Source organism: Panthera tigris, chromosome X (genome assembly GCF_018350195.1).
Source record: "Panthera tigris isolate Pti1 chromosome X, P.tigris_Pti1_mat1.1, whole genome shotgun sequence".
In the NCBI taxonomy this organism is placed as follows: Eukaryota; Metazoa; Chordata; class Mammalia; order Carnivora; family Felidae; genus Panthera; species Panthera tigris.
The window spans coordinates 96,449,486-96,512,407 of NC_056677.1; the positions used below are offsets into that span (position 1 = coordinate 96,449,486).

At 41.1% G+C, this 62,922-nt stretch overlaps 1 non-coding gene across 1 annotated transcript; it reads left to right on the forward strand.

The window, feature by feature from the left end:
* Nucleotides 1-14,955: 14,955 nt before the first annotated feature.
* On the forward strand, nucleotides 14,956-15,062 carry LOC122235554. The gene has a single exon (XR_006213609.1). It is a non-coding gene; the product is annotated as a U6 spliceosomal RNA (small nuclear RNA).
* Nucleotides 15,063-62,922: the final 47,860 nt, after the last annotated feature.

Genomic DNA, 62,922 nt, shown 5'->3' on the forward strand with positions numbered 1-62,922 from the left:
AAGAGAAGAAACGTGTGATCTCTACCTTTTTAGGGAGACTTCTTGAAAGTATCACATAGCACGCCCACCTTTATCCAATTAACCGGGACCTAGTCACGTAGACACTTGCAAGGAAAACAGAGAAATAGTGCCTTCCGGTTAAGTGACAATGTACCCCACTAAAAATTCAGCTCCTCTTATTTAAAACAAGACAAAACAAAGAAAAAGAAAAATGGACAACGGGAGGTAACCGGCAGTGTCTACAAAGAAGGGAAACTCTAGAAGATCGAGAGGGAAAGCCAGGGGAAGGAGGAGCTGTCATGGCTGACAAGTTTTCTAGCCTCGGTGATTGGAAGAAGAGTTTTTCTCTGCAACTGAACTCAATCCCAATATGGCCCAGAGGGGATTTATGCATTTTAAAGAGTTTGAAAATAGTCTTCCCATTTGAAGCAACTCAGAAGACGCTACAGCTCTAGTCCCACTAACAGATTTGATCATAGCTACGCATGTAGATTATGACCAGAAAAGAGCCATTTGGCGTCCTGGCTATTACGGGCTGCAATAGCCAGAATCACAATCTATACCACCAGACCTCCAAACGCACTTATAATACAGTCACCATGTTTTATTAGGATTATGCCTTCCAATTGTATTTCCAAAGGATTCAAATACATTACTGCTTCTCGTCGTTTTTGATCTAATATACATGATAGGCACAGGAGTTACACAGGAGACAAAAATGTCATATTCACTTTATTAACAAGGTCAGGACAAACTGATGCTTATGGTCTCAGATGGCTTCAACCACCAAGTCCTCCTCTGGGCTTTCTAGCAACAAGCATCTTTTTTTCCCAGCCTTCCCTTCTATTAACCCTAAATAGGCCTGAGATTAGGCTTAGACCCCTCATCATACCCAGTATAGACCTACACGGGCCAAGTAAGAAGACCGAAAACAAATTTTTATGTGTCCCCAAACAGAAGTCCCCATTTGCAAAGACCAAGCACCCCAATGTATCCAAAAATGCTGCCGGACTGTTCCAGAACCCAGAGCAAGAGGGATGAGACATCTTGCAGAGAAACCTTCCCTACTCTGGAGTCAATCAGCAGATATGGGAACAGAGGGAAATATAAAGCAAGAAAGGGACAGGGAGTACAAAAGTGGGGGGGGGGGGTGGTTTTGAGTTTTGCTTTTGGCTTTCCTTTGCTTTTGGGTAAAAAAGACGTGCTGGACCTAAACAATATCTTAATGAGGCAGGTCCGTATTTACAGTCCTTCGAACCCCATTTAACCTTTCTGTGTCTCATCTGTTAAGCACACTGGCCAAGATCACATACCAAATCACTGACACAGTCATCATGAGGCCCCAAGTGCCTTGTTCCCAGTTTCATATTTTAAATAAGCCAAGTGACAAAATAGAGGGAAAAACTGGGTCAGAGAAACAAACTTGGCCTGAAAAAAAAAAAAATCTGTGTTTCAAAATAAAGCCAATTACACAAAGACGTGACATTTCTCATCTAAACAGAAAAATAAGCTAGAGCCCTAGCATCTTTCTTTTCTGACGGGATATACAGAGGCACTTTCCAAGGGTAAGAAAGGCCAAATGATGGACCTCCCATCATTGTCAACTCTTTTATCTGATGAGGCTTTATTTCTTATCAAATGTTAGCAGGGTCAGGGAAACAAACAAGCGAAATAATTGGCTAACACAACCCAACCCTAAAGATTCAAATAAGTAAAACAAAACAAAACAAACAAGTTTATGCTGAGCAAAGCCTGCTTACCACCGAAGATGGATTTTAAAAGTATTAGTTGGTATCTGTCCTCTAGATTGTTTTTGCAGCAATTTCTTGTTTACTTAACTTTAAACTCCTAGATTTCTGCTCCAGCTTTGATAGCTGCCTCTAATCCCATAAATCATAGTGCCCCATTTAGAATAATTTTGTGAACTTTGGGTTTTTGGTCCAATACCAATTCTGCTGGCTCCTTTGTCTCTGTCTCTATCTCTGTCTCTGTCTCTGTATCTCTCTCTCTGTCTCTCTGTCTCTCTGTCTCTCTCTCTCTCTCACACACACACACACACACACACACACACACACACACACACACGAAAGGGAAACTCCACAGGTTAGGCAGCTTTCCAGTGCTTTCCATCAGGCACCTGGGGAATATGGAAGAGGCCCAATTCTTCTCACTCCTGGGACTAAAGCACTGTGAGGAAAAATGCAGTAACGGGACCGAGTAGTTTTACTTAAGGCAGAAAAAAACGAAAGCCTCAGCAAAGTTGCTAGAATGACTAGGTGTGTGCCTGCATGACTCTGCTTCTCCACACCCAGTGGCTCCCCCCACTGGGGTTTTTCTCCTACAACCATAGCTATTCAGAGGCACCAGGACTCACAACTGGCCTGGGATGGGGAGGAGGGGACAGGACCAGATGAATATTCTCAGGTCCTCCTTTAACCAAAGCGATTCCTCATCAACCAGAGATCCCCTCGGGAGTACTACGAAGCATTCCAGAATATGGAGAACGCAGGAACACTGCCGATAAACCTATAACCCTAGAGTTCACCTGCTGGGAGCGGCCTAGTGTTCCCGAAGAAGGGAGGGGCCTGCCACTCCCCAGCTCTGACCCACCCCGACAACTCCGGGCCAGGAACTTGAGTACTTGCCTCCCACCCACAACTCAGGGGTATGGACCAAGAGTCAGGGAGCTTGCCTTCTGCCTCAAGCACACCACAGAACCTGTCGGGCACATGGCTGACCCTACGAAGACGTGGCCTTACTCACCTTGAAGGGCCGGGTTCCCGCCCCTCTAAGCGCTTAGTCAGGACTACCCACCACCACCATCCCTGTTGTTCTCAAATCAATTGATGTTTGCTCACAACGCCCAGAACCTGGACTCTTGGCTCCACACCCCAATGTCAACATTCGTATTTAGCCCCCTTCAGTTTTGGTGATACTTTAGGCTCACCTCCGAGACCAGAGGTTTGGATGGCCTCATCCAGGTTTTGACTTGGCTTGTTTGTTGGTTCTTCCAAAACTGAAATTGGGTTCTTTTGTTTTGATTATAAAAATACCATATACTCATTGTAAAAAATGTTTTGAAAAAGATCAGCCAATAGAGAACGTATAAAGAGGAAACAAATTATCCATGATCTGCCCACCCAGATGATGACGATGCCCTGTTCTGACTCAGCTGAGGATTTCCTGATCAAGCCCCGAGGAACCCCACCCATCCAAGTTGTACCAGTCTCTGATACTCCCGCCCCCCCACCCCCCCAGCCCCCCCCCCCACCATTAGATTTGGTCCTTTAGATACAAAATGAAAGGATCCAGAACTTTGGTCATGGACTGAGTGAGAATATTTGGAAAGCTCTCTCTCATTGTGTGCTTGCCACAAGCTATATAGGTGAGGCCATGCTGAGACCAACATTTAAGGTCTAAAATCATGTTGCACACCTGGGGTGGACACCTGCACTATGTAAGCCCATGACTGCAGACAACTGACCTGAATTACCTCAATCCTCCCAAAAGCAAACACATTCAACATCAGTTGAGACCCTTTTTTTTTTTTGAGAGAGAGAGAGAGAGAGAGAGAAACAGAGAGGGCACAAGTGAATGAGGGACAGAGAGAGAGAGAAGCCGGGCTCAAGTTCACCCAGTGTAGGACTTGAACTCACCAACCATGAGATCATGACCTGAGCCGAAGTCAGACGCTTAACGACTGAGCCACCCAGGTGCCCAATTTGAGACCCTTTAACAGTCTTCGGGAGACTGAGATGTATGCATACACATTCATATACACAAACACACAAACACATGAGATAGTCACATGTAAAGTGATTTATGTTATACAATTCATTTTAGATTGCCCGATCTTTTAAAAGAATTTCTCATGTTTCTGATTTGAACCTAAAATCTTCAATAGATGTTTTGATTTTTCTAGAAGCAAGTATTTGTCTATCACAAAATATTTCAAGTTCAAACTTTTACAACTTCATTCTTTTAAATAACACGACTACTTTTAGTGTAGCAAGACCATAATCAACTTAAGTGGCTATCATTATTATCCCTCCCTGGACTCAAGTCTTAAAAAGTTGAATTTGAAAGCTCCTGTGATTCCAGAGTAAGGGAAGAGCTCCACCTTATGGTAATGTTTTGAAGTACACCAAAGAAAACGCCACTAAGCTCTCTGAACCCAATTTTCTGTCCTCTCTCTCACTCTACCTACAAGATTTTTAGAATTCTCCTAGAAAGTCATAGGGGAAAGGAATCAAAAAATGCACACTACATCTTCCAACAAACAGTAAATCCTCTGCCACAATATGCTCAAAGTGCCAAAATGGCTGAGATTGAGTTAAGGTTAAACAAAACCTTTCACTTGGTCACTGAGGTGAGTACTAGGTAAGAAGCTACACCTAAATCAGTAAAACACTGGAGCCTTTTTTACTTGATACCAAATAATAATGATATTAATAATAATGATAGTTAATGATTACTGAGTACTTATTGTGTACCAGGTTATGTGCTATATATATATATATATATACACACTCATTTAATATTCACACAACCCTATAAGGTAGGCACTATTATTAACTCTATTTTATGGATGAAGAAACTAAAGGCCAGAGAAGTCACGTAAATTGGTCAAGGCCATATGGTTAATAAGTGCTATTAAAAGCCAAGAACTTGAAGCTCACTAGCCCAGACTCTAAACCACTATGCCATACTGCCCCTCTCTATAGCTCAAATTTGATACAACCTCTCTCAAAATAAACAACTTGAAGCCATGGTCTTGTCCACATTCTTTGCCGAAATTGGCAAAGGTAGGACAAGACCCGTGGTTCATTTTCTATTCCTCCAACGGTCATCAGAGATTTAGAATTCTTTGGCCTTACCTCCCATGTTCTTTCTCTACCCTGCCAAGGACTCGGTTTGTGATTTTGAGTATAAAGTATTGTCGCAGAGTGCTATAGACTGAATGTTTGTGTCCCTCCAAAATTCATATGTTGAAGCCTAATCTACTATACGATGGTATTAGGAGGTGGGCCTTTGGAAGATGCTTAGGGTGGAGCCCTTACGAAAGGGATTAGTGCCCCTATAAAATGCCCGAGAGCGCCCTCGCCCCTACACCTCCATATGAGGACACAGCCGGAAGTTGGCCTTCTACAAACTAGGAAGCCGGCTCTCACCAGACACTGAATCTGCTTGCACCTTGATCTTAGACTTTTCTGCCTCCAGAACTCTGAGAAATAAATGTTTGTTGGTTGAGTCACCCAGTCTTTGGTATTTCTATAATAGCAGTCCAAAGACACTGAGAGGCTAGCTTTTGTGTCCCTTCACCATTTATCTTGTACCTTGTCCTACTCCCCATCTCAGACCCCTCAAACATCATTCATTTAAAACCATGCTAAAATGGGTGATGGGCATTGAGGAGGGCACTTGTTGGGAATAGCACTGGGTGTTGTATGTAAGTGATGAATCATGGGAATCTACTCCCAAAGCCAAGAGCACACTGTATACACTGTATGTTAGCCAACTTGACAATAAATTATATTTTAAAAAAAAAGAAAAGAAAACTTCATAACTTACAAAAAAATACAAAAAATAAAATAAAATAAAATAAAATAAAATAAAATAAAATAAAACCATGTTGAGGGTGGGGGACGGGCTAGATGAGTGATGGGTACTAAGGAGGGCACCTGTGATGAGCACTGGGTGTTGTATATAAGTGATGAATCACTGAATTCTACTCCTGAAACCCATATTGCACTGCATGTTAATGAGCTAAACTCTAAATAAAAAATTAAAAAATAATAAATGTACGTAAATAAATAAAACCCTGTTGAAAATTACACATGTCTGGGGTGCCTGGCTGGATCAGTTGGTAGAGTGTGCAACTCTTAATCTCAGGGTCGTGAGTTCAAGCTCCACAATGCGCATGGGGCCTACTTTATAAAAGGGGGGATGGTGCCTGGGTGACTCAGTGGGTTCAGCATCCAACTTTGGCTCAGGTCATGATCTCATGGTCTGTGAGTTCGAGCCCCGCATCGGGCTCTGTGCTGACGGCCTGGATGAAGCCTGCTTTGGATTCTGTGTCTCCCTCTCTCTCTGCACCTCCCCTGCTCGTGCTCTGTCTCTCTCTCCCCCCAAAAAATAAACATTTTTTAAAAATTAAAAAAAAAGTAAAGAAAGAAAATTACACATTTCTAAAACTCCAGCAGTGTTAATTCGATTCAAATCAGAATTTTTCCTAAAGCATTTCTTTCTTTCTTTTTTTTATTTTTAGAGAGAGATAGAGTGCAAGAGAAGGGGAGAGGGGCCAAGGGAGAGAGAGAGAATCTTAAGCAGGCTCCATGATCACTGAGGAGCCCGATGTGGGGCTCAATCCCACAACCCTGGGATCATGACCTAAGCCAAAATCAAGAGTTGGACACTCAACCAACTGAGCCACCCAGGCACCCCTAAAGCATTTATTTCTAAGAAAAAGTTGGTCTTCTGTGCTATTTTTTTAATTTGGTAAAATCTGTAAGCTTGGTGTTTGTTTTCGATTTGAGTAAGCACTAGTTTTTTGTTTTAAAATAAACTCCTTATTTTGGAATAATTTTAGATTTACAGAAAAAAGCTGCAAAGATAATAGGGAGTTCCTGTATGCCCTTCACCCAGTTTCCACTAATGTTACCATCTTACATTAGTGTGATTCAGTGCTATGGTACATTACTATTAATTAAACCACACATTTTATATGGATTTCATCAGTTTTTCCATTAATATCCTATTTGCTCCTCCAAGATCCAACCCCAAATACCATTGCATTTAGCACAACGCCATTTTCACATCTACCAAAAATGACTAATTCTTTAATCTCATCAAATATCCACCCCATTTCCCTGGCTGGCAGATACATCTTGTAAGTTTTGGAATCTATAACGGTTCTGTCTCCTTCTTTTTGCTTTGTTGCCACTTACTGATGGAGGGAACTGGACCCATTGTCCTGGCGGCCATTCCACACTTTGGGTTGCACTGACCGCATCCCCCATGGTGTTGGTTTAGCATGCTTCTCTGTCCTCCCTATTTCCTGTGAACGGGCACCTAGATTTGGCCCAGGAGTGGGTGAAATTTTTCTCTAAAGATCCAGATAATAAATATTCAACGCTTCGCAGTTCATATGGTTTTAACCCTGCCATTGATAGGGGTGTCTGGGTGGCTCAGTCCTTTAAGAGTCTGACTTCCTCTCAGGTCGCGACCTCAGCATTGGTAAGTTGGAGCCCTTCATCAGGCTCTCTGCTGTCAGCACAGAGCCCGCTTCAGATCCTCTGTCTCCCTCTCTCTCTGCCCCTCCCTCTTTCTCTCTCCCTCAAAAAAAAAAATAAATAAATAAAATAAAATAAAAATAAATAAATAAATAAAAATCAAAAAAAAAAAAAGCAGCCATTGACAACAGGTGAACAAAAGGGTGTGGCTGGGTCTCAATGAAACTTTGTTTACAAATTCAGGTCAAGGGCTGGATATCACTGGGAGACCATAGTCTGATGATCCCTGATCTAGAGGATCAATCGGATTCGGTTTTAGTGGTTTGGTTTGGTTTTTGCAAGAATAACTCTTTGACAGTGCTGGGTATTTCCTGTGGCTTCATCAGGTAGCACATCACATCTGGTTATCTCTTTCAGTGATGTTGAATTTTAGGGGCTCTGATATTACCAGCTTGATCCATCCATCAGGAAGGTCTCCATCAGTGGATTATATTTCAACCTTCCTCTCTCTTATCTGGTCGGGAGCACTTGTGCAGTGCATGCCTTGAGCAACCACACATGAGATCCTCTCTCCAGCATTTGTTATTGTCCCTTGGCATCTCTGGTTTCAAACAGCACAAAAAATAGTAGCCCTAGAGGTTCTTAAGAGTGCCACAAACTCTACCACTCAGTAAAGAAAAAGTTTCCAGGGAGTGCCTGGCTGCCTCAGTCAGTGGGGCATGCAACTCTTGATCTTGGCATTGTGAGTTCAAGCCCCACAATGGGTGTCGAGATGACTTAAAAATAAAATCTTAAAAGAAAAAAACAAAAGAAAAAGTTTCCAGAAGATTTCTTGAGGAGGCACAGATTCTGGATTCCTCTGGATCAGAGGTTGTGTATAGACTGCAGTTTTCACTTTCCAGAAAAAGTGAATTCCTTGCCAACTTTTCAAATCTGGAAGATTTTACATAAAAGTCTGGCTTTTCCAGTCCTCTCGGAAAATGAGGGAATCTGGCCACCTTGGGCCCACATTCAGGTGTGGCAACAACTGACTGGAGCTAAGAGTGACTGTCCCCTTTAGGTGAGGCCTCTATATGAGGCAGACATTAGGAAATGGTGGGGACTGTGGCAACCTGCAAGGTACAGGCCCTGTCATCTACCAGGTGAGAGAGATGCTTTCCTCGAGTGCCTGTGAACTTCTCTGGCAACTTCAAAAGTAGTTGCTAATGTTTCAGTATTTTTTTTTTAATTTGAGAGTGAGAGAGAGTGAGAGAGAGCACGCGCGAGTGGGAGAGGGGCAAAGGGAAAGAGAGAGAGAATCTTAAGCTGGCTCCACGCTGAGCGTGGGGCCCGTGGACATGGGGCTCCATACCACGACCCTGGGATCGTGACCCGAGTGGAAATCAGGAGTCAGACGCTCAACCGATGGAGCCACCCAGGCGCCCCGTTTCTGTATTTAATACATTTACATCTCCCACCCCTCTCCAAGTTGTCACATTCCCCTCCCCACTTCTATGTCCCACACCTGCAACATTCATTGGTTTCTTGCATGTCTTTCCAGAGCGACCTCATTGCAAACACATGAAGTGGGCAGCAAGCACTGGTTTTCATGGAAAATCTGAAACGGCACTTTCCAGTGCTTTCAACGTTATTACCAAAGTCACAATCCATTAAGAGAAAAACCGTTTCTTATTCATTCATCCAACAAAAATTTATTGAGCTTTTAACAACTCCTAGGTTCCGGGCATACCACAATGAAAAAGCCAAACATGGTCCCTGGCCTGATGGAATTTATGGTTCTGAATATTATTCAAAATAGAAAAGAAAGAAGAAGCTGACTCTGACCCAGGGATGCCTTCCAGATATATTTTTCAAATAATGTACTAGCTTCAAAAGGGAGCTACCAGCATGCACATTCTCTAGCTAGGTGACAAAAAAAAAAAAAAAAAAAAAAGTACATTTATCATCTTTGGAACTCCATTGACAGAAAGTAAACCCCATGAATATTTCAATACGGGGAAAACAGGATCATATTCTATATTCGAAAATTACCAGTGACATTTTTCTTAGACTGCCAAAACAAGGAAATGAGAGACGTCTAGGGCTGCCCTGGAAACCACCCCGCCATGGGCATCTTGCCTTTGGAATAAGCTAGAGGCGAGCTGGAAGTCGCTCAACCTGACCCAAATGAGAACCCTGGCTAAATTCCTTCCGGCCTTTTTATGCCTATGATCCTTGGGCACCACCCAAACTGCAAATTCTGGCTGGGCGTCAACAATCCAACAATTTTCTCAAGGCCGTTCCACACTTCCTCCCTCTTTATCCATTTCTTGCCACTTTTCTCTCTCCCATTTCCACTGCCCGGTCTGGGCCTCTTATTCCATGAGCAACAAAGTCTGCTCCCATGCCCGCCACTTCTTCCTCGAATAATCACTCCACATCCTGTTGCCAGTTGAAGGCAGGCTCTCTGTTCTATGACACCGTGTCCCATAGGGTCATCCTGAGGCAACTCTTTTTTCTAGAGTTTGTATACCGGGCCAGAATGAGGGTTAGGGAGAGCTGTGACCATTCTCCTTACTCCCCCCACCTGCCCTCACACACACTGCATTTTCTAAACCAGGAGTTGACAAATGTTTACTTGACGCACCCGACAGTAAGTATTTTAGGAGTTGTGGGACATAGTGGCTCTGAACCAACTACCTGACTCTACTGTTGTAGCTTGAAAGCAGCCATAGACAATAGGCAAACAAATGGGCATGGCTGGGTTCCAATAAAACTTTCTTTACAAAAATGGGCCGCAAGACCAGATCTGACCCAAGGGAAGGTTGCTGACCTGTAGTCTAAACTATTAATCTTTCCAGCTGCTGCAAAACAAAGCAAACCCCTTCCTACCTGGAAATCACACTAACTAGGGGTGCCTGGATGGCTCAGCCAGTTAAGAGTCCGACTTTTGATTTCAGCTCAGGCCATGATCTCACAGCTCCAGGGATAAGCCCCACCTAGGGCTCTGTGCTGACAGCACAGAGTCCTCTTGGGATTCTCTCTCTCTCTCCCCCATTCTCTGCCCCTCCCCTGCTCACTCTTTTTCTCCCTCTCTCAAAATAAATAAATACGAAAGAAAGAAAGAAAGAAAGAAAGAAAGAAAGAAAGAAAGAAAAGAAAATCACACTAACTATATACCCCATCTTAACCTCTCCCTTGTTCCTGTCATGTACTCAATTCTCAGTTCAGCCATGTTTATTAAGGATCCTGGCATCCGGTTCACAGGCCATCTCTAGTCCCAACATCATCCTGGATGGTTTCTAAATCCACAAGGATGATCAGTGTAACACCATGGCCCTCACAGTGCCTTGACTTCCTCAATTCCAGTGACTTTCACCTCCACTCCGTTTCAACAACCTACTCCTTTGGGAACTATTACACTTTTGATATCCTCAAACCAATACCCCAGGCTGACCGCAACTCCTATCCTACAGACTTTCCAAGTCCTTACTCCCCAGTAAATCTGCTCTTTGACCTGAGACCCCCTGCCTTTCCTCCCAGTTAGTTGGCCTCCGTCTGGCCTCACTTCCCCCCTCCCCAGTCTGGACACACCATGGTCAATCACTATTCTTTCCGGCTGCATCCTCAGTCTCCTCGTGCTCCCTTCTTTCTGCTGTTCTTTGTCGACACCATACCCCACTCCTGAATCAACTGAATCGCCAGATTTCCCTGATCCTGTAGCCAAGTGGCCGAACACAGTGGGTGAATACTGTACCACTGTATGAACCTGAGTCCCATAAAATCATGATTTTTAAATCGTACCTGGGCCCTCACTACCTCTAGGCTATCTCTCTCAATGGCTTCTGTTCAACTCCCCTATCACATTTACCTTAGGCAAGACAACGTAGTCCTATAAAGAGATCTCAGGCTTAAAAAACAAAGTTGGGTCTGAAATCTGGTTCCACTTACTAGATGTATGGTCTTGAGCAGGTGACCTAACTTCCTTTCACGTCAGTTTTTTTCATGAGTAAAACAAAAATAATTCCTACTTTATATGTTAAGATTACATATGTAAAACAACACCACCAGCAGCAGGTGCGCAATAAATGATAGCTATTAATACAAGCTCACATTCAGTAGGTGACTATACCTCCTTCACTAAGCCCATTAAGTGTTTCTTAGCTGGAGTTCTCCAGAAAGCAGAGCAATGGTTGATGTGCTATTGGGTTGAACCATATGTAAGTGCTGAGATTCAACTGTTTTGACATACAGAAACCATCCGGTTCAACCTAATGCATTATTAGAGAATCCAATCCCAGAAAAGCAACAGGGAGGGAAAGGGGAAAACGAAGGAAAGAGAGAGTCCATATGAAGGTGCACTGGTATCACGCTTGACCTCATGGAGCCATTTTTTGAGAGATCATAAATACAAGACTTGCATCTCTGATTAGTCAACATGAAGGATGGAAAGAGAATTTAACAGCTAGCTCTCATCTTTTATTGACCAAAGCTTTGCACCACTGGGCTGGGTTAACTCCTCTCCACTGTGCATGGAATCTCAACACCCACAGGAAGGCCCCAGGGCATGTGGTGAGAAACTGGCAGATTGTACTGGTGTAAGTCCATCAGAGCCCCCTCAGAGAACTGGTGAGGTGAGTAAGAGGTGGCTGACAGAACATATGAATTCCCTCAATTTCTTTTTACTCTGCACTTTCCTGTAAGTGCAATTCACTCTTTCTTTCACCTCCCCCACCCTCCCCACCCCCACCTGTGCTCTCAATCTTGATCCCTCCAACCTCCGGAACCTTTTACCTTCAACTTCTCCCACTGTCCTGATCCCTTCCCCTCTACCTTTATACCTGCTTAGGACTTTCCTTAAAATATCCTTCCCTTACTTCGCACAGGCTTCTGGCTACTTCCTTTTCTCTTTCTCTCTCAGCAACATATCTTAAATGAATAATCCAGAGTTACTATCTCTACTTTCTCCCCTCAGGACCACATGAATGCATCTCATCACTGCACCGAAAACACCTTTGCTGAGGTCACCAACGACCATATCCATTTGACCATATCCAATAGACATAATTCTGGCTCTATCTACCTTGGTTTCTCTGCAACACTTGGTCTTGTTGACCCCTCCAGCCTTACTGAAATTCTTGGTTCAGTTATCATGCCACCATTATTTGTCACTTCTCCTCATTCTTTGGCTGGCCTCTTTCCTCTCAGCCTCTGTCCAGTCCTCAAGAGTTGGTGTTCCCGAGAATACTTTCCTCAGCCTCTTTCTCCTCTTGCCCTACACCCTCCTCTTACCCTCCCGAGAGGCTATCATCATTCCCTGGATTTCAAGTATCGCTATGTGCTGATGACTTCCAAATTCGTATCTCCAGCCGGACCTCTCCCTGCACACTCATCTTGGAAACGCCCACCAAGCAGCTGGATATATCCACCAAAGCAAGACAGCCCAGCTGCTTGATGGGTACTTCAAACAGGCACCTCACACTCGACATATTAAAGCCTGAACTCATTATATTCCCCAACCGCCTCTACCCTAATCTTGCCCATAAAATCTATCTGCAGACAATGCCTGCTCTCCTCATTAAGGTGTTCCAGATGCTTGCTCTGATCTCTCTGGCTCAGCCACACCCCAGAACTTGGTATTTATTCCTGGACTCTTCCATTTGAGCTGTCCTTGAAATTCCTCTACCAGGGAAGGGTTTGGGTACTGGGAACAAGAATTTTTCACACACAAAACTCATGGACTCCTCTGTGCTGGCAGCTGGAGCCTGTTTTGGATTCTGTGTCTCCCTCTCTCTCTCTGCCCCGCCCCCCAACTCGCCCTCTGTCTCTCTCTCAAAAATAAATAAACATTAAAAAAAGTTTTTTTAAATAAAAGAAAAAGAAAAAGAAAGCTATTTCAGGGGAGCCTGGCTGGCTCAGTCAGTTAGGTGTCTGACTTTGGTTCAGGTCATGATCTCACTGATTCAGAGTTCAAGCCCCGTGTCAGGCTCCATGCTGACAGCTTGGAGCCCGGAGCCTGCTTCGGATTCTGTGTCTCCCTCTCACTCTGCCCCTCCCCTGCTCGCGCGCTGTCTCTCTCTCTCTCTCAAAAATAAATAAACATTGAAAACAAAAATTAAAAAAAAAAAAAGAAAGCTATTTCAGGAATCCAGAAATGAGGTAATCAGCACAGCCAAGGCAACCACACCTGCCTCCTCTCTTCACTCGTAATCCCTTGTCCAACAGAATCTAAATGAGGAGCCTCAGCCAGCACTGGAGGACAGATGGCTATATTTGGAATAAGTTCAGAACATCACAATGACCAATAATGATTGACATCACTACAGGTCACTCTTGCTGTTTTAAATTTTTAACAAGAGGTCCTTTGCCACTTCAGCATAAATATCTAAAGCGTCCCCTTCACATTGAGCGCTACAAGTTCAGGCTATTTACTAGGGCATTGCCAATACGGGAAGAATGTCTCCTAAATTGTCCATGCCTTACTTTGCAAATTGTCCTTCATTAGGCTCACATTTTAGAATTGAATTACAAGATTTAAAAAAAAAAAAAAATTCTCTAAAGGCTCATACAGCTTTCATGGTTATAGCCCTGAAATAGGAGTTACACCTCTAGATATGACAAAAGCTATGATGAAAATGTTTATAATCACATTTGGTCAATCAACTACAGCCTTATTTACTCATATAAGGAAAGACATTTTACTTATTTGTTCCTATATCCAAATGACTTCTCATTTGAATCCTAGCACCAAGGATCCATGGCTACTGTAATCAAAATATAAAATGTGGGGATAGAAAGAAAGAAAGGATTATAAACTTTTATTTTAATAGTTACTAGGAAACTGGTTTGATAAACTAATATGACTAAGAAGATAATTACAATTAAGAAAGAAATATCCATGGGGCGCCTGGGTGGCTCAGTCGGTTAAGCGTCCGACTTCAGCTCAGGTCACGATCTCACGCTCCGTGAGTTCGAGCCCCGTATCGGGCTCTGGGCCGATGGCTCAGAGCCTGGAGCCTGCTTCCGATCCTGTGTCTCCCTCTCTCTCTGCCCCTCCCCCGTTCATGCTGTGTCTCTCTCTGTCTCAAAAATAAATGTTAAAAAAAAATTTAAAAAAAAAAGAAAGAAATATCCGTAATTCACTAAAACAAAATATCTTGTACTTGTGAGACACAATTTAATAAAGGTGTTGGAACATATTTTTTTACCTCAGCTGCAATGTATATACCACACATAGTATCTAAAAGTCTCAAAGATATTTTACATTATTCACAATAAATTCGTATGAGATTCAGTTTAATAACACCATCTGGCTATGAATAGAAAGAATTTAAATTTAAATTCCAAGAAATAAGATAAGGTAGCACATTTTCTTTGATCACTATACTGCAAAACAGAGCAATGCTATGGCCAATCCAAGAAGACAGGGTCATAATCAAATGCCATTTAAAATAAAGAGTTATGGGGTGCCTGGGTGGCTCAGTTGGTTAAGCATCCAACTTCGGCTCAAGTCATGATCTCATGGTTCGTGAGTTCCAGCCCTGCATTGGGCTCTGTGCTGATGGCTCAGAGCCCGTAGTCTGCTTCGGATTCTGTGTCTCCTTTTCTCTCTGTTCCTCCCCCCCCACCTCAAAAATAAATAAACATTAAAAAAATTATTTAAGAAAAGACCTCCAGTTTAAAACAATAAAATAAAATAAAATAAAATAAAATAAAATAAAATAAAATAAAATAAAGAGTTATGGTGCTCACTTTGGCAGCACATAGACTAAAACTGGAATGATGCAGAGAAGATTAACATGGCCCCGGTGCAAGGATGACATGCAAATTCATGAAGCATTCTACATTTTTTAAATAAAAAAGAAAATAAAATAAAAAGTTATGAAAATGAAGCATTTTTACTATTTAAGCCTTAGATAATCAAAATATCATTTGAACTATTAGAAATTCAAGAGTAAATCAAAATCCAAAGCAAGACCTATGATTTTTTTAAAGTTTATATATTTATTTATTTTGAGAGAGGGAAAGAGAGTGCGAGGGGGAAAGGGGCAGAGAGGGGGAGAGAGGGAGAATCCTAGGCAGGCTCTGCACCATCATTGCACAGAGCCCAAGGTGGTACCTGAACTCACAAACCGTGAGACTGTGACCTGAGCGGAGATCAAGAGTCGGATGCTTAACCAACTGAGCCACCCAAGTGCCCCCTTTTCTTTTTAAAATTTTTTAATGTTTGATTATTTGTGAGAGAGAGAGAGAGACAGAGACAGAGACAGAGAGACAGAGCGTGAGCAGGGAAGGGAAGAGAGAGGGGGAAACACAGAATCTGAAGCAGGCTCCAGGCTCCGTGCTGTCAGCACAGAGCCCGATGCAGGGCTCAAACCCATGAACAGCAAGGGCATGACCTGAGCCGAAGTCAGATGCTTAACTGACTGAGCCACCCAGGTGCCCCTTATGATTTTTTATTTTAGAGAGAGAGAGAATGTACATGCAAGTGGGGTGGAGGGGCAGAGGAAGAGAGAGAATCTGAAGCAGGCTCCACACCGACATGGGGCTTGATCTCATGACCCTGGGATCATGACCTGAGATGAAATCAAGTCAGACACAACCAACTGTACTACCCAAGCTCCTCTATTACTATTTTAAGCCTTATTCTTTTTTTTTTCTTTTTTTTAGTTTATTGATTTTTGAAAGAGAGAGCGCGTGCACGCACAAGTGGAGTAGGGGCAGAGAGAGAGAGAGAATCCCAAGCCGGCTTCATACTGTCAGTGCAGAGACTGACACGGGAGTCAAACTCACGAACTGTGAGATCATGACCTAAGCTGAAGTCAGGCACTTAACCGACTGAGCCATCCGTGTGCCCCTAAACCTTATTCTTAAAGGTAAGGGAAGACACCTCTCTGAATATTGAGCCCTAGTGTATCTGTTCCTAAACAGTTTTGTGAGGTTTCTTCAAAATTAGTTGCACACAATTTTATCCTGCCTCTAAGAGGTCAGTGGTATGGTCTGAGGTTGTCAACACTGTTTTCAGACCTTAAAAGTTGTAGGTCAACCAACAGATCTAACAAATGAAACAAGCGGTAGATAAACCCTATATCTGCGTCTCATGTTAGGCAACGTTCTCTTTCATGTTGCCGTGTCCATGATTGTAGAAAAGGAACTCTTATTCCTTTAACTTTCATTTGGGGATTTATAAAATGAAATCAAAATAGGTGATGTCAGCATGGACAGAGATATAGAGTGAGATCGGAGGTTGCTTACTAATGACTTGATCTTTATTTTTCATCAATCAAATAAGTTAGTGGGGGCACCTGGGTGGCTCAGTCGGTTAAGCCTCTGACTCTTGATTTCGGCTCAGGTCATGATCTCACTATTTGTGAGTTCGAGCCCCACGTCAGGCTCTGTGCTGACAAGGCGGAACCTGCCTGGGATTCTCTCTCTCCTTCTCTCTCTCTCCCTGCCCCTCCCCCCACCTCTCTCTCAAAATGAATAAACTTAAAAAAAAAAACTTTAAAAAAGAAATAAATAAATAAACTTTAAAGAATGACAAGATATACCTTTAAAAATATAGAAGCCCTCTCGTTCATCAACAGTCTTTATGCAAGGAACAAACCATGGAACAAACCATTCAAAGTTCATTAAGGAAGGATGAGAGATTAGTCACCGGCCAGAGGGGCTTCAACATCAGTCCTTCATCAGGAGCAAAATCTTCCAGACAGGACCATCCCGCAGAAGATGTAATCACTTGATACGGAGTACTTTCAGGGTCACCAGAAAGGTCCCTCACGTTCAAAAAAATTCTTCCTGGGAACCAACCTCCAGGACTCTTTAGGGATCCCTTACTTTAGTTTAAGTCATTGCATTTCTAGAGAGCAAACGGCAAATACCTCTTGGAGAAATAATATGCTGGCTGTGATCAACAGAAATTAGCTTCTTTTGAACATGAAGGGAGATGGGTGAGAATGAATACTTGACACAGATTTGACTTCCTAAAGAGCATGGTCAAGTTTAGGATCATGCAGAGCTTTTTTTTTTTTTCTTAAATGTTTATGTTTTTGAGAGAGACAGAGTGAGAGTGGGGGAGGGGGAGAGAGACAGGGAGACACAGAATCCGAAACAGGCTCCAGGCTCTGAGTTGCCAGCACAGAGCCAGATGTGGGGCTCAAACCCATGAGCCATGAGATCACGACCTGAACCAAAGTTGGACGCTTAATGTACTGAGCCACCCAGGCACCCCAGGATCATGCAGAGCTTTTAAGAAAAGCTACGTGACAGCATAAGAGCATTGAGCGACAGGACCAAAGGGCATCTTGTGGGAGGAGACGAGGCCACGCACTAGTTTCACAATTTTGCCAAAGCCATCCTGGTTCCAAACACACAAAACAGAAAAATTACTGCCTAATTATAACAATTCTACCCACTTTTCCTAAAGATATTTTTGGTATTGGAATAATTTTTATCTTCACTCAGTAAGGTTGGCCAAGATTAAAATGTAAAACAAGTGAAATCATGAGTATGAGAAGAAAATGTGGCTGAATATATTTTGAGTGGGAAAGGTCTTTCTAAACGTGGCACAGAGCACAAAGAGGTAACATGAAAGACTGATAAATATGGCCACCCAGAAATAAATAAACAAACTTAAAGGACTAAAAGAACTGCAAAGTCAAAAATAAACTAGGACTGGGGCACCTGGCCAGCTCAGTTGGTAGAGCATGTGACTCTTGATCCCAGGGTCATGAGTTCAAGCCCACGTTGGGTGTGGAGCCTACTTAAAAACAAACAAACAAACAAACAAACAAAACTAGGACTTATAGTTAGAATATATGAATAAGTCTTACAACCAATAATAAAAAAAAACAAATTACCCAATTTTAAAATGGGTAGAGATGCTTTCAACTTCCAGTCAGGCACACGAGCAGTTTAGAAGTTATCACTCCATTCTAACAACTAAAACACTGAAAAATCAACAACTCTTCTTAGATCCATCAGAGAAGTGAGGTCACAGGGCAAACCACTGCCCCAACATTGGAGAGACTGACAACTGAGCACTAAGAATCACATCTTACTGGAGCAGGAACCCGTAGGCAGAAATCTCCATGGGAACCAGTATGAGGGGAGGAAAACCTGCACTGTAACTGACAAATTGTTGGAGGCTCAAGTGTGGACAAGTCTAAGCATTTAAAACAGCAGGGGTTCCCAAAAATAAATAAATATTTTAAATAAATACATACATAAATAAAAAGAAAAAAGAAAACTCCAGGAATTCCAGTCACAGGGGAGCCGCTACTCTTTTGTTTTATCTCCAGAAGCCCTAGAACGTTCTCACAGTGAATATCTGAGGGAAATCCCTCACGAGGAGGGAAAAGGTAACCACTTTGAAACACACCAGAACATTCTGTACTTAAGAAGTCCTGCTCAGAGCACCTGGGTGGCTCAGCCAGTTGAGCATCCCACTCTTGGTTTCAGCTTAGGTCATGATCTCACAGTTTGTGAGTTCGAGGCCCACAATGGGCTCCACGCTGACGGCACAGGGCCGTCTCTCTCTCTGCCCTTCCCCTGCTCACTCTCTCTGTCTCTCTCTCAAAATAAAAAAATAAACTTAAAAAAAAAAATTTAAAAAAGAAAAAAGAAAAAGAAAGCCTGCTCTCAAAATAAACTATCTTACCAAAGCCTAACCTACTGGAGTCTTATCAGAGTCTAAACAGCTCAGGGAAAGGGCAAAACCCAACTCTAGCCCATTCTAGACATCCTGTACCACTTAAACAAAAAGAAAACAGAAGCACTTGGGACGTTCACAGCTCATGGGTATAGGTTCACTCAAAGCCTGAGACCCAATCATAGTTCTATAGAACACTTCCCCTACTTCCCCCACACCTTAGCACCACACCACAAAAGGCCTATTTACCAGAGATCCTTTTACTCATTACACCATGTCCAGCTTTCAGCAGAAAATCACAAGGCATACTAAATGGCAAAAAACCAAAAAACACAGTTTGAAGCCAGAGTGAGCATGAGAAGCAGCCTCAGATATGGCAGGCATCCTGAAGTGAACAGATCAGGAATTTTTCAACTGCAGTTTCTTTTTTTTTAAGTCTATTTATTTATTTTGAAAGAGAGAGACAGTGTGGGAGGGGCAGAGAGAGAGAGAGAGGGAGAGAGAGAATCCCAAGCAGGCTCCACGCTGCCAGTGCAGAGCCAGATGCAGGGCTAAAACTCACGAACTGTGAGATTATGACCAGGGTGGAAACCAAGAGTTGGACACTTCACTAACTGAGCCACCCAGGCACCCCAGATCAGGAAATTAAAACAACTATGATTAAGGCAGTGATGACAACTGTGATTATGATGAGGGCCCTAATGGCAAAAGTAGACAACATACAAGAACAGGTAGATAATGTAAGCATAGAGATGAAAATTCTAAGAATCAAAGATAACGCCAGAGATCAAAAACATTGTAACAGAAGTAAAGGATGCCTTTCATGGGTTTATGTTTTTATTTTAAAGAAATTGTTTCAAATAATCCAGCGAAGAAATGGGCAGAAAACATGAATAGACACTTCTCTAAAGAAGACATCCGGATGGCCAACAGGCACATGAAAAGATGCTCAACGTCACTCCTCATCAGGGAAATACAAATCAAAACCACACTCAGATATCACCTCACGCCAGTCAGAGTGGCCAAAATGAACAAATCAGGAGACTACAGATGCTGGAGAGGATGTGGAGAAACGGGAACCCTCTTGCACTGTCGGTGGGAATGCAAACTGGTGCAGCCGCTCTGGAAAACAGTGTGGAGGGTCCTCAAAAAATTAAAAATAGACCTACCCTATGACCCAGCAGTAGCACTGCTAGGAATTTACCCAAGGGATACAGGAGTACTGATGCATAGGGGCACGTGTACCCCAATGTTTATAGCAGCACTCTCAACAATAGCCAAATTGTAGAAAGAGCCTAAGTGTCCATCAACTGATGAATGGATAAAGAAATTGTGGTTTATATACACAATGGAGTACTACGTGGCAATGAGAAAGAACAAAATATGGCCCTTTGTAGCAACGTGGATGGAACTGGAGAGTGTGATGCTAAGTGAAATAAGCCATACAGAGAAAGACAGATACCATATGGTTTCACTCTTCTGTGGATCCTGAGAAACTTAACAGAAACCCATGGGGGAGGGGAAGGAAAAAAAAAAAAAGAGAGAGAGGTTAGAGTGGGAGAGAGCCAAAGCATAAGAGACTCTTAAAAACTGAGAACAATCTGAGGGTTGATGGGGGGTGGGAGGGAGGGGAGGGTGGGTGATGGGCATTGAGGAGGGCATCTTTTGGGATTTAGGTCAAAAAAAAATTGTTTTAATGTTTATTTTTGAGGGCGGTGGGAGAGAGAGAGACAGGGAAACAGGGAATCTGAAGCAGTCTCTGCACTGACAGTAGTGAACCAGATTCAGGGCACAAACTTGAGAACCATGAGATCATGATTTGAGCCAAAGTCAGACGCTCAACCGACTGAGCCACCAAGGCGCCCCTCATGGGTTTATTAGTAGATTGGACACAGCTGAGGAGAGAATCTCTGCTCTTCATGATAGCTCAATAGAAACTTCTAAAACTGAATAAAGCAAAGGGGAGGGGCGCCTGGGTGGCTCAGTCAGTTAAATGTCCCACTTCGGCTCAGGTTATGATCTCACAGTTCACGGGTTCAAGCCCCACATCAGGCTCTGTGGTGACAGCTCAGAGCCTGAAGCCTGCTTTGGATTCTGTGTCTCCCTCTCTCTGCCCCTCCCCCAGTCAACTCTGTCTCTCAAAAATAAATAAACATTAAAAAAAATTTTTTTAAAGAAAAAAGCAAAGGGGGAAAAAAGGCTGAAAAAATGTAGCAGTGAATACCTAAGAACTGTGAGACGTCTACGAAAGGAATAACGTGTATAATGGGACTACCAGAAGAAAGAAAGAAAGAAAGAAAGAAAGAAAGAAAGAAAGAAAGAGGAACAGGAGAAATATTTGAAACAATTTTAACTGAACATTTTCCCAAATTAATGTCAGATTCCAAACCACAGATCCAAGGAAGCTCAGAAAATACTGAGCAGGGTAAATGCCCCAAAACTACACGTAGATATATTGTATTCAAACTTCAGAAAATCAATGATAAAAGAAAAAATGTTGAAATTAGCCAAAGGCAGGCGGGGCCAGGGCGGGGGGGGGGGACCTTATCTATAGAGGGGCAAAGGTAAGAGTTACGGCCAACTTTTCATAAACCATGAAAGCAAGAAGAGAGTGACTGAAATATTAAGTGTTGGGAGAAAAAAAACCCACCAACCTAAAAATGTTGTACTCTGTGAAATTCTCCTTCGTGCACTTTGGTGATGAGCACCGGGTGTTGTACTGAAGTTCTGAATCGCTATACTGTACACCTGAAACTAAGATTACACTGTATGTTAACTAACTGGAATTTAAAGTAAACCTTCAAATCATAATAAACATTTTTTTAAATAAAAGAGAAATGAAGATTTTCTCAGATGAACAAAAATTGAGGGCATTTTTTGCCAGGAGACCTGCTTTGCAAGAAATGTTAGAAGTTCTTCAGAGAGAGGGAAAATGATATAGGTCAGATCTATATAAAGAAAGGAACAGCATTGAAGAAGGAATAGTGAAGGTAAAATAAAAAGTATTGATCTTTCTTACTCTTAATTGATTTAACAGACAACAGTTTGTTCAAAGTAATAATAGCAACAACGTATTCAGTTATACACGCAGTTGACCCTTGATCGATGCAGGGGTGAGGGACACCAACCTCCCGCACACTTGGAAATCTGCGGACAACTTTTGACTCCCCAGAAACTTAACTGCTAATAGCCTACTGTTCACCTGAAGCCTTACCGATAACAGTCAATTAACACATATTTCGTATGTTACATGTATTATATGCTGCATTAATACAATAAAGTAAGCTAGAGAAAAGACAATGTTAAGAAAATCATAAAGAATAATAATTCTTTCAATAAATACAGTATAGTACTATACTGTATTTATTGGATTACAGTACAACACTATACTGTATTTATTGAAAAAAATCCACACAGTTATGTATGCTCATATATAAATGAAATGAGTGACACGCAATGATACAAGGAACAAGGGACAAAAGGAGGAAATTAAAATTATTTCGCTGTTAGAAGGTACTCCTCCTACCTATGAAGTGGTATAGCCTTGCTTGAAAGTGAACTTGGATTAATTGCAAATGTACACTGCAAACTCTAGGGTAACCATTAAAATACATATATACATAAAGAAATGTAACTGAGGGGCACTTGGGTGGCTCAGTCAGTTAAGCGTCTGACTTGGGCTCAGGTCATGGTCTCAAGGTTCGTGGGTCTAAGCCCCACGTTGGGCTCTGTGTTGACAGTTCAGAGCCTGGAGCCTGCTTTGGATTCTGGGTCTCCCTCTGTCTCTGCCCCTATCCCCCACCCCCGCTTATACTCTGTCACTCTCTCTCTCTCTCAAAAATAAACATTAAAAAAAATGTTTTTTAATATATATAACTGAAATGCTAAGAAAGAAAACAATCATGTAATGTTGTCCAATAAAACCACACAAGGCATAACAAATATGGTAAATGTTAATCCATTGGAACTTTAAAGGTCAGTGGTCTAAATACACCAATTAAAAGGTAGAAATTGTCAAAGGGGATCAAAAACAAGACCTGACTATATGGTGTCTACAAGAAACCACTTTAAATATAAAGACACATACAGGTTAGAAGTAAAGGAATGGAGAAAGATACACCATATGTATGCAAATAATCACATGAAAAGATGCTCAACGTCATTTAAAATTAGCGAATTACAAAAAAATAATAATAAATAAAAAAAATTAGGGAATTACAAATTACAACAACAATGAGGGGCGCTCGGATGGCTCAGTAAGTTGAGCATCTGGCTCTTGCTTTGGGCTCCGGTCACGCTCTCACAGTTCATGGGACCAGGTTCTGAGCTGGCAGGGCGGAGCCTGCTTGGGATTCTCTCTCTCCATGCCCCCTCTCTCTGCCCCTCCCCCACTCATGCTCTCTCACTCTCAAAATAAATAAATAAACATGAGGGGCACCTGGGTAGCTAAGTCAGTTGAGCGTCCAGCTCTCGATTTCGGCTCAGGTCATGGACTTGAGGTTGGTGAGTTTCAGCCCTGCTTCGGGCTCTGTGCTCACAGCTTAGAGAATGCTTGGAATTCTCCCTCTCCTCTCTGTGCCCCTCCCTTGCTCTCTTGCCCTCTCTGTCAAAATACAGAAACATTTAAAAATAAATAAACAAACATTTAAAACCACAATGAGATTCCACTAGGCACCTATTATAATGACCAAAATCCAAAATACTGACGACACCAAATGCTGCCGAGGAGGTGGGGCACCAGGAATTCTCATTCCTTGCTGGTAGGAATGCAAAACGCTACAGCCACTTTGGAAAACAGTTTGGCAGTTTCTTCTAAAACTAAACATACTTGTGCCACACAAATGAATAGTTGTGCTCTCTGATATTCCCCCAAATGAGCCGAAAACTTATGCCCACACAAAAACCTGCACTCAGATATTCATAGTTCATAACGCCTAAACATAAGCAACCAGGATATCCTTCACCGGATGAATGGATAACTAAACAGTGATATATCGAGACAAGGGAATACTATTCCCCACTTAAAAAAAAAATCGACCCATGAAAAGACAGCAAAGAAACTGAAATGGGTGTTCCTAAGTGAAAGAAGTTAATCTGAAAAGGCTACATAGTGTACGTTTCCAACTATGTGACATTCTGAAAGGCAAGACTATGGAGACCATAAAAAGATCAGGGACTGTCAGAGGTTAGGGAGGAGAGTGGGATGAACAGGCAGAGCACAGAGGATTTTCAGGGGAGCAAAACATTGTGTATGATACTATAAGGGTGGATACATGTCATTATGCATTTGTCAAAACCCACAGGATGTGCAACACCTAGAGTGAACCCTAAAGTCAACTATAGACTTTGGATGATTATAATGTGTCAGTGTAGATGCATGCAGTCTAACAACTGTGCACCTGCTCGCTCTGCTATGGGATGTCCACAGTGGTGGAGGTTGGACACGTGTGGAGAACAGCTTAAAGTGACAGTAACAATACAGGGGAAATATTAAGTGAGTCAAGTATGCTAAGATCCTTGTGGTGTTAATCAAAATGACAGGACCAGCAAATAACCTGTTGGCTTTATTACAAAAGGGTAAGTATACCTCATACAATGTTAAGGGATACCTTAAACAGATAAAAACACAATATTTAGCTTCCCAGCCAGCAGAAGAAATAAAGGGAACATAGAAACCTTTATTAATCCAACAGAAGGTTGGACAGCAGAGGTGGGGTGGGGAGGGGAAGAAGCAAGGAAAAAAATGGTTGATAAGTGGAATCTAAACTAAGTGAAAAGATGTGAGTTGCAGATATATATACATATAAAAGGACACAATTCATATGAAGTTTAAAAAAGCCCAGAGGACAAAACCACTTAATGTTTATGGGTGAATGAGGAACACAAAATTTGTGACAGCAGTTATCGCTGGGAAGAAAGCATGAGATCAAGGAAGAATATACAGAGTATCTAAACTGTGTACATGTTCATTTCTATTTCCAAAACCTCTTTTTTATTTTTATTTATTTTTTAAAATGTTTATTTATTTTGAGAGAGAGAGAGCACACACGTGTGCACGAGCAGGGGAGGGTCAGAGAGAGAGAGAGAGAGGGAGAGGGAGAGAGAGACACCCATGAAGTCTCTGCGCCGCCAGTGCAGAACCCGATGCGGGGCTTGAACTCTAAAACTGCGGGATCATGACCTGAGCCAAAACCAAGAGTCAGACACTTAATTGACTGAGCCACCCAGGCGCCCCCTAAACCTCTTTTATTTAATACTAAAACATAATATTAAGATTTAATGAAGGTAGGTGGTGGGTACCCAGGCATTCATTATTTTACTTCCTATTCTTGTCTCTATGTCAGAAAGAATTCGTATTTTAAAAAATAAGTTAAAAGAGATGAGCAAAGCATAAGAAATCATGTATATGTATATATTTTATAGGAATAATTAAAGTCACATATATGTTGGAATAAGCATGCAAAAAATATGCACCTGACTCTTAAGATTGTGTCTAGAGGATTGCATTGCAACCTACTACCACTATCTGCTACATTTGCAACTTTTTGTTTTGTTTTACAATAAGCATGCATTAAGCAGTAAAAATATATATATATTTTAAGTAGGGACAATTAAAAAGAAATCAAGGGAGCCTGAACACAACCCTAGTCTTCTTTAGGAAAACTCAAAGCAACAACAGTTAAGACAAAAGAAAGAACATACTGGAAAATGCTATTTTCAAGCAAACACTCTCTGAATGTATTATTCTGCTACGTTATGTCAAAAAGCTGGGAGAAGCGATAAACAAATCAATGCAAAATGTAGTTATTTTCTTGTGTTCGTGTTCAGCATTTCCATTGTTGCAGTGGGCAAAACTGAAGGGATAAAATGTCATAATTTTGATTAAAGGGAAGGCTAAAGGGAAGGCTACGCTATTCTATGGCAGCTGGCCTTGAAGATTAGGCCATCCTTAGGCTGTAATTGGATAATGCTGGCCTTGTTGATTTGAAGTAGAAGGCTAATCTAGGCAGTTTACAGTAACAAGGAAACTGTTAAGATTGCTGGCATGGTAACAGGAAAAGAAAAAACAAAATGTAGCAGGAGACTGGGACAGTCCTCTTGCCTGTATCTCACGCCAATGGCAGGTATCATTTACTGTACATTGGGTTGCAAGGATGTTTATATTCCATATAAATATTGTATATTTTTGCAAGTATAAAAATCTTGGCATAGACCATGAACATATTGTATCATGAATACAATAATATGCATTTTGTGTATGAGGGTTCATTTTAAACAGAAATCATAGTTCTGGGATGTCAACTTTGTGCTGTGTGAGCATATTTTGAACAGAAATACATCACACATAACAGAGATATAGGAGAATTACACTCTTTCAGGATTATGTGGCAACCTCATTATGAACATATTTTATAAAACATACCCATGAGTGGGTTCATTATCTTTAACGGGAAAAGAGAATTGCCATAATCATAATTCATAGTCCTATTGCTGAGATGGGAAGGAGTCATATGGTGGCTTTTGGAAGAGATGACCAAAAGGGGGAAAAAAAGGATCTGCATCAAATACTGCAATGTCATATACATAGTTTTTCCAACATGGGTAGTGTATTTCTCATTAAATATTATTAAACCTTATTTCACTTAGCATAATACCCTCCAGTGAAATAAGTCAGTCAGAGAAAGACAGATATCATATGTTTTCACTCATATGTGGAACTTGAGCTGAACAGAGGACCATGGGGGAAGGGAAGGGGAAAAAATAGTTTCAAACAGAAAGGGAGGGAGGCAAACCATAACAGACTCTTAAATACTGAGAACAAACTGAGGGCTGATGGGGGGGCAGGGGAGGGGAGAAATGGGTGATGGGCATTGAGGAGGGCACTTGTTGGGATGAGAACTGGGTGTTGTATCCCACGATGTTCATGTATCCCACTGGGTGTTCATCCCGCGATGACTCACAGGAATCCCCTGGGAACCCCCAAAACCGAGAGCACACTTTACTCACTGTATGTTATCTCACTTGACAATAAATTAAAAAAAATTTTTTTTAATTTAAAAAAATAATTAAATAAAGAGGTTCTCATTGCTAGAAAGATACAGAATTTGGACAGTATCAAGTAAAATGATTTCCATTCCCTTATTTCTTCAACTTTTGTTCATTCACGGAAACTATGATTTAATTATACTACACAGCATTGGAAAGCCCCGACTCTGGAAACCAGATGCCTAATTACCCAGCTTTGCCCTACCATGAACTATCTTTCTGACTTTGGCCACGTTTCTTAACTAACCCTTAATTACTTCATCTGTAACACTGTATAAAAATAATTCCTATTGGGGCGCCTGGGTGGCTCAGTCGGTGGGGCGTCTGGCTTCGGCCCAGGTCATGATCTCATGGTTTGTGGGTTTGAGCCCCACATCGGGCTCTCCGCTGACAGCTCAGAGCCTGGAGCCTGCTTTGGATTCTGTGTCTTCCTCTCTCTCTCTCTCTCTCTCTCTCTCTCTCTCTGCCCCTCTCCGGCTCATGATCTGTATGTCTCTCAAAAATAAATAAACGTTGGGCGCCTGGGTGACTCGGTCGGTTAAGCGTCCGACTTCAGCTCAGGTCAGGATCTCGCGGTCCATGAGTTCGAGCCCTGCGTCAGGCTCTGGGCTGATGGCTCAGAGCCTGGAGCCTGCTTCCGATTCTGTGTCTCCCTCTCTCTCTGCCCCTCCCCCGTTCATGCTGTGTCTCTCTCTGTCCCAAAAATAAATTAATGTTAAAAATAAAATTTTTAATAAATAAACGTTAAAAAAATTTTTTTAATTCCTATTTATACTCTTTCAAGTGAATCAAATGACAAAGTCCAAGTAAAGCAATTTAGTATATACCTGACATGTAGTAGGTACTCAATAATCATTATCTAATAATAATGAATATATTCTCAAAAAAATAAATATTATTAAGCCTAATAGGCAAAGTTTAAAAGATAACGTTATACCAGCATTTCCCCCAAATGGATATGGAAATTTCCCAAAATGGGCTTCTCAAAAGGACAGGACAGCATGAGGTCCACATGGACCTCAATCCCCTTCAGGAAAAGTAGTCTCTGCCAACAGGCTTCACCTGATGCAGAAACTGCCCTCAAGTTAAAAACTGCTGTGAAATTTGGCAGCATTTGTTAACATTTTAAATATTCATAATCTTTGAATATAGTCTTTAGACCTGTAGGAAACTGTTTTACAGAATCCCGTAAGAATACAAAGATGAATGCATAAGGATCTTTACTGCAATGGTGTTCAGGGTGTTTTGCAATAGCTAAAATGTTCATGGCATCCCAAATATTCATCAGTAAGGATCATCCATAAGATATTTAAATAAATCATGGCATACAAACTCAACACCCAAAAAACAAATAATCTAGTGAAGAAATGGGCAAAAGACATGAATAGACACTTCTCCAAAGAAGACATCCAGATGGCTAGCAGACATGAAAAAAATGCTCCACATCACTCATCATCAGGGAAATACAAATCAAAGCCACAATGAGATACCACCTTACACCTGTCAGAATGGCCAGAAATTAACAACTCAGGCAACAACAGATGTTGGCCAGGATGCAGAGAAAGAGGATGTCTTTTGCACTGCTGGTGGGAATGCAAACTGGTGCAGCCACTCTGGAAAACAGTATGGAGGTTCCTCAAAAAACTAAAAACAGAACTACCCTACAACCCAGCAATTGCACCACTAGGCATTTATCCACGGGATACAGGTGTGCTGCTTCAAAGGGGCACATGCACCCCAATGTTGATAGCAGCACTAGCAACAATAGCCAAAGTATGGAAAGAGCCCACATGTCCATCAATGGATGAATGGATAAAGAAGATGTGATAGATAGATAGATAGATAGATAGATAGATAGATATACACACACACAATGGAGTATTACTCAGAAATCAAAAAGAATGAAATCTTGCCATTTGCAACTACGTGGATGGAACTAGAGGGTATTATGCTAAGCGAAATCAGTCAGTCAGAGAAAGACAAATATCATATGACTTCACTCATATGAGGACTTTAAGAGACAAAACAGATGAACATAAGGGAAGGGAAGCAAAAATAATATAAAAACAGGGAGGGGGACAAAACATAAGAGACTCTTAAATACAGAGAACAAACAGAGGGTTGCTGGAAGGGTTGTGGGAGGGGGGATTGGCTAAATGGGTAAGGGTACTATGAAAGAAACTGGAAATGTTGTCAAAGAATACCTTCACAATCAAGGAGGCCCAGAAATTTCAGATAAATTTTACCAAATCTTCAAGTACTAAATAACTCTGATATTATTTCACCTGTTTCATGGCAGGAAAGAATCCAAATTATCTTCTTCAAATTTCAGAGAAAGCTTGGGCTCAGTCTCACTTATGAATATCAACACAAACATATTATACCAGATATAAACAAATAGAATTAGGCAGCCTATTGAAAGAATAACACACCAACGACCAAGTGGTCTATTTCTAAAAGAAAGAAATGTTTAACGTGAAGAAACCCATCAATATAATTCACTATATTAACAGATCAAGGGAGAAAAATACCACGATCATTTTTATAGATGCTGAAAACATATTTGACAAAATTCAACATTGATTGCATATTTCAAATGCTGTTAGTAAACTGGGGATAGATAGAGACTTGCTCAACATGATATTTAAAACCATTTGATACTGATGTGTAAACAGAAAGACAGACATAGCAACAGACCAGAATATGGTCCAGAAATAGAGACAAACATATACGGAACGGTGGAATAAAAGCTACATTTCAAATCAGTGAAGGAAATGGTTATATTCAACAAATGGCATTGTGACAACTGGCTAGATGTATACTAGATCCCTACCACACTTCTTGTACCAAAATACATTACAGATGGGATTAGTTCTTAAGAAACAAAAATATATTAGGAAAAATTAACTGGATATGTTTAGGACTTTGGAATAAGAAAGGTCCCTTTAAATAATACACAAAATACAAAGCCATAAGGAAAATGTTTATATACTTGACTACATTAAAAATTAAAATGTTCTGCAGGAAAAAACACTCCTTACCTCAAAATGATTCTAGATGGATCAAAGATTTAAACATTTTTTTAAATCATAAAAAACAATGAGAGTTTTTAAAAAATAATTCCTAAGTGGGGAAGAACTTTCCCAATAGGGCATCAAATCTAGAAGCTATCAAGAAAATATTGAAAAATTTGAATGTCTGAAAATTTAAAAGGTCTGCCTAGAAAAAAACACTAAAACCACAGTTAAAAGACAGCCTGGACAAATTCTGGCAATTCATATGAAACATAGTACTAGTTTCCTTAATATATAAAGAACTCCTACAATTCAAAAAGGAAAAGGCCAACAAAAATAGCCACTGGGTGGCTCAGTTGGTTAAGTGTCCAACTTCAGCTCAGGTCATGATCTTGAAGTTCGTGAATTCGAGCCCCACATCAGGCTCTGTGCTGCCAGCTCAGAGCCTGGATTCTGCTTTGGATTCTGTGTCTCCCTCTCTCTCTGTCCCTCCCCTGCTCATGCTCTGTCTCTCTCTGTCTCTCTCTCTCTCTCTCTCAAAAATAAATAAACATTTTTTTAATTGTTAATAAATTAATTAAAACAAATAAAATGTGTTTTTAAAAAAAGATAGACAAAGGATATGGACTGACAGTTCACAAAAAAAGGGTATTGGTTTTAGAATGTCAAAACTATTAAAGTTCACACATATTAAAAAGATGCACACTTACAATGACATACCATTTTCACCTATTAAACTGTGAAAGATCCAAAAGTTTGATAACACTATTTTTTTTAACATTTTATTTATTTTTGAGAGAGGGAGAGACAGAGCATGAACAGGGGAGGGTCAGAGAGAGGGAGACACAGAATCTGAAACAGGCTCCAGGCTCTGAGCTGTCAGTACAGAGCCCGACGCGGGGCTCGAACTCATGGACGGCGAGATCATGACCTGAGCCGAAGTCGGCCGCTTAACCGACTGAGCCACCCAGGCACCCCTGATAACGCTATTTTTGATGAGGGTGTAAGAAAACAGGCACTCTCACACTTCTGACAGAAATGTAAATTGATGCAACCAGCCCAGAGATCAATTTAGCAATACCTATCAAGATTTAAAATAATTGACCCAGTAACTATATTTCATAGAATTTATAGTACTGTTATACTCCCACATTTATGAAACGACATATATATGGGGTTATTTATTGCAGTACTGTTTGCAACAGTGTTGCAAACAACCACATTCCCGTCAAATAGGGGACAGTTAAATTTTTTTTAAATTTTTTTAGTGTTTATTTATTTTTGAAGGAGAGAGAAAAGACAAGAGTGCAAGCAGGGGAGGGGCAGAGAGAGGGAGACAGAATCCGAAGCAGGCTCCAAGCTGTCAGCACAGAGCCTGACACAGGGCTCAAACTCACGAGCTGTGAGATCATAACCTGAGCCAAAGTCAGATGCCCAACCCACTGAGCCACCCAGGTGCCCTGGGGACAGTTTAAATAAATAAAAGATCACGGCACCTGGTCGGCTCAGCCAGTAGAGCATGCAACTCTTGATCTCGGGGTTGTGAGTTCATGCCTGAAGTTGGGCGTACAGCTTACTTAAAAATAATAGATAGATAATAGATAGATAGATAGATAGATAGATAGATAAAAGATCTATATGATTATATTCTACATGATCTCTAGAGGACACATGAAAAATGGTAAAAGCTATTTCTGAGGAAGCAAACTCATAGACTGGGGTTCAGTGATTACAAGGAGACTTACTTCCTACTGTATACATTTTTCAAAATACTCCTTGAGGTTTTTATTCTGTCCATAATTTACCTATTTTGGGGTTTGTGGTTTTTTTGTTTTTATTTTTTAGAGCGAACACAAGCAGAGGAGAGGGGCAAAGGGGGGGGAGAGAGAGAGAGAGAGAGAGAGAGAGAGAGAGAGAGAGAATCTTAAGCAGGCTCCAAGATCAGCACAGAGCCCAACATAGGACTTGATCCCATGACCTTGGGATCAGGACCTAAACCGAAATCAAGAGCAGCACTCAAACAACTGAGCCACCCAGGAGCCCCTGATTTTTTAAACTATTTTTATGTATTTAATAAACTCGTAGAAACTGGCATATGCCAAACACTATCAGCTTTCCAAATATTAACTCAGGTATTTTTCTTAACAACCCTATGAGGTAGTACTATTATTGTCTCCATTTTACAGATGATGAAACCCAAGCATATAGGGTCACATTATGACTTCTGTGGGCCCTGGGTATTTTGGATGTTGTGGAACAATTCCATCATAAAAAATATTGAAAATTATATTTTAAAACTGCTTTTGTATGTAACAACAAATATAATACCAGGCTGGATTCATTTTGTTTTAAGTTGATTTATTTTGAGAGAGAGAGAGAAGTGTGTGCGAGCAGGGAAGGGGTAGAGAGAGAGGGAGAAAGAGAATCCCAAGCAGGCTCCATGCTTGGCAAGGAGCCCCACAAAGGGCTTGATCTCACAACCGTGAGATCGTGACCTAGTCGATATCAAGAGTTGGACACTTAACCAACTGAGCCACTCAGGCGCCCCTGGATTCATTACTATATACTCATTAGTTTTAAATTTTTTTTTTTAACGTTTGTTTATTTTTGAGACAGAGAGAGACAGAGCATGAAAGGGGGAGGGTCGGAGAGAGAGGGAGACACAGAATCCGAAGCAGGCTCCAGGCTCCGAGCGCTCAGCACAGAGCCCGATGCGGGGCTCGAACTCACCGACCGCGAGATCATGACCTGAGCTGAAGTTGGATGCTTAACCGACTGAGCCACCCAGGCGCCCCATATACTCATTAGTTTTATATTCATTTTTACTTCTGATTTTAAAGGAAAGTAAAACATTTATGGGCTCATAAAAGTATAACAGGTCTTAGGCATTGTGTCTCCTGCAGGCAACAGAGAAGCTAAGTAACTTATCCAAGGAAACACAGCCAGTAAGTGGTAAAACTGGGATTTGAACCCAGGAAGCGTGGTTTCAGAATCGGAGCTTTTAATCTGTATGCTAGATAAATAAAGCAAATCATAGGGGGGAAATTATGTAGTTTATATATATGTTGACATAAAATTACCTAAAGACAAATTTTTTTTCATTTTTTTTTAAGTAGACTAAAAACAAAAAATAGGTTTTACATCCAGCGTGGGGCTTGAACTCATGACCCAAAGATCAAGAGTCACATGCTCTACTGACTGAGCCAGGCAGGAACCCCCCTAAAGACAAATTAGCTGAAGAAATCATGGAGGAAAATAGTGTACATATTATGTTTTATAAAAAGAAGGTTTACATACACATGCTATCTCTTGAAGAACGTATTTCATTTGTTTTTAAGTTTTATTTATTTATTTTAAGAGAGAGAGAGAGAGAGAAGCAAATGAGCAAGTGAAGGGCAGAGAGGGAGAGAGGGAGAGAGAATCCCAAGCAGGCTCCATGCTGTCAGCACAGGGCTCAAAATATAAGTTAAAGGGGCACGTGGGTGGCTCATTCGGTTAAGTGTCTATCTTTGGCTCGGGTCATGATCTCAGTTCATGTGTTCAAGCCCCGCATCAGGCTCTGTGCTGACAGCTCAGAGCCTGGAGCCTGCTTTGGATTCTGTGTCTCCCTCTCTGTCTGTTCCTACCTGCCTTGTGCTCTCTCTCTCTCTCAAAATAAATGAATAAACATTTTTTAAAAATTAATAATAATAAATAAATATCTGGAGAAAAGGACTGGGGAACTGGGAGCCTGGGGAACTTACTTTTTCATTGTATGTGCTTTTGTGCCATTGGATTTTTTTTTTTTTTTTTTTACTGTGAGTATATGTTTACTGATGAGAAAACTGAGGCCCAAACAAGGTTACGTAACTTGCTCAAGGTTATACAGGTAGTAATGAAACCAATTGTATACAAGTATGAACTATTCAGCCAATCAATAATACATTGTTGTTTCTAAGTATAAACCTTTGAATGTATCCCTGTTAAATTTCATCATTTGTATCCATAGCCAGTTAGCTAGGCTCTTTTTGCATCATGATTCTGGATCCATCGCATTTATCTTTATGATCCCCTTAAACCTGGCAAGCATGCTTTCCGTATTTCCACCCACATTGTTGTTGAAAATGTTTAACACATGACAAAGCTTAAGCAGTGCTCTGCTGGTGGGACTAGGCATTTCTCCAGGATCTCATCAATCCATCTCTTTGGGTAATGAGCTAGCTACCAATCCAAGTGATTGTACCATCTATCAATTCCACTCACATCTTCCCACTTACCCTTGCCCAAAGGTTATCTGAAGATCCAAATGTTTTACTGCAGTGTCCATAGCATTCCCTTGTTCGGTAAGCTATTCTGAAACCCCTTCTACAGTGGGTAGTTAAAATTAATAAATGGTTGGTTTCTTTACCACGTTCTATAGGCTTCTGAAATTTACAGTGTCGCCAATCCCCCAGAACTCAGGCAAACTGCTTCAGGAAGACCGATCTCCACCCCCAAATTTCTCATAACAGGTTTGAACAGAACATTTTAAAAAACAGAGCTATACAACTGTTTCCCCCACTGGAATCAACCCACTGCCACCCAAAATAACCCAGACAACTGAACACAGCAGCTGGCAAAGGGCCGGGCGTCTCTAGCCATGGGGGGAAGGGAGGTAAATGCGCGCTGCCGAAGAAGCACTCTCTGTGACAACTCCTCGCTCCATTTCTAGCGATAACACACAGGCTACAGTCAAAGTGTTGGGAGAAGAATATTTTCTGGTTTCCCCTGTAATCACACACTATGGCATTGAATGTACATGGGTAGCCCTAACTGAACACAACTGCCTAGTTTCTGAAAAGTTTACTGTAAAGTAGAATTTAAGGAATTCATCTTTTCATTGACTTACCCACCAAATTGGAGCCACGATGCCCTGCAAAGTGTTTTGTTCCCTGGTTGTTAAAAAAAAAAAAATTACACTTACAAATGCAGCAGAATTTTCAAATACATATTTTAGAGGGAAAAATGTGATTAACACTAAAATAATAAATAACATGCTTTACTCAAAATGTCAGAGTACAATGACTAAAAGCAAAAACAGTAATGTGTCAGAGATTCCAGTAATAGAATTACCTAACTAATACTGCCTCACGTATCGTTCCTCTATGAAAGCTCAATTTTGCACCATTTCTAATATTTTCCCCGTTTTAGATTTGCCATCCCCTTTTCAGACCTCTTCATCAGATGAAGTCTATATGGCCTGTGAAATGATTTGCTTTGATAGAAGATAATGATGCATAAAGTAGGTCTGTTCAAATATGCAGTTGACTGGCAGCTGCTTAATTAATGTCTAAAGAATTATTAGTAAATTAAATTGTGACTATACTATTCCCAACCTAATGGTAAAAAGGGTAGTAGTGCTCTCATTAAGACATGTTATTGTATCAAAACAGTGGCTGTTGAGATTGACAAAATGCTGATCATAGTTACATATTAACTCTGTGCTGTCATTTATCGTTCCAGGATAGAGTAATGACAGCTAACTTTTACTGAGCATTCACTGTGTACTATATCCCAGATACTATGGGAAGTGCTGTACGTGCATTATCACATTTCAGGCTGATAACAACCCTATAAAACAAAAAGCATTGGTATCACCATTTTATAGAAGAAATTGAGGCACAGAGGAGCTAAGTAATTTGACAAGGATCACAGTAAGTGGTAGAGTCTGATATGAAACCAGACTAATTTCAGAGCCGGAATTCAACCACTACACTAGGGAAAGAATTGGGCATTTCTATTGATGATGGATGGGGGGGGGGGGGGGGCGGGGAGCAGATATAACAGCAGCAACTTTGTCTTTTAAAAAGAAAATGAAGTTGCATGGGGTGCCTGGGTGGCTCAGTCGGTTAAGCATCCGACTTTGGCTGGGGTCATGATCTCATGGTCCGTGAGTTTGAGCCCCGCGTCGGGGTCTGTGATGACAGCTCAGAGCCTGGAACCTGCTTTGGATTCTGTGTCTCCGTCTCTGCCCTTCCCCTGCTTGCTCTCTCTCTCTCTCTCTCTCTCAAAAATAAACATTAAAAAAATGAAGTTGCAAAACATGAGCACACACAATTGCTGTTTGTATTTACTACATAAATGTCTTGATTTCAGTTTCTCTAAATCAATGACAAATGAGAGACATCTATTTAACTGAAGCTGGACTCTGTCAATATACTATGTATCTGTAAATGGTTTTTAATTAGGTTAAAATTGAACTCCACTACCCCCACACAAACATTGTGGCTTGATGTCTTTGGGACAAGTAGCCGACAGCACGTTTTTATAGAGAAGCACTACAAAGAGAAACGGGAAAGACTGTTTTCCTGGAGCTTGGCTGAGGACTATGGCGGGAAAGGCCTGGAGCACACTAGTCCAGTGCTCTCAAGACTCAACCCTCATGTGAATATAAATTATTGCAAATTCTTACACAGCTAAAAATAACAATCCTTACTTTACAGGAGATTCAATAGAACACAATTCTAACTAAATATGTTAATATACCTAATACTGCTATTTCAGATTATTGTTTTATGGTCAAGAAGTCATATTAGAAAATAGGGATTCTAAAACAATGATCTTCTTTTTTGAGTGATGTACTTAAAAATATATATATACTAACCAGTTGAGCTGTATCCCGACCTCAGAACTATACACGGGTCCTTCTTCCAACCCCCCAGCTTGCAAAATAATCTCTCTTCTTTATAAAATCTCTCAAAGTTCCTCTTGAATAACAATTGCCTGATTATCACAAAACCAGCCCTATATCTTTTCCCTTAAAGTATATGCAAATCACCTATTTTCACTCTCTAAAATAAATCTCCTGTCCACATCCCAAATCAGTTACTGCTTTTATGCTGTTTCTCTTGATTAAGGAGTGGTAGCAATTATTATTATTTCTAGTATTAGTCATGGTTTCCAGGGAATAGCGAGGCTATAATTCATGCTTTACTGCAATGGGTAAATCAGGCAAGTGAAAAACAGCACGAGCCCATAATTTAAATCCTCTTTGAGTTCTTAATCTAAGCCTCTGACATTTGAATTAGGAACAGTAATATATGGTTAAAATTAAACCACGAAGCAAGCCCATATAAATGACTATAAAATCTAACTCTATCACCCAGAAACTCATAAATTAAGACACAAGATTAAAACTCTGCTTTTAATTCTTAGTATTATACCTTAATGCTGCAATATATAACATGCTAAATAGATGTATATTGTGTTTTCATTTACATTGCGTGTTACATAGAGTAAGGCCTTTTGATCTTAACTAAAAGCCTGTAATCTGCAGCTGACAAGTTATTCCTCTGAAAACACATTTTTCCAATTAATGAAAAACCAGAAAGCATTTTTATGTCATTAAATCTACACTCCATTTATTCTAAGTAAGAGGAATTATATCCTCTTTTACTCTTGGTTGTGATTTAAGTCTAGACTCTTTCCCATCCTCTTTTTTCCCTTTGATGCTGGTTTTCTAAGAATCATGGATCAGCGTAAATTGCGTGAGATGGAAATACTGCTTATAAAGAGAAACATCACCACACTATTTCAGACGATGAGCGGGTAGGTGGTCTTTCATTCTCCGTCCCCATGCTATGTATGAATGGCTGCCCCATTGGGAGTGGCAACCAACATTTCCCTTTTGTTCTATTGTTCTATTACAGGACCCTCCCCCCTTTTCTTAGCTCCTCTTTGTCCCATGCTACATTGCCTCCACTATAACCCCTTCCACCCAGCCCCAGTCCCATCTGGCCTAAGTGCTGGCAGGCAAATGGTGACAGGAAAAAGAAAGGGAATGCTACTCAAGAGATCAAGAGATGGAGAGGAACTAACGTTCCTTGAATACTTGTTTTGTGCCAGGGGCTGGGCCAAGCATTTTTATGTGCCATGTCATTTAATTCTGTACCAACCCTACAAAATTGGAACTACTATCTTCAGTTGTACAGATGATGAAACAGAGGCCACATGGATCCTTTACAAAATATGCCCGACACTTACACAGCTAACACAGGTCATAAAAGAAACAAGGGTTCGGGGGCACCTGGGTGGCTCAGCCGGTTGGGCATCCGATTTCGGCTCAGGTCATGATCTCACGGTTCCTGGGTTCGAGCCCCGCGTCGGGCTCTGTGCTGACAGCTCGGAGCCTGGAGCCTGCTTCGGATTCTGTGTCTCCCTCTCTCTCTGCCCCTCCCCAGCTCACACTCAGCCTCTCTATCTCTCTCAAAAATAGACATTAAAAAAAAATGTTTTAAAGAAACAAGGGGAATCAAAACACTTAAAGAAAGGCAAATTCTGCTTATCTTCCTCCTCACCACATCTCTCCAGCCCTCAACCCCAGGGCTCATCTTCCTGAGACCAGCAGGGCCAGTTGTCTCCAGCCTAGTATTCTCAATGAGCCTTCAACTGTAACTCTTAATATTACCTTAAAGTTAACTCTTAAATGGTACCTACAATAAGGCCATACACACAGTCTCAGAGACAAATGAAGGGATGGAAAGGTCTTTGGACTTCCATTTCCAGGAATATGGAAGACTAGGTCTCCTAAAAAAAAATCTCCTCCTACAAAATACCTAGAAATTCTGTAGGTTTGCTTTTATTTTTTTAAGTTTATTTAGTTTGAGAAAGAGAGAGGGAGGGGCAGAGAGAGAGAGAGGGAAAGAGACAATCCCAAGCAGACTCCACACTGTTACGCAGAGCCCGACACAGGGCTCGTTCCCACGAACTGTGAGATCACGACCTGAGCCAAGATCATGACCTGAGCCAAAATCAAGGGTTGTTTAACTGACTGAGGCACCCCTGTAGGTTTGTTTTGAATCCTTTTGATGTGTAACATAACTCAGCCATCAAGAAAGAAGAGGAAATCTCCAAAAGTCAAAAACAAAAAAAGATGCTGAAGGCAGAACAGTAAACAGATGTTAACGCTTCAACAGCCCTGGGTGTTTTCACACTTGTCTGTAACCAATATTCAAAGAGATATTAGCAGAGAAATGTTCAGAATTTATGAAAGTTATGAATCCTCAAATTCAGAAGGCACAAACCAAAAGCAGGATTTGAAAAAGAGAAATTCCAAGTTGTAAAGGAAAAACTCAGATTTGTTCTTCCTATGTAGGGAAAAACCTCAATCTAGTCTGATGGGGTTTTGGGGTGATGGAGGGGGGTGGAGCTGACAGCCAAGAAAGCATTCTTGAAGACATCTTTGGTGCAAAAAGGTGATTTTATGAAAGCATGGGGACAGGATGTGTGGGCAGAGCTGCATTGGGGTTGTGACGAATAACTGATTATATACCCTTAAATTGGGAGGCTGTTAGGGACAGCATACGTCTCTAAGATATTTTGGAAGCAAGGTTTCCAGCACCTTGGGGGGTCAGCTGTTGCTAGGGAAACATCATTTATTACCATTTAATAAAACCTCAGTCATGAGACCCTTTAGATGTATATCAGGGGCCAGAAGCCTGGAGTATGATTGCCAGCATATATCTTGGGGGAGTTGAGATAAAGGAAGTTTCCAAAGGAATTTTTATATGGTACAGTAGACTTATAGGATCCTGGGGGGTCAGGATAATGTTAAGCCAAGATTGCCTTTTGCCCCTAGCAAAGTGTCATCATCGAGGCAGCTGAGCTCCCAGAGGGAGGACACTCTCCTGGTCTCAAGGACTTGTCAATGGGCTGTAGGCAGCAAGGGAATTTAATTTTTCATTTGCCTTAGTTTGTCACATCACCATGGCTGGCACTTAAACCCCCTTCCGTCTTGGTGAGGGTGATATTAGGGCTTCAGGAGACAGAGTCTATAGGTTTCTGGAGATTAGGCTATGGAGAAGGTTGCCTTTTTCTTGCAGTTTACTCAGTTATCCATGAACTGAAGGACACTCCTGTCCTGCATGACTGTGATCTCTATCGGTCAACTATCTGCTTTCTTTCCTTTCCCCTGTCCTTGGGCAGCCAGGAGTGTCCGAGGAATATCACACATATCCCACCTGGTGGGGGCAGGGGGGTGGCAGTGCTGTTAGCATGTACTTTGCCTTCAGCTCGCCCCACACTCCCTTATCATAGTCTACCTAGTGTGTTGGGAAAAACTCAGTTCTCCCCTCCTGTGTTTCTTCTTTACTTTTTTACAAAGACACCCTACTCACACAGAACACTTCCCTTCTGACACTTCTGGTCACCAAATGCAGGTTTTTACCCACACCAAGCAACGCTCTGTGACACCAGCCAGGTATCCCATAATTTAACCCCATTCTAACACTATCTTTGAGATAGTGCCAGACCTCACAGGTTAAGGACTCAGGTCCCACAAGACTGCTCACCCTCCCACTGCCTACTTCAGATGCCAATGCAAGTAGTAGGCCCCCAGGTCACTCATAACTTCCATCCGATTTGACTACAAATGGGAGGTTGCCATGACTCCGTCCTCAGGTTCAATTAATTTGCTAAAGTGGCTCACAGAACATAAAGAAACACATTTACCAGTTTATAAAGAGATATGACAGAAGATACAGATGAACAGTCAGATGAAAAGACACATATGGCCAATTCCCAAACAAAGGAACTTCTGTCCCCACGGAGTTGGGTTCATCACCCTCCCGGTGTAGACGTGTTCACCAGCCTGAAAGCTCTCTGGGATTTTACGGAGACTTCATCATGCAGGCATGACCAATTATTAGCCCCGTTCCCATCCCCTGTGCCCGCTCTGGAGGATGGGGTTGAAGCTGAAAATTCCAAGCTACTAATCACGGCTTGGGCTTTCTGGTGACCAGCCCCCACCCAAGAGCCATGCAGGACCCTATGCGGAGTCACTCCAACAGCACAAAAGATGCTCTTAATGCTCCTATATTAGGAAATCACAAGGGTTTTAGGAGTTCGGTGCCAGGAACTGGGGGCAGAGACCAATATATATGTTTTCTTTTATCTCACACAAATCTAAACATATTGCTGTCAAATATCAAAAACAAAATATTTTAGAGCATCCAGAAGGAAAAATAGATTATTATAAAGAAAAACTGGCAGCAGGCATGTCAACAGCAACAATAACAGAAGAGGGGCACCTGGCTGGCTCATGCGACGGAGCGTGTGACTGTTGATCTCAAGGTTGTGAGTTCAAGCCCCACAATGCGTGTAGACATTACTTAAAAAAATAAAATCTTTAAAAAAAAAAAAAACACCCGGGAAGGATACCTGGGGGGCTTAGTAAGTTAAGTGCCTGACTCTCGATTTCGGCTCAGGTCATGATCTCACAGTTCCTGGGTTTGAGCCCGGCGTCGGGCTCTGTGCAGACAACTCAGAGCCTGGAGCCTACTTTGGATTCTGTGTCTCCCTCTCTCTCTCTGCCCCTCCCCTGCTTGGGTTCTCTCTGTCTCTGTCTCTCTCTCTCTCTGTCTCTCTCTCTCTCTCTCTCAAAAACAAATAAACATTATGGAGCGCCTGGGTGGCCCAGTCAGTTGAGCATCTGACTTCGGCTCAGGTCATGATCTCGCAGTTCGTGAGTTCAGGCCCCAAGTTGGGCTCTGTGCTGACACCTCAGAGCCTGGAGCCTGCTTTGGATTCTGTGTCTCCCTCTCTCTCTGCCCCTCCCCCATTCACACTCTATCTGTCTCTCTCAAAAATAAACATTAAAAAAAAAGAATTAAAAACATAAAAAATAAATAAACATTAAAAAAATATGTGAAGCAAAACTAATGGAACTAAAAGGAGAAATAAAAAAATCTACAATTATTGTTGAAGATTTCAATACCCCTCTCTTACTAATTGACATAACAAGTAGACAGAAAATCAGCAAGGATATAGAAGAACTCAACACCATCAACCAAGAGGATCTAATAAACATTTGTTGAGCATTCTACCCATCAGCAGGATACACATTCTCTTCAGATACCCATGGAACATATATCAAGATAGGCCCTATCCCAAGCCATAAAACGCTAACAAATTTCAAATAACTGAAATCATATGGAGTATGTTCTCTGACCACAGTGGAATCAAACTACAAATCAATAATAAAAAAAAAAAAAAAAAAAAAAAAAACCAAGAAAATTTCCAAACTTGGAAACTGAGCAACACAACTTTTTTTTTTTTTTTTAAGATTTTATTTTTAAGTAATGTCTACACCCAACATGGTGCTTGAACTCACAACCCAAGATCCAGAGTTGCATGTTCCACCAACTGAGCCAGCCAGGCACCTCCCCCCACATTTTTTTTTAAAGATTTGATTGATGGATTGCTTGATTGAAGTAAACTCTGCACCCAGTGTGGCACTTGAACTTACAACCCTGAGTTCAAGTGAAAAACTAAGCAACACGCTACTAAAAAACAATCCATGGGGCGCCTAGGTAGCTTAGTCGGTTAAGTGTCCAACTCTTGATTTTGGCTCAGGTCATGATCTCAGACCTGATCTCACAGTTAATGAGTTCAAGCCCCAAATGAGGCTCTGTGCTGACAGCGTAGAGCTTGCTTGGGATTTTCTCTCCCTCTCTCTCTGCCCCTCCCCTGCTTGCTTGCTTGCTCTGTCTCTGTCTCAAAACAAATGAATAAACTTAAAAAAAATAAATAACATAAAATAAAATAAAATAAAATAAAATAAAATAAAATAAAATAAAAAGCAATCCATGAATCAAAGGGGACGTTTCGAGGGAAATAAAAAATATATTGGTATTGAGGGATGCCTGGCTCAGTCAGTTCAGCTCAGGTCATGATCTCACAGTTCATGGGTTCAAACCCAGCATCAGGCTCTGTGCTGACAACTCAGAGCCTACAGCCTGCTTTGGATTCTGTGTCTCCCTCTTTTTCTCTGCCCCTCCCCTGCTTGTGCTCTGTCTTTCTCTCAAAAATAAATAAACATTAAAAAAAAATTTTAAATATATTGATGTTGAATGAAAATAAGAACACAACATATTAAAATCTGTGGGACACAGCTAAAGCAGTGCTGAGAGGAAAATTTATAGCACTAATAACATATAATTGAAAAAAAAGAAAAATCTGAAATCAATAATCCAAACTCCCACCTCAAGGACCTAGCAAAAGAACAAAATAAATGCAATGAAAAAACATTTAAATAAAATAAGTAAGTAAGTAAATAAATAAATAAATGCAATGCAAGCAGGAAAGAAATAATAAAGATAAGAGAAACCCATGAGATGAAAACAGAAAACAATAGGAAAAAAAATCAGTGAAACAAAGAGCTGGCTCTTTAGAAAGATCAAAACAATTGACAGACCTCTAGTCAGCCTTACAGAGAAAAGCGAACACACACTTTGTATACCTTGCAAACATCAAAAGGATAACAAGGAAATACTAAGAACAACTGTAAACATAAATTTGTCAATTTCAGTGAAATTAACCAGTTCCTCAAAAAAACACAAATTAGGGGGTGCCTGGCTGGCTCAGTCAGTAGAGTATGTGACTCTTGATCTCAGGGTTGTGAGTTTGAACCCCACGTTGAGTACAGATATTACTTAAAAATAAAATCTTTAAAAAAAACACACACACATTGACACAATTCACTCAACATGAAATAGATCGTTTGAATAACCTTATAACTATAAGGAAATTTATTTAGCATTTTAAAGACTCACTTTAGGGACTACTGGATGGCTCAGTCAGTTAAGCTTCTGACTTGGGCTCAGGTCATGACCTCATGGTTCATGGGTTCGAGCAGTGCATCAGGCTCTGTGCTGTCTTCGGAGCCTGTCAAAGGAGCCTGCTTCAAATCCTTTGTTCCCCCCCCCACCCCCATCCGTACACCGCACTTTCTCTCCCTCAAAAATAAACATTTAAATAAATAAATAAATACAAAAATACATAAAAGGCTTGATTTAAAAGACTTCAATTTAAGGGGTGCCTGGCTGCCTTAGTAAAGCAAATGATTCTTGATCTCAGGGTTGTAAGTTCAAGCCCCATGTTAGGTGTAGAGATTACTTAAAAAAAATAAAATGAATAAATAAATAACTTCAATTAAAAAAAAAGTTTTCACATCCACATAGTTTCACTGAACTATTCTACCAAGGCTTTAAAGAATTAACAGCAATTCTATATAATGTTTTCCAGAAAAAAGAAGAGGAAGGGATATTTCCCAAATTACTGTATTGCCCTGATACAAAAACTAAATATAGTACAAAAAGAGAAAACTATGCATTTTATGACCATAGGTGGAAAAATTCTTAAAGTTTTTAGTAAACAGAATTCGGTAACCCATTTAAAAATAAAATATATAGGGGCACTTGACTGGCTCAGTCAGTAGAGCATGTGACTCTTGATCTTGGGGGGTGGGTCATGAGTTTTAGCCTCCATGTTGGGGGTACATTATGCTTACAATGTTTTTTAAATATTAAAAATACACACACACACACACACACACACACACACACACACACACCATGAGCAGAGTTTATTCCAGGAATGCAATGCTGCTTCCGTATTTGAAAATCAAGCAACGCAATCTTCCATGTTAACAAGTTAAAGAAAAATCACACAATCACATCAGTACACACAGAAAAAGCATTTGATAAAATCCAACACTCATTCGTAAGAAAAAAAAACTCAGAAAAATAGGAATAGAGTGGAACTTCCTCAACTTGATAAGGAACATCTACAGAAACCCTACAGCTAACATCGTACTTAATGGTGAAAAACTAGATGCTTACTTCCTATGATCAGGAAGAAGGCAAGGATATCTGCTCTTACCACTCTTATACATCATAGTGCTGAAAATTTTAGTCAGTGCAATAAGGCCAAAAGGAAGGAAGGAAGGAAGGAAGGAAGGAAGGAAGGAAGGAAGGAAGGAAGGAAGAAAGAAGGAAAGGAAGAAAGAAAGAAAGAAAAACATTGTATGGGGACAGATGCTAGCTACACTTTCGGTGAGCATAGCACAGTGTATAGAGATGTTGAATCCCTATGCTGTACACCTGAAACTAATGTAACATTGTGTGTCAACTAAACTCAAATAGAAAAAAAATTTTGTGTGTGTCAAATAGAAGAAGTTTTTAAAGTAAAGGCATACAGATAGGAAAAGAGGAAATAAAACAGTCCCTATTTGCAGAGGACATGATTGTCTATGCAGAAAATCCCAAGTAGTCTACAAAAAAACTCTTAGAACTATTGAGTTCAGGAAAGTGTCAGGATAGAAGATAATCACATGAAAATGTATCGTATTTCTATATACTACCACTAAACATATGGACACCAAAATAAAAACTATGATACCACTTACAATCATTCAAAAAAGAATTAAATGCTTAGGTGCAAATATAACAAAACATGTACAGGACTTGCATGCTGAAAATTACAAAATGCTGATTAAAGAAATCAAAGATCTAAATAAATGGAAAGACACACTTCGTTCATGGACTGAAAGATCCAACATAGTAAAGAAGTCAATCCTCTCTCAAATAGATATACAGGTTTAATGCAATTGCTGTCAAAATCCAAGCAAGATTTCTTTATATATATAGATAAAATTATTCCATAATTTACATAGAAAGACAAAGTAAGTAGAACAGTTAAAACAATTTAAAAAAATAACGTGGGATGAATCGGTCTACCTGATATCAAAACTTACTGCACAGCTACAGTCATCAGGATCGTGTGATACTGCTGGAGGAACAGAAACATAGATCAATGAAACAAATTAAAAGAGTCCAGAACTAGACCCACACAAATATGCCCAATGTGACAAAGGTGTGATGGAAGAAAGATAGCCTTTTCAATAAATGATGCTGCAGCAACTGGTCATCCCTCAACAACAACAACAACAACAACAACAACAACAACAACAACAAATCAAACAATCTACGTCGCATGCCTTATATGAATACTAACTCAAAATGGATGAGAAGTTTAAAACTATAAAACTTTTCAGAAAAAAATCTAAGCAAAAAAATCCTACCCTAGGATCTAGGGTAAGCAAAGAAAGAGTTCTTAGATTTGGAACCAAAAGTAGATCCATAAAAGGAAAAAGCGTTGAGTCGGACTTCATCAAAATGAAACTATATTGGGGCTCCTGGGTCCCTCAGTGGGTGGAACATGCAACTCTTGATCTTGGGGTTATGAGTTTGAGCCCTATGTTGGGTGTAGAGATTACTTAAAAATAAAATCTTAAAGAAAGAAAGAAAGAAAGAAAGAAAGAAAGAAAGAAAGAAAGAAAGAGAAAGAAAGAAAGAAAGAAAGAGAAAGAGAAAGAAAGAAAGAAAGAAAGAAAGAAAGAAAGAAAGAAAGAAAGACAGACAGACTATTGCTCTGTGAAGGAACATAAAGGCAAGCTACAGAATGGGAGAAAATATTTGCAAAACACATGAATGACAGAGGACTAATAAATGGACTGTATAAAGAACTCTCAAAGTGCAACAGTAAAATACAAACAATCCATTAGAAAATGGGCAAAATACATGAAGAGACATTTGACTAAAGAGGCTATACAGATGACAAAGAAGCACATGAAGATATTTAACAACACTAGCCACCAAGAGGGCAATCAAAACCACAATGAGATATTACTACTCACCTATCAGAAGGGCTAAAATAAAAAAATTATGGCAAATTTCAAATACTGATGAGGATGTATAGAAACTGTATCACTCACACGTTGCTGGTAGGGATATAAAATGGTATAGCCACGCTGGAAAACAGTTTGGCAATTTCTTAAAAAAACTAAACATGAAACTAACATATGACCCAGCAATTGCACTCCTGGGCATCTATCCCAGAAAAATGAAAACATACAAAAACCCACACATGTGTGTTTATAGCAGTTTTTGTCATAACAGTCAAACACTGGAAATAACCCATATGTCCTTCAACAGATGGATGGCTAAACAAACTGTTTAGTGGAATAAACGTCACCTCACATCCATGGTAGTGGCCACTATGAAAAAAAAAAAAAAGAAAGAAAGAAAGAGAACAGAAGAACAAGTGTTGGTGAAGATGTAGAGAAATTGGAACCACTGTGCACTGTTTTGGATAATGTAAAATGGAGCAACCACTATGGAAAACAGTGTGGAGTTTCCTCAAAACACTGAAAATAAAACTACCAAATGATCTGGCAATCCCATTTCTGGCTATATAGCCAAAAGAACTGAAAGCAGATCTAAAAAGAAACATTTTCATACCCATGTTCATAGCATTATTCCTAACAGTCAAGAGATGGAAGCAACCCAAATGTCCATCGATGGACAAATGAATAAACAAAATGTGATAAAGACATACAATGGCGTATTATTCCATCTTTAAAAAAAGGAAGGAAATCCTGTCACATGCTACAATACAGACGAACCCTAAGGACATTATGCTAAATAAAATATGCCAGTTACAAAACAAATATTGTAGGATTCCGCTTATATAAGGTATAAGGATAGTCAAGTTCATAGAAACACAACGTACGATGGTGGTTAACCAGAGACTAGTGGGAAGGGGTAAATGGGGAGTTGTTTCATGGGTATAGAATTTCAGCTTTGCAAGATGAAATGAGTTCTTTCTTTTTTTACTGTTTATTTATTTATTTTGAGAGAGAGAGAGCGAGGAAGGGGCAGAGAGAGAGGAGAGGAGAGGAGAGGAGAGGAGAGGAGAGGAGAGGAGAGGAGAGGAGAGGAGAGAGAATCCCAAGTGGGCTCCAAGCTGACATCGTGGAGCCCAACTTGGGGCTTGATCCCACAAGTTGGGAAATCATGACCTGAGACAAGATCAAGAGTCGGAGGCTTGACCGGCTGAGCCACCCAGGCGCCCCTGGATGAAATGAGTTGGGAAGACTGGTCGCACAACAATGTGAATGTACTTAACATTCCTGAACTGTATGCTTAAAATTGGTTACAGTAGTAAATTTTTGTTATGCATATTTTATTTTGTTTTTATTTTTTATTTTATTTATTTTTAATTTATTTTAATGTTTATTTCTGAGAAAGGAAGAGAGAGCTCGAGCAGGAGAGGGGCAGAGAAAGAGGGAGAGAGAGGACCCGAAGCAGGCTCTGCACTGACAGCAGAGCCTGACGTGGGGCTGGAACTCGCGAACCGTGGGATCATGACCTGAGCCGAAGCTGGGTACTCAACCAACTGAGCCACCCAGGCACCGCTGCATATTTAAATTAAAAACATTTTAGGGGCGCCTGGCTGGTTCAGTCGGTAGAGCATGCAACTCTTGATCTTGGAATTATGAGTTCAAGCCCCACATTGGGTCTAGAGATTACTTAAAAAAAAATTATAAATATATATATTTCATATAACTTTCAACCTTTTTGCCTTCATTTCTAGTAACTGCCTATATAGTGTATATACCACAAATCTTTATTTTATACAAACCCAGCGATTATTCTGAACAATTATACTGCACAGTATGGCCTGTATTAAGAAAAAACATTAATCTGTTAAATGTATACACTGGAAATATACCACAATTTTAACCCTCATCCAACATTGATTTTTTTTTAATTTTTTATTTATTTATTTATTTTTAACGTTTATTCATTTTTGAGACAGAGAGAGACAGAGCATGAACGGGGGAGGGGCAGAGAGAGGGAGACACACAGAATCGGAAGCAGGCTCCAGGCTCTGAGCCATCAGCCCAGAGCCCGACGCGGGGCTCGAACTCACGGACCGCGAGATCGTGACCTGAGCCGAAGTCGGATGCTTAACCGACTTGAGCCACCCAGGTGCCCCCAACATTGATTTTTTTTAATATATCCCCAGGAATAAAATTGGCCATGCTTCTCTCTACCTGAGAGTCCCTGCTCCTCTTCACACATCCCTTTGCAACTACCTTTCCCTTTCTCCAAACTTTGTTCTAACTCCTCACCTTTCTATTATCTCCACTCCACTGCTTTCTACAGAATCCTCACCCTAGGGGTCCTCAACTCAGGAACCTGTCATGTCTACCTCCCATCCCTAATTCAGCATGCATTCGTCTATTTTTTTTTTAATTTTTTATGTTTATTTATTTTTGAGAGAGAGAGAGAGAGTGCAAGCCGGGGAAGGGCAGAGAGAGAGACACAGAATCCGAAGTAGGCTGCAGGCTGTGAACTGTCAGCACACAGCTCAACATGAGGCTTGAACTCACCAACGGCGAGATGCCGTTCAGATGCTTAACCGACTGAGCCACCCAGGCACCCCCAGCCTGCATTCATCTTATTGAGACAGAACCGTGGACCGGGGAAGCTGCCACTAGCTGCTTGGACTTGGAGAATTTGCAATCCTGCTTGTCAGGGATTGGCATGGACTGTTCTAGAACTAGGGTAAGGAGTGCTGAGTTAGCAAGGTAGCAAGGTTTTGGGAACATACTTTTGCATGAGGCTGAAGTCAAAGCTTAGGAACTATCTCCAAATGGGGGGAGGAAAATGTTGATAGATTTGGGTCAAGTTCTCACTAAACATTGGGAGGACAGGCCCCTTTTTTTTTCTGTCCAAAACACAACCACAGTCACTGTTAGAAACAGGTAGCCCACGAACAAAGAGACAATTGGTTGAGGGCACCTGGGTGGCTCAGCTGGTTGACCGTCCAGCTTTTGGTTTCAGCACAGGTCACAGTCTCAGGGTGAGGGGATCAAGCCCCACATTGGGCTCCATGCTGAGAGTGGAGCCTGCTTGGGATTCTCTTTCTCCCTCTCTGCCTGCCCCTCTCCCCCCACCCCTCTCTCTCTAAAAAAATTAAAATAAAAATTTTTTGAAAAAGAGAAAGAGAGACAACTGGTCACCTCAACACTGTGCTGCTAACAAATACTAGTCCTTCGTAGAAGTCAGAATAGGTTGAAGTGGATTCCAGATACACAATCTGGCAAATTATCAGCTTTGCACACCAGAGCAGAGAGGCCTGATCTGAATTCCAACTAAATACGCCACTCCAAATTGTTCTGCAACTTGTGGGAAGAGACCCTGCCATTGTTTCACAAGTGCCTCTGGCCAATGGTATCCAGAGCCAGGCTTCTTCCCCTTGTGATCACAAGGGCCAGGCGCTGGATTCAATGCTCTGCCATCGTCACCTTGAAATTCCTAATAATTTTATCTTTGAATTTATAAGTTACTTTCCAGGAGACCATGGATCATGCACATGAACCAAGAAGATCATGTAGAAGAAAAAAGCTTTATATTTAGTACCTTGAATGGCAATTTTGTTCTTGCTTTTGATAAAAGCATTTTCATTTTGCGCTGGGCTTGGCCAATTAGGGAGCCAGTCCTGCACGGCCACCACATTTTCCCGGCAAGACACTCCAACGACTGCCTCGAGGACACTGAGGCACTCTAGCTCTGCTTCAAGGAACCCGGGATTTGATGATATTTTGTTCTCCCCCCCCACCTTCATTTCACAAAACACATTTATTAGAAGAAAATTAGAAAATACATTTCATCAAAAAAGAAAAACATACAGGGGCGCCTGGGTGGCTCAGTTGGTTAAGTGGCCGGGTTCAGCTCAGGTCATGATCTCACGGTTCATGAGTTCAAGCCACACAGGGGGCTCTGTGCTGACAGCTCGGAGCCTGGAGCCTACTTCACATTCTATGTCTCCCTCTCTCTCTCTGCCCTTCCCCTACTCACACTCTGTCTCTCAAAAATTATTTATAAACATTTAAAAAAATTGAAAAAAAGAAAAATATACAAAACTCATTGCAAATCCTGAGATACAGAGATAAATACACTTTAATACTTTAACATCTCCTTCTAGTGTCATTTGGAGAGTTAGCTGGCCCATGTTCCAGTAACTTTCCAGAGCCTTCTCCAAGTCTCAGCTCTGCCAATCTTAGTGTCACGGGAAAGTAGGGGATGATTGTTTCTTTCTTCCAACTCACTGTACCATCATGCCCTTTTTAACCTTTTATCTGGGGAGCATCATGTTGGACATGATACTTCTCCAAGGAAGCTTACCATTTCCCCAGCCTGCACTTGGGATGCAAAAAAAATGGGCTCTGCTGCTCGAAGAATCCTTCAGACTTATTTGATATCACTCCATTCTCCTTCCCAGCCCACCCCTTATAGGAACTAGAAAGGATTATATTTGACTTCTTCCTATCTGGACAAGACAAAATGTCCCCTCCTTCTCAAGGTGGCATTCACTCTTTCCATTCCCCAGGGACTTAATGATGGAAAGCAGTCAGATTACTATTAAAAGGAAACACACAGACAGGTATGTGAAAAATTATCCATGTGACATACATTTTAGGACCTTAATACTTGTTACCAAATACCCTACAAAATTTAGAACCCATTTAAACTCCCGGTAGCAATATAGGACATGCCCTTTCTCGTGATCCTCGAACAGTGGACACTAAACTTGCCCAAAACGTTGTGTAAAAATCTTACTTAATTTGCATTTCTTCAAGTATTAGTGAGGTTGACCATTTCTGTCATGTTTATTTGTTCTTTTGTGAATTTCCGGCTTAAGATCTTTGCCCATTATTCTACTCATCCTTTTATATTTTTCTTATTGATTTTTGAGAGCTCCTGATGTCACCAGCTAGACCCCAAGACCTGGCCTTTACTGCCTGCCTGCTTGTACTCACTAACCTTTGTCTTACATTTTCCTCTGAGCTCTTCCTTCTGGCTTTCCTCTGGACTCGGGCAAATGAAACCCCAAACCACCCTCCAGGTGATGGCGGCCAGTGCCCTGAGAAGACCTCCCACTAGCTCAGACCACCCAGGCCTCTTGAGCTAAACCTCTACGAAGCGACCTCTGGAATGACCCACAATTACCTTTACCTCATTATAATACTAAAATCTCTGCCCCAGGAGGAGCACAGGCCTCATTTACATAACATACGATGTATGTATAGACATGTCTCCTTAAAGCGCATGTGTGTGACTTATGCCCACCTCTATATAGGATGACAAGGCTTCCCTATTTAAATATTAACCCTAACCCTAAACAAAGGAACCCATCCGCCCTCTCTCAGGAGTCACGGCTTTGGAAACCATTTCCCACGATCTCCTCCTTTGCTTCGACTGAAAGTTTTCTCTGTGGGACAACACAACCGGGTGTACTTTCTGTCTCACCAAGGAGCAAAGCTCGTGTTGGTTCGCTTACGCTTAGATATAAAAATACTAACGAGTTGGCCATGTGTCTTTTAATTTTATTTATGGTATGTTTTGCCCCTCAGAATTTTAAAAAATTTTATGAAGTCAAATCTCTACCATCTTATTCCTTTTATATTTACTTTGTCTTCATGTTTAGAAGGGCCTCTGCACATGGATTATATGAATCTGCATCTATAATATACGAATATGTATTTTACTGTTTTCATTTAAGGACACAATGTCTTTTGGTGCAAGATGTACGGTAAGGCTCTTTATTTCACCAAACTATTAACGAGTTGTCGTAATGTCCTGGTGTTCTTTGTAAAGAAGAAAAATCTAGTGCTCTTGATCTCCCAAGGCACCGTGTCTTCAATGGAGTAAGTGTAAGTGACCACCATAAACTTATCTTCTGGCATGACACCCACTCTGAGGCAACTAGCTCTAACCTCAGCTCAATCTCCTAAGGCACTTACACATCTGGACTTGAGTGAGTGTGGTAAACAGAAAGGGACCTTCCAGATATACCTTGGGGAGCTACAATATCTGATAATGCCCTCTGCCCTGCTGTGTCACACCCTGACCATTCTCCAAAGACCAATCACTGGGATTCCTCACGATGTCCTGCCCAGAGTTTCAATAGTCTTGAAGAACTCCCTGTATCTCTGCTGTCACAACGTATCATTCCTGAGCCAATCCAGAGATGTTTATTTTAGAAGGCTGAGACATGCAAAGGACAAGTTCTTTTGGGCTGAGTTATCTTCAGCATGCTAGACAATGTATCATTATCTTCTGAGTGGAAAAGCCCCTAAACTCTTCAGGACATCAACCAATTACAGGAATTCCCCCAGTTTTCCACCACCACCCTAGTAACCCCACTAACACACCTTCTTAAGGACGAAAGCTTTTACCTAATCCTTGGCCACGGTCACAACATGCCAGCAACTGAAATCCCTGTTTACCTCCTCGTCTACCCTTGCCTCCCCTACCTGCCCCAACATACTCCTAAGTTATTAAAACCAACCTCCAACTCGGGGTACCTGGCTGGCTCAGTTGGAAGAGCATGCGATTCTTGATCTTGGGGTCGTGAGTTCAAGCCCCACATCACATGGAGAGATCACTTAAAAAAAAAAATAAACATCAAAAAATAAAAAACAAAACCAACCTCAATTTTATGGAGAGCTGCATTAATCACATGTTTCCTCCAAAATATATTACCTTATTCCTGTACCTACACCTTGAGGAATCTAGCTTTCACTGAAGAATAGAAGTACGGAAACACTAATTCTGGTCTTCTCGCTATAGACATACTGCTTCAAGACATACTACTGTGATTCACAAAGATAAACCCATAAAGCCCAAATGCCCTATTTAGGGTTCTGCTCCCAATTAAAAAAAAATTTTTTAATGTTTATTTATTTTTGACAGAGAGAGAGAGAGAGAGAGAGAGACAGAGCATGAGCGGGGGAGGGGCGGAGAGAGAGGGAGACACAGAATCGGAAGCAGGCTCCAGGCTCAGAGCTGTCAGCACAGAGCCCGACGCGGGGCTCGAACTCATGAGCTGTGAGATCATGACCTGAGCTGAAGTAGGACGCTCAACCGACTGAACCACCCAGGCGCCCCATCTGCTCCCAATTTTAATGTGTGTGGGGGTGGGGGTGTTCCTCGACACCACCAAGAAGCCATTCTCCGGACATCAGCTGGATGTCCTACAAGCCAATTCAATTCTGACACTGTCTATCTGGAGAAGACATCAGATCTCACAGGTTAAGGGTTCAGTCCCACAAGACTGCACCACACACACACACACACACACACACACACACACACACACACATCAGCCATGAGCCCAGGTTGTTCCCTGTGCTTCTGACCAAGAGGATACAAATTGGGAGGTTTCAACAAACCCCCCCACCAACTCAGGATGCCAATTACAAGTCCAGATTCTTTTTTTTTTTTTAAGTTTTTTAATGCTTATTTATTTTTGAAAGAAAGAGAAACAGACTGTGAGCAGGGGAGGGGCAGAGAGAGAGGGAGACACAGAATCCCAAGCAGGCTCCAGGCTCTGAGCTGTCAACACAGAACCTGATGTGGGGCTTGAACTCACGAACTGCGAGATCATGACCTGAGCTGAAGTTGGACACTTAACCCACTGAGCCACTCAGGCACCCCTCCCCTACTTATTCTTAATTTCCAAATGCTCCAGAAAATTCTCTCTATTGGTAATATGACATAGCTCTCCCTAAAGCTATGATTCATCTTGCTGTTAGCAGAATCATCTTCCCAAAACACAAATCTGATCATGATACAAATTTTTTTCAAGTTTGTTGGTGCCTACTAAATAAATCAAGCTCCGTGGTTAGCTTGACAACCAACGTCCTTCACAATTTGGCCACAATCTATTTTGTTTTCAGATTCTGCCATTTACCACCAGATCTCTCCCAATGCATAACTCTAGCCCCCACTCAACTACTCCCCAAAGATACTGTCAGGGAGGAAGACCTTCCTCTGCCCTATGGTCCTTCTAGCTGGACTTAGAATCATGTTGACGTGAGACAGAGTAATAGGAGAAAATCAAATTTAATAGGCGTGCAGACGGGGAATCCACACAGACAGGGAAATTCGTAAGACACTTAAGCAACACGAAGCTTACAAGACCTAAGGAGAGGGGTAAGGCCCTGAGGATAGCAATAAGGGGACAGGAAATATTTGGACAAACAAAGGTTGCTCTATTATGCAGATAAGCTCCTTAGGTAAAGGGCAGTCTCAGTTAACAGCAGTCTTCCCGGTAAGGCTTTCCTTTCCAATGTAAATTTAGGCAGTTGAGGGGGAGGCAGAGAGTTTTTCCTGCACCGTCTGGGCTTTGATTACTCTTTTTTTTTTTTTTTTTTTTTTTTTTTTTTTTTGTGGGAGAGAGAGAGTGTGAGAGAGAGAGAGAGAGAGAATGTGTGCACGCTCCTGCACACGTGTGCGAACCGTGAGATCATGACCTGAGCAGAAATCAAGAGTCCGATGCTCAACCGACTGAGCCACCCAGGTACCCCTGATTACTTTTAACTCAAAATAATCTTTATGCCAAAGTGGCACATTCTGGGGTGACTCATCCAGCACCCCTTCAATACCACGTACTTTTAGGTTCCATGCCAATCCAATCTTGTTGGCGGGAATTTTTTATTGTTGGTGTAACTGTTTTAATTTTTCCATTCAAGTCTACCCTCAACACACTGAACATAATGACTACATGTGCACCGGCTGGCTCCCGTTCACCTGCAGGATAACATTCAGTCTTGAACATGGCACACAAGGCCATCCATGATCCAGCCTCCTCTGACTTCTCTAATCAAATTCCTCACCACTCTCTGCCTTGTATTTCATGCTCTGGCAATCCAAACTGCCTATAGTTTGTCACTTGCACTTTTTGCTCTGACTTGCGGGTGCTTTTTTTCTCCTAAGAACGCCGCAGGCAGCCCCAGCCCCTTCCTCGGCCTAATTCCTACAGACTCTCTAAGACTCAGCTCAGATACCATTACCTCCCGGAAATCTTCCCTGGTACCTCCACACGAGCACCTCTCATACAGCCTCCTCTAACACAGAATGTAAATTTCCATCACAGTTTTTAGTTCATTGTATCCTAATTATATTTTTGTGTGCCAATGAACCCGTTGGGTCATACTTTTCTCTCAAGGGAGGGACTCGTTATTAACCTCTGCGTATCCCCAAAGTCTAACAATATATCGTACACAATAGGCACAATAAACGCTCGCTGATTAAATTAACAAGGAAATGGACTATGTCCTATCAGTTGCTTGCTAAACCAATCTCCTTCCCCAACCCAACACTGAAGAAATGCCTTGGGGGAGGGGAAAAATCTGCCACAAACTCAGTCACAAACACATTTTGAAGAATCTGTCAGATTTGGTTAAGACTCTCTAGCACTGCGTATGTGTAGCTTCTATACCCAAATATTTGGCCAAAAGGACATCTTCACTGAGTGAAGTGACTGTTCTAATAAAGAATCACTTGGGGTGCCTGGGTGGCTCAGTGAAGCGGCTGACTCTGGATTTCGGTTCAGGTCATGATCTCCTGGTTCCTGGGATTGAGCCCCATGTCAGGCACAGAGCCTGCTTGAGATTCTCTCTCTCTCTCTCTCTCTCTCTCTCTCTCTCTGCCCCACCCCTCCTCATGCTCCTTCTCTCTCTCTCAAAATAAATATAAATATTAAAAAAAGAATCACATAATTTTATATAATGTCTTACTGTGATTACCTGTTCATGTATCTGTGTCTCCCACGAGACTGAGCTGCTTAAGCCTCCACACCTAGTAAAATGCTTGACAAATGGTAAGCACTCAATAAATGCTTGTTGAATAAATATATAAGACATACATTCATGCTGTTTCCTCTACCAGAAATGTCTCTTCTCCCTCTCCTTTTCCATCTAAAAAAATTAGACCTGTACTTCAGAGTTCAGCTCAAATGTCAACCTTTCTGACTCAGCATAAAGCAGACATAATCATTTCCTCCTCCGAGCTACCGTATTTCTTAGTACATATAGTTCTTTTATTTAAAGTTTATTTCTTGGGGCGCCTGGATGGCTCAGTCGGTTAAGTGTCCAACTTCGGCTCAGGTCATGATCTCATGGTTCACGAGTCCAAGCCCCACATCAGGCTCTGTGCTGACAGTTCCGAGCCTGGAGCCTGCTTCAGATTCTGGGTCTCCCTCTCTCTCTCTCTGCCCCTCACCAACTCATGCTCTGTCTCTCTCTCTCTCTCTCTCTAAAAAATAAAGAAAAACATCTAAAAAGATTTTAAGTTTATTTCTTGTTTTTAGTAATCTCTACCCCCAACGTTGGACTCGAACCCACGACCCCCAGATCAAGAGTCACATACACTGAGTGCCTGGCACCTCTGAGTCAGCCAGGCACCTCTGTATATATAGTTCTTATAGCATCTACTACATGGTACCATCGTTGGTTGAATTTAAGAACCATTACCCACTATTTGTGAATTCCTCAAGAGCAGGAACTTCATCTTATTTGCATCTGTATCTCCAATTAGATACCTAAATATTGAAGACCCTAATTAATAGTTTGTTAAATTAGATTGAAGGGAGGGATAACAGTAAGAATAGAAAGGAGGAGGTATGTGTTGTAACAATGGGTAAAGACCAAATCAAGAGAAATTTCTGAACAAAAGTAGTGAGAGGGAAGAAAGGAGTTTGCAGAAAATCGAGGATGATTAAGGTTTTGAACCTGAATAGCTAGAACACTTGAGTCATCTGAACCCAAATAACAGAAATAAAGAAAAGAGTGCTAGGGATGGGTTTGGGCAGGTTTGGGCAATCAGGATGTACTTTGATTTTGGACATGCTAAGCTCAAGGTTCCAGGAAATATCCAGGGCACCTGGGTGGCTCAGGTGGTTAAGCATCTGACTTGATCTCAGGGCCCATGATGGGCATAGAGCTTACTTAAAAATAATACCAGGGGCATCTGGGTGGCTCAGTTGGCTAAGCATCTAACTCTGGATTTCAGCTGAGGTCATGATCACACAGTTTGTGAGATCGAGCCCCACGTCGGTCTCCATGCTGATAGCACGGAGCCTGCTTGGGATTCTTTATCTCTCCTCTCTCTCTGTCCCTCTCTCCCACTGACTTGTGCTCTATCTCTCTCTCTCTCTCTCTCAAAATAAATAAACATTTATTTAAAAATAATAAAAATACCTCAAAAAATTAAAAATAGGACTTCCCTACAACCCAGCAATAGCACTACTAGGAATTTATCCAAAGGATACAGGAGTGCTGATGCATAGGGGCACATGTACCCCAATGTTTATAGCAGCACTTTCAACAGTAGCCAAATTATGGAAAGAGCCTAAATGTCCATCAACTGACGAATGGATAAAGAAGATGTGGCTTATATATACATTGGAATACTACTTGGCAATGAGAAAGAATGAAATCTGGCCATTTGCAGCAACGTGGATGGAACCGGAAGGTATTATGCTGAGTGAAATAAGCTAGTCAGAGAAGGACAGATATCCTATGTTTTCACTCATATGTGGATCTTGAGAAACTGAACAGAAGACCATGGGGGAAGGGAAGGGGAAAAAATAGTTTCAAACAGAAAGGGAGGGAGGCAAACCATAAGAGACTCTTGAATGCAGAGAACAAACTGAAGGCTGATGGGGAGGGGGGCGGGGAGGGGGAAAATGGGTGATGGGCATTGAGGAGGGCACTTGTTGGGACGAGCACTGGGTGTTGTATGGAAGCGATGAACCACGGGAATCTACCCCAAAAACAAGAGCACGCTGTACATGCTGTATGTTAGCCAACTTGACAATAAATTATAGTAAATAAATAAATAATAATCTATGAATTTATTCTTTCTAATTAATTTTCAATACTTTTAAATAAAGAAAAATAATTTAAAAATAAAATGCAAGAGATGCAAGCTTAACAGGACTAAGTGACAAGGAAAAAAAAATATCCATTTCCACCCCATTTATCTTTTTTTTTTTTTTTAATTTTTTTTTTAACGTTTATTTATTTTTGAGACAGAGAGAGACAGAGCATGAACAGGGGAGGGTCAGAGACAGAGGGAGACACAGAATCTGAAACAGGCTCTAGGCTCTGAGCTGTCAGCACAGAGCCCGACGTGGGGCTCGAACTCCCGGACCGTGAGATCATGACCTGAGCTGAAGTCAGACGCTTAACCGACCGAGCCACCCAGGCGCCCCAACCACCCCATTTATCTTAATAAAAAATTAAAAGAAGGAAAAAGATTAGTGCTAAATATTGGAAAGAGACAACTTATTTGTTGACAATATGATGACCTAACTTGAAAAGTACAACATAAAAACTAATAAAATTTCAGGAGTCAAGATAAAAGATGAATACACAAAAATCAATTTCTTTCAGTATAATAATAACCAACTAGAAAATGCAATGAAAAAACATATTCCTAACAATAACAAAACTATAAAATGCTTAGAAAAACTGTGCAACACAGATATCAAGAAAACCATAAAGGGGCACCTGGATAGCTCAGTTGGTTAAGCATCTGACTTCGGTTCAGGTCATGATCTCACAGTTGGTGGGTTTGAGCCCCATGTCCGGCTCTGTGCTGACAGCTCAGAGCCTGGTGCCTGCTTCAGATTCTGTCTCTGTCTTTCTGCCCCTCCCCTGCTCATGTTCTGTCTCTCTCTCTCTCTCTCTCTCTCTCTCTCAAATATAAATAAACATTAAAAAATTTTTAAAAAGCGGCGCCTGGGTGGCTCAGTCCCTTAAGCGGCCGACTTTGGCTCAGGTCACGATCTCACGGTCCATGAGTTCGAGCCCCACGTCGGGATCTGTGCTGACAGCTCAGAGAGAGCCTGAAGCCTGCTTCTGTTTCTGTGTCTCCCTCTCTCTCTGCCCCTCTCCCATTCACGTTCTGTCTCTCTCTGCCTTTCAAAAATGAATAAATGTTAAAAAAAATGTTTTTTTAAATTAAAAAAAAGAAATAGGAAAAGCTTTCTAATGCAACTAACAAAACAAAGGGGCTATAAAGTGAACAACAACAACAAAAAAACCCTATAGTGGCTCTTGGGTAAGTCAGTTGGTAGAGCATATGGCTCTTGATCTCAGGGTCATGAGTTTGAGCACCACATTGGGTGTCAAAATTACATTTAGAAATGTTTTTTTAAATAAGTCTGACTGCAAACAAATTTAAAATTCTACAAGAAATGACAGAATAAACAAAAATCAAGTATTGTTATTAAAAAAACTAATAAATGCAAATGGGAGAAAATATATTTACAAATTAAAGGATTAAAATACTTTAAAAATATTTTCCTCAAAGCAATAGGAAAAGATCATCCAAGAGAAAATAGTCAAACAGGTAATTCAAAGATGAGAATGGGTGCCTGGGTGCCTCAATCAGTTAAGTGTCTGACACTTGATTTCAGCTCAGGTCATGATCTCAAGGTCATGAGATTGAGCCCCACGTGGGGCTCCAAGCTGGCCGTGGAACCTACTTAATATTCTCTCTCTCTCCCTCTGCCCCTGTCCCCCAGTTGCCCTCTCCCTCTACAAAAAATTAAAAAGAATAAAAAGAAACAAAAAAGGGGCACCTGGGTGGCTCAGTCAGTTAAGCATCTGACTCTTGATTTTGGCTGAGGCCATGATCTTACCGTTTGTGACTTGAAGCCCCACCTGGGACTCTGTCTAGACAGCACAGAGACTGATTGGGATTCTCTCTCTCTCTCTCTCTCTCTTTCTGCTCCTCCTCACTCTCTCTCTCTCAAAATAAATAAACTTGAAAAAAGAAAATAAACAAATTTGGGGGCACCTGGGTGGCTCAGTCGGTTAAGCATCCAACTTCAGCTCAGGTCGTGATCTCGTGGTTCATGAGTTCAAGCCCTGAGTCGGGCTCTGTGCTGACAGCTCAGAGCCTGGAGCCTGCTACAGATTCTGTGTCTCCCTCTCTCTCTCTGTCCCTCCCCTGCTTATGCTCTGTTTCTCTTTCTCAAAAATAAACAAACATTAAACAAAAAAAAGAAAATAAAATTTAAAAAAAGAAAAAAGAAAAGAAAGAAAACAATCAAATGCTTGTTAATATTCAGTGCCACAGATGAGGGTGTGGAGAAATGGACTCTTTTATTTTGAAGTTTATTTATTTATTTTGAGAGAGAGAAAGCACATACCCAAGCAGGGAAAGGGCAGGGAGAGGGGGACAGAGGATCTGAAGCCTAAACATCTTAAAAAAAAAAAGAAAGAAAGAAAGAAAAGAAAAAGAAAAAAAGAAACCAACATGCAGACGGTATTTTTGGTATGGTTTTGTGCTCACTTCAGTAGCACATATATTATACTAAAAATGCTATGACTTTATTTATTTTTAAAAAAATAGGTAGGGGCACCTGGCTGGCTCAGTCAGTAGAGCATGAGACTCTTGACCTTGGGGTTGTGAGTTTGAGCCCCTTGTTGTGTGTACAGATTACCAAAAAATAAAATCTTTGTAATTATTTTTTTTAGTTTAAAAAATTTTTTTCCTTAAAAATAAAATCTCAAGACTGGGTGCCTGGGTGGCTGAGTTGGTTAAACGTCCAACTTTGGCTCAGGTCATGATCTCGAGATTTGTGGGCTCGAGTCCCACATCAGGCTCTATGCTGACAGCTCAGAGCCTGGTGCCTGCTTCCAATTCTGTCTCCCTCTTTGCCCCTCCCTCATCATGTTCTGTGTGTGTGTCTCTCTCTCTCAAAAGTAAATAAACGTTACAAAAAAATTAAAAGAATAAAATCTTAAGAAATAAAAATTTAAAAACTATGTTTGTTTATAGACAGAAATAAATAACATGTATATAAATGTTAAATATATGGTTTTTTGAATATTTATTTTTGAGAGAGAGAGAAAAAGAAAGAGCATGCAGGGAAGAGGCAGAGAGAGGGGGAGACAGAGGATCCCAAGTGCGCTCCCTGCTAGCAGCAGAGAGCCATATGCGGGGTTCAGACTCATGAAGGGTGAGATCATGAGTTGAGCCGAAGTTGGATGCATAACTGACTGAGCCACCCTGGTGTCCCTCTGTATGCTTTTATTAAATTGTTTTCTGTTTTTTATTTTTTGTTTTTTGTTTTTTTGAGAGAGAGAGTACAAGCAGGGGACGGGCAGGGAGAGAGGGAGAGAGAGAGAATCCCAAGCAGGCTCTGCAGTGTCAGCTTGGAGCCTGATGCAGGGCTGGAACCCACGAACCGTGAGATCAGGACCTGAATCTCATTTGGATGATTAACCAACTGAGCCACACGGGCACCCCCCTATATATGGTGCTTTTTCATATGCTTTTTTTCTACATGTTTTTCCTTCAAAATATTTTTCTATGCTTTTATCTATAGGTACAAATATATGCTTTTTTATATGCTTTTATATATGTATAAAGATAAAATACATATATATGATATATGCATTTAGGTACTAAAAACATATTAAAAAACCATCTATGTGTACACGTATAATAATAAAATACGTACACATATATAAAACTGTTTTGAAGGAAACTGTAAACTGTTGTGGTTCCCTCTTGTTGGGGCAGGTGACCAGGGAACAGCTGGAGGAAGGCTAACAATTATAACATTTAACTTCTGCATGATTTGAATCTTCATAAGCATGTATCTGAAGATATCTTGCATAGTTGTGATATAAAATGTTCATGTGTGCATAGCTGGTGGGGAAATTTTTACCAAAAACATATATCTGATAATGCTTCATTTAGTATAGCTTTGACCGGGACCTCTTTCAAGAGTAATCCAGATTCGTTTTGTCAAAGCAGATTGTGGATAACATGGGCTCACAATCACAAAATGGTATTATCTCTGACTCCACTTCCTCTGCTCTGCAGAAGTTATAAATAACCCTTCTTAAGTTCTTCCCAGATACTTCTGGCAGTACATCCCCAGAGGCCATGTCACATATGCTCTGTAAATGAGTCTGCTTTGCTGCCGTGTGGCTGCCATTTTTCTCCAGTAACGATGTCTCCTGTTTCTTCCGTGCCCAAGAGTGGCTTGTGTGCTCAGAATGCCCACGAAGGCTGATGTCTGAGCTGATGAGTTGATGTCTGAGCTGGAGGCCCCTATGCTGGTTGTCAAAGACACTGACGGTACCGTTGCCAAAAGAGCTCCCGTCCTCAGGAATGCCACTGCCAATGCCGCTGGCACCGTCGCCATCATCTCGATATATCTCTTGCCCTCACCCCTATGTCCCATTTGTCTATAAGTCATACGGATTCAACCTCTAAGACATATCTCAAATATGCCGGCTTTTTTTTCCAGGTCCACTATTATTATCCTGACTCAGGCCACCACCGTATCTTTATTTCTATTATTGCAAATACCCTACTGACTGGTCTCCCCGTTTCCATTCTTATGCCAATCCAATATATTTTCCACAACTGTAGTAAGAATGATCCTTTAAAATATAAATTAGGTTTATGGGGCACCTGGGTGGCTCAGCTGGTTAAGCGTCCGACTTCAGCTCAGGTGATGATCTTGCTTTGTGGGTTCA